Source organism: Mus caroli, unplaced genomic scaffold (assembly GCF_978045245.1).
Source record: "Mus caroli unplaced genomic scaffold, Mus_caroli_1 scaffold_12, whole genome shotgun sequence".
Lineage (NCBI taxonomy): Eukaryota > Metazoa > Chordata > Mammalia > Rodentia > Muridae > Mus > Mus caroli.
The window spans coordinates 50,595,070-50,653,851 of NW_028227267.1; the positions used below are offsets into that span (position 1 = coordinate 50,595,070).

General features: G+C 46.6%; 2 protein-coding genes and 1 non-coding gene across 4 annotated transcripts; 1 reads left to right on the forward strand and 2 right to left on the reverse strand.

Moving 5' to 3' along the window:
* Nucleotides 1-6,389: 6,389 nt before the first annotated feature.
* On the reverse strand, nucleotides 6,390-15,833 carry Prmt5 (protein arginine methyltransferase 5). 2 transcript variants are annotated; one of them, XM_085828631.1, is made up of 17 exons: nucleotides 15,715-15,833; nucleotides 14,962-15,080; nucleotides 14,566-14,651; nucleotides 13,695-13,829; nucleotides 13,162-13,274; nucleotides 12,984-13,033; nucleotides 11,675-11,838; nucleotides 10,336-10,497; nucleotides 9,845-9,922; nucleotides 9,691-9,749; nucleotides 9,485-9,607; nucleotides 9,223-9,398; nucleotides 8,341-8,450; nucleotides 8,053-8,146; nucleotides 7,798-7,914; nucleotides 7,457-7,521; nucleotides 6,390-6,551 (listed from the first exon to the last, which is right to left on the reverse strand). In XM_085828631.1, the coding sequence occupies exons 1-17, from the start codon at nucleotides 15,822-15,824 to the stop codon at nucleotides 6,399-6,401; spliced, it is 1,914 nt and encodes a 637-aa protein (XP_085684757.1). In that variant the 5' UTR covers nucleotides 15,825-15,833; the 3' UTR covers nucleotides 6,390-6,398. The 2 variants fall into 2 exon arrangements, with proteins under 2 accessions (XP_085684757.1, XP_085684758.1); XM_085828632.1 differs by lacking the exon at nucleotides 14,962-15,080 and having other exon boundaries at nucleotides 15,715-15,831.
* A 329-nt stretch (nucleotides 15,834-16,162) lies between these two features.
* Nucleotides 16,163-16,235, forward strand: Trnar-acg (transfer RNA arginine (anticodon ACG)). The gene has a single exon. It is a non-coding gene; the product is annotated as a tRNA-Arg (tRNA).
* Nucleotides 16,236-32,426: 16,191 nt separating this feature from the next.
* Nucleotides 32,427-44,592, reverse strand: Haus4 (HAUS augmin like complex subunit 4). Its single transcript, XM_021181863.3, has 10 exons — nucleotides 44,097-44,592; nucleotides 42,110-42,183; nucleotides 39,927-40,069; nucleotides 39,690-39,821; nucleotides 38,906-39,040; nucleotides 35,993-36,089; nucleotides 34,448-34,593; nucleotides 34,210-34,340; nucleotides 33,009-33,077; nucleotides 32,427-32,883 (listed from the first exon to the last, which is right to left on the reverse strand). Exons 2-10 carry the CDS (start codon nucleotides 42,162-42,164, stop codon nucleotides 32,700-32,702), a joined length of 1,092 nt encoding a protein of 363 aa, XP_021037522.1. The 5' UTR covers nucleotides 42,165-42,183; nucleotides 44,097-44,592; the 3' UTR covers nucleotides 32,427-32,699.
* Between the last annotated feature and the right edge of the window lie 14,190 nt (nucleotides 44,593-58,782).

Here is a 58,782-nt window from a genome sequence, read left to right on the forward strand (position 1 = left end):
AGAGGCAGGCGGATTTCTGAGTTTGAGGCCAGCCTGGTCTACAGAGTGAGTTCCAGGACAGCCAGGATTACACAGAGAAACCCTGTCTCGAAAAACCAACAAAAAAAAAAAAAAAAAAATTCACTACAAGTTTGCACATAAATTCAGGTCATAAATTGAAATTGAGGTTTACAACAGAGAATGCTTACATGCGTATCCACTAAGAGTAATTATCTGGCTAAACATTCATCATTTGTTACTAGCTCTACAGATTCATGGAGACCATAACTAAGCTATCCTTGAAGTTTTGTACAGATAAACTTGCACCTATAGTAAATACTTAGTTCCCTTTTCATGACCTTTGGTTGATGGCTTTGGAATGTGCTGTAGGTTTTAGATGCCTGTTTGCTGTCTCAGAAGCAGTTAACACATGACACTTGAAGACTGGCAGAGTTCTCATTGTAGTTTAGCCATCAGAAAAGATTTAATAGCAGTCCTATTATAAAAGGGGCTCGAGTGTCTTTGTCTGGGTCGTCATTTTGAAGTGATGGAGACACCTGCATGCTGGTTGTTTCTGCAGAATAAATGCTCTTTGTTCTTGCATACTATTTGAGTCTGGGTTCTTCCTTCAGCAATTCTCAAACACTAACAGTATCTGTGCACCAAGTATGTTGTACCCTCTGAGTAGGGTTGGGAATTAAACCTGGGTCCTCTGCAATAACAGCCAGTGGGGTTTTTTTTGTTGTTGTTGTTGGTTGTTGGTTGGTTGGTTGGTTTTTTGTTTTGTTTTGTTTTAAGACAGGGTCTCTCTACTTCTGGCTCCTGAGTACTGAGATTAAAGAGGCAGGCCACTAGTTCAACCACCACTGCTCCAGCCCAATTAAAAAAAAATTCAAGGACCTCCTCAATTATAGAGAGAGTTCAAGGTCATAAGATCCTGTCCAAAAAACCAAAACCAAACAAACAAAAATCAAAAAACAAAAAAACAAAAAAACAAAAAAAAAAACAACTTAGGATTGATAGTGAGGCTGCTCAGTGGGTAAGAGGGTTTGCTTTGTAAGCATGGGGACCTATGTTCAAATCTCCAGCACCTGCTATACTCTCCTGTGGCTCTCACTGGGGGAATGTAGACAGGCAGATCCTGAGAACCCAATGGCCAGCCCACAAGCCTAGCTGAAACAGTGAACTTCTATTTTAACAAGAGACCCTGTCATAAAGCAGTAAAAACCTGCTTGGAAATCTTTCTTGGTGCATATACCACACAGGTCATACAAAACAAAACAAAAAAAAATTTTTTTTTGAAAGATTTATTTATTTATTATACTTAAGTACACTGTAGCTGTCTTCAGACACTCCAGAAGAGGGCGCCAGATCTCGTTACGGATGGTTGTGAGCCACCATGTGGTTGCTGGGATTAGAACTCTGGACCTTCGGAAGAGCAGTCGGGTGCTCTTATCCACTGAGCCACCTCACCAGCCCCAAAATTTTTTTTTGTAAAGATTTATTTATTATATGTAAGTACACTGTAGCTGTCTTCAGACACTCCAGAAGAGGGCACCAGATCTTGGTTGTGAGCCACCATGTGGTTGCTGGGAATCAAACTCACGACCTTCAAAAGAGCAGTCAGTGCTCTTAACCGCTGAGCCATTTCTCCAGCCCCCACAAAACAAATTTATCTTTCTCTCTAAATAAAATACTTATGACTTCAAGAATTGCCCACCTTTAGCCAGGCATGGTGACTCCTACCTATAATCCTAGCATTCTGGAGGCTGAAGCAAGACCGTCAAAGAGCTCGGGCTACAGCCTGAATCTTAACCCATGCACACGGCTTTTGATTAAAGGAGCTAAAAGCTGGGACTAGATAAAAGTTGGGACTGGAGATGTGGCTCAGTTGGCAGAGTGTTTGCCCAGCAGGCAAACAGGAAGCCCTAGGTTCTATCCCCATCCCTAAGGAAAATCAGACACCATGTCCCATGAAGTTGAACAGTCAATAGGTAAAAGCAGGAGAATCATAAGTTCAAGTCATGGCCAGCTACCTAGCAAGTTCAAAGCTAGCTTGGGCTACATGAGACTGTCTGAAAACAAAGGAGCTAGGGGTGGATTTCAGTGTGCTTATAGTATACATACGGATCTGGAAGCAACTCTCCCAACCAAAAAAGAAATCTTTCATTCAAGTTGATAATCCTATACAGACAAGCTGTATATGTCAACCATGGATAATATACACCCAAGTGATCCCAGATTATGTTGTTTAATAGTTATAAATAAAGACACTATGATGTTCCAATGAGTAGGAACTCCTTCACTGCTAATTTGAAGATATTGGCATGCACACCAATATAGTGGTGCACACCTTTAATCCCAGCACTTGAGAGGCAGAGGCAGACAGAATTCTGAGTTCAAGGCCAGGCTGGTCCTGAACACCCAGGGCTACATAGGGAAACGCTCTTTTGAAAAACAAACTCACAGTTTTTGTTGTTGTTTTGGTTTTGGGGTGTTTCGTCTTGTTTGGGGTTTGTTTGTTTGTTTGGTTGGTTGGTTTTTGGTTTTGACTTTGTTCTGAGGAGACAGTGGCTTACTATGCTGCCTGGGCTGGGGTATAGTGGCTATTTACAGGCACGGCCTCACTACTAATCAGAAAGTAAATTTTGAACCATCTTAGTTACTCTTCTATTGCATGCCAAACACCATGACCAAAACAACTAATAAGAGTTTATCGGGGTTTACAGTTTCAGAGGGTTAGTCCATGACTGTCAAGGTGGGGAGCACAGTGGAGGAGCAGGAAGGCAGGCATGGGGCTAGAGCAGTAGCTTGAGGTTCCTTTCTGATCCACAAGTTGGACAAAGAGAGAGCTCGCTGGGAATGGCCTGGGCTTTTGAGAGCTCAAAGCTCACCCCCAGTGACATCCCTCCTCCAGTGAAGCCACACCTACTAATCCTTTTCAAGCAGTTCCATTAACTGGGGGCTAAGTATTCAAGTATGCAAGCCTGTTGAGGCCACTCTCATTCAAACCGCCACTAACTCATTCCATTTCTGACGTTGGCCAGTTTGTCTCTCCTTAGGCAATTCTAGTAGTCTTTCACTCCCAGGAAGTCACCACATTGATGCTGAACTTAGTGTGGTCCTCAGTGGCCTAATGTACTATAGCCCTGAACTCCAGGACTCAACTGATCCTTCTCCCTCAGTCTCACCCTGCCTGGCCTGACAATCTCATTGGGTTTAGTTAGGTTTTTCTAGAAGTCCTAAAAGCAGTAAGGTTAAACGTTATCCATTTTAAGGTGGTAATTGTCAAGATCTCTCAATGCTCTAACTTATGAGTCAAGATCCCTCAATTATGAAGTATGGGTGTTTGGGCTACATGTCTGTGCAGCTTGTGTATGCCCACCTACTGCCTATAGAGCTCAGAAGAGGGCAGCAGATCCCCTGAAACAGGAGTTATGGAAAGCTATGAACACCATGTAGATGGCTGGAAATTAAACCCAGGTCCTCTGAAGAACCAACAGCTACTACTCATGACTCAGCTCTCCAGCCCTCCAAGGGGCACTGAATCCCACCCACAGTGCACGGCAGGCTAGTCTTCCATCCTTGCTTCAAAAGTCACACTGGCCACCCACAATCACAGCAGTACCTGGACTTTGTCAAATGAGTCCACATTGCCAAAGGGGCACAGGAATGCTTAAAAACCAATCAGCCCACTTTGGGGAGAATTTACCCAATGTTGGAGTTTGGGGAGACAACGGCAGCACCATCTCCTGGGTGAAGTCAGTGACCTGGGCAAAACACCCCTAAGGCAACACAATTAAGAAGTGGAAATATGCGGGGCGTGGTGGCGCACGCCTTTAATCCCAGCACTCGGGAGGCAGAGGCAGGTGGATTTCTGAGTTCGAGGCCAGCCTGGTCTACAAAGTGAATGCCAGGACAGCCAGGGCTATACAGGGAAACCCTGTCTCGAAAAAACCAAAAAAAAAAAAAAAAAAAAAAGAAGTGGAAATATTGTCTTAAAGTTCTGTAATGAGCCAAGACTACTCTTAAAAAATAGTCCACAGCTGCCAAACTTAGTGTCCCAAATCTTTAATCTCAGAACTCAAGATGCAGAAACAGGTAGATCTTGAATCCCAGGCCAACCAGGGCTATGTAGACCCGAGACTCAGTAACAAAAAATAACTTTAAAAATTAACTTGCCTGGTCTACAAAGTGAGCTCCAGGACAGCCAGGGCTATACAGAGAAACCCTGTCTCGAAAAACCAAAATAAATAAATAAATAAATAAATAATAAAAATTAACTTGCTGGTTGACATCATCTCTATGAAGCCTGTCCCAGTGATTCTCTCTACATGGCCTCAGGAATGGAACATGTGGTGAAAGTCAAAAGCCCAGGGGAGCAAAAAACAAAGACAAACAACAACAAAAAAACAGAGAAGCTAACATAATAGTAATATAATAAACATAAACTTTCCAGTGACTGAGAATTGAGGAAGAAATCCCAATCCCTTTATTCCAGAGTGACAACAGGACTGGCTCCCTCTTGTTGGGCAGCCCTCTCAGGCAGCAGACCTGGGGGCCACATCAGTCCCTAGGTATACACTGTCATAAGATGCAGACAGTGGCAGTGGGTACCCAGCCCTACAAGGTTTCTCACCAACTCTGATCCCAAAAGGTTTGCTTTGTTCCTTCAGGCTTGTGGGGAGCCTAAAGCTCCACTATTTCCTATATTCTTGACAAAGGACCATGGAAGCTGGACTCCTCTTTCCAGATCATGGCGTGCACTTGTGAGATCCATCAGAACAAAGGCTCAAGATACAACTCCCATGGACTAAGTCCCTACAAAGGAGACAAACTCAAATGTCTCTTAGTGACCCAGGAGATGGGCAAGGCACCTTTGGGAGATGCTCACCACTAACTCCCTGGTTAAGTGACTTACAGAAGGAAAGCAAACGGATGGAGGAGATTCACTTGTTCTCTCCAGGTGTAGATGCCAACGGGCACCTGATTCAACACCTTGGGCAAAGCCCACGGAGGACAACCTTGACTTGAGGGTAGTCTGTTTTCTTGGACATGGTTTTGAATGGCCCCATACCTCCATCCTAGGTAGGCAGCTACCCACCCTCTAGACTGCCCCTCCTGACCTCACTCCTTGGGACTTGAGTATTGTCACAGGCTCCTCTGCTACACTGCTGTTGACCAGACTCCGCATGACCCCCTATTGCAGATGTTAACTGAGATAATTTCTTGGCCGACACGAGTTCTGCAGTATTGTTCTAAAAAGAACTGATGGTGCCAACCCTCACTTTCTTAGGTTTTCCAAAACTCCTGAACACTTCAGCTGCCCACTCCCTGCACTATCCCAAAAAGTTACTGGCTGTTAGAGATGTTTGGAAAGGTAGTAACATTTCACTGTACTGACTTCAAATTTCCCTTCTGCAAAATGGAGGAATGGACTAACCACTCTGTGGTTTTACTGGAGACGCCAGGCGATCCATCTAAGGAAGGGAGAAGCTAGCGAGCTTTAGTCATATCCCCACGGTGTCTCTTTCCTAGAGAAATCAACAAATGGACCTAATGGGCCATACAGAAAAAGCATATACCCAGAGGTCCTAGGGGCGGGGCAGGAGCGGGGCTGAAGGGCTTGACACATGGGGACAGAACGCAGCATGAGTATGACTCAGAACCTCACAGGTTACCACTGAGTACTTCCTGCTCTACTACTGACCATTCCCAGCTTCTTGGGTCTCCTTGGGTCTTAGGTAAGGCAAGAGCACAGACCTCGACATGGGGGACTTGAGTGAGGTGCAGGAAACAGACAGGCAGAAAGAAGCAGGGTAAAGCAGCAGAGGCTGTAACTTCACTTTATTTGTTTCCTTCAGACACAAACCATTCCAACAACAACAGAGCAGAGCAAGAAGAGCGCAGGTCAAGTGTTCATGCACGCAGCCCGGGCTCTTCCAGTCTTTGCTTTCTCTGCTGACCCCTGGGGAGCTCTGGCGGCTGAGCATCTGCTGAGGTTGCTTCATCCAGAGCTGCTGAGTTCTCATGCCCTAGCCAGAGGCTCTGAAGACTGCTGCCGGCTTGTGTCCTCTAGTTCCTTTTTTTTTTTCTTTTTCTTTTTGGAGACAGGGTCTCACTATGTAGCCCTAGGTGGCCTGAAACTTGCTTAGGTAGACCGGGCTAGCCTTGAACGTAAAGAGATCCATCTGCCTCTGCCTCTGGAGTGCTGGGATAAAAAGTATGCACCACCATGCCTGGCAGTCCTGGAACGCCTACCCGTTGGCCACCATGACATTAGGTAGGAAAGCAGACTGAATCTCTCTCTGGCGGCTGAGGGTCTCACTGATGAACTGAACCAGCACATGTTCTACACCTTCTGTGCTGTAGGAAGAGAATTCAGAGCTGCTTCCAAGGCTTTGACACTGTGTGCAGGGCTAGAGGCCAATGGTATAGGAGCGGCCAGTAGGGTTGTGAATAGAAGAACAGACAGGGGCCGTCACCGCCCACTCGTACCACACTTTCTTGGAATTGCTGCATCGCCAGAAACGCACACAGATGTTCTGGCCTTCGTGCACCGTGATGGGCTGCTGTAATAGGAAAGACACAGGCAGCTTGACTGAGGAATTGTACTTGGCAATGATGGTGGGACAGAGAGAGATTAGACAATAAACAGCCAAGTGTGGGGACAAACCTATAACCCAACACCCAGGAGGCTGAGGCAGGAAGCTCAGGATTTCAAAGCCAGCTTGAACTATAATTCCAAACTCTTTCTCAAAAACCAAACAAAAGATAAATACAACAAAATATTCTGACCCTTGGGGGCTGGAAAGATGGCTCAGTGGTTAAGAGCTCTGATTGCTCTTTCAGAGGTCCTGAGTTCAAATCCCAGCAACCACATGGTGGCTCACAACCATCTGTAATTAAATCAGACACCCTCTTCTGGGGCGTCTGAAGACAGCTACAGTGTACTTACGTATAATAAATAAATAAATTTAAAATATATATATTCCGACCCTCATAAAAGTTACCTATCCTGTCAAAAATATGGAACCCCCAGACAGTGACAAGGACACAGTAAACACTGTGACCATGTACAGGGAGGGAGCCATGAAAGCACTCAAGAGGAAGCCGGCCTATTCTTGGAGGTCAGGAAAATGGCCTGATGGTAGAGGAAGCTCACAGGCAAAGCAGAGAGGACTGAAAGCCAATCCACCAAGCCAGCTCTCACCTGAGGGCAGTGGGAAGGCATTGAGGGGCTTAGATAGAAAGGCAAACTCAAATAATGTAAAATTCATCCCTCTTCCAGGTAAAGACTGGACAAGAGTGGCTGGAGATGTGGGGAGTCCATGTAGCTTACTTGGGTAACCCCAAGAAGACTGCAGAGCAAGTAACAGGACAGAACATGGGTCACAGCCAACTAGCTGAGGGACAGGAGCAGAACACCACTGGCACAAGCTGTCCCTCGACCCACTGTCTTAGAGGTGACTCCTACCTTAATGGGGAAGAAGATGGGGAACCATGAGAACATCCCAGGAGAGTGAGTCTCTGGGCGGATACCTGTGGAGACAAAGTAATGAAACCTTGAGGGCTCCCTGTTGCCTCTTCCCTACATTGAGAAGAGTCTCTTCTGTGGTCATAAAAATGAAGAACCAAAGACTTCTACACCTGGACTCTGGCTGTGCTGGATTGGGGCTGGCAGTAACCTCAGCTAGTATTCAGCTAACAAGCCACGGAGGGACAGAGAAGAAGCTTTGTGAAACAGCCCCCAAGAACATGCAGACTGAACCAGAGTCACCAATGCTAATGCGCTCATACACTGTCCCAGACACTCACTCAGAGTGATGTCCCGGAAAAGCACAGTCTCAAAGTAGCCTGCAAAGCCATGAAGCACCGTGTTCACCTCCACAGGAAACTCCAAGGTACAGTAGCGGTTATTGTCAATCATAGGATCTGTCAGGAAAGACGGTGGATGGATGACAAGGGGCCAAAAACCCTGAGTGACTCGGCAAACTTGAATAAGCTCTAGCACTGGAGGGCCAGAGCCGCAGACTCGGGGAGCTCCGTCAGAAGAGCCATGCGTGAACCTACCTCGGTTGGGATGGCTGAAGGTAAAGCAGGGCTTAGGAGCAGAGAGCTGGTGGAAGTTGTGCAACCGAACCACATAAGGCATCTCAAACTGTGCCTGTCCAGGGAGACAACAACAACTTCAGGAGATAGATAGAGAACGCTGGGGCTCCACACCAAAGAAACAAACAAAAACACCGCCTTCCTTCAACCACCTTCTTCACCCCCGCTTCTCTTCTACCTTCATCGGCTCTAGAGGAAGACAGTAGAGAAGACTAAAGAACAGCCCCTCCTAGAAAAGCAGCTCTTTACCTCAGGATCACGGTCCTTTTCCCGACAGGCACGGACCTCGTTGTACAGCTTAGAGGAGGAAATGGGAGCCAGGAAGGAGGTGTATTCTCCAGGGATGCTCACGCCATCATCTGCACAGCCACAGGGTCAAATCAGTTCCCAGAAGGAAGGAAATGGCATTTTTACAGCAGCTGAAGGCTCAAAGACCGGAACAAGCCAAGGTTGCTATGGACACGGCCGGAGCACAGGCTACTGGGTCACCAGAACCCCACTCTTACTAAGTTAGAGCCATAGGTTAAAGGTAAAAACACCAACATAGAGCCACGCACTGTATAGCAACAGAACACACTCTGGGCTATTCGAGCCCAGCTCTGTGAAAACAACAGTCCTTACACAGACTAACAGGACTATGAGGTCCCTGCTGACACAATCCTGTGGGACCACATCACACACACAGCCCGCTGCTGCCGAGCGAGTATCACTAGGCAAGGTCTGACTGCACTCTAACCCAGTGGGGATCACAGCACCCCATAAAAGTTCCCAACAAACATTAAGCCCAAGGTAGCGATCACACCCAGAGCCTCATTTCAGATAAATGCTCCACTGATACGTTCCGAGCCCACAGACCCTAGGGAATCACTAGTCTACCCACTTGCAGATCTTTTTTTGTTTTGGTTTGGTTTGGTTTGGTTTTCGAGGCAGGGTTTCTCTGTGCAGCCCTGGCTGTCCTGGAACTCACTTTGTAGACCAGGCTGGCCTTGAACTCAGAAATCCGCTTGCTTCTGCCTCCCAAGTGCTGGGATTAAAGGCATGCGCCACCACTGACCAGCTCACTTGTAGATTTTTTTGACTCTAGCAAGCAGCAGTTTGCAGCCATATGGTTTCCCCCCAACCTGGACAAACCTTTCAGGAAGTGCTGTGCTCCATCCAGACACTCAGGTGATAGCTCGTTGTCGGCAAAGGAGCCCAGAAGCTCACTGACAATGATGTCCGCTTTCTCCGGAGCCACCCATTCCCGCATGTCTGATGAGACAACTGTCACCTGGCTCCCCCATTCTTCAAACTGCCAGTTCTCTAGCCTGAAATCAGAGGGGACAGAGTAAGGAAGACTTCGGCTGGAAATAGGGACCAGGACAAGCTGCCCAGCAAGCAGGCTGCTACTCACGTCACCACAGCATTGGGGTTCTTCTCCACAGCATACAGCCTGATCCGCCGCTCAGCCTGTTTGGCTGCCCGAAGAGACGCGTTCACAAGAGGACCCCGGCCTGCACCCAGCACCATAAGTACCCTAAGGAAAGGGCTCGGTCAAACAGACTGAGCAGAGGAACAGGCAGGTACACAAGCCCCTGGAAACAAAAGGACAGTACTCACTGGACATTTGTCTCCTTTTCTTCTTCTGGTACTCGGTCTAGCAAACATTTATAAATAGCCTGAGGGGAAAGACAGAAAATCTCACAGCTGTGACCCCTTCTTTACTGATCTTACCCTGGCCCTGTGCTTTGCCATGCTGAAGCCAACACCATACCTGCTGATATTGAGAGTATTTGATGGGGTCCTTTTCAAACACTTCATATGTCTGAGATTCCAGATTGTCCATCAGAGGCTGACAGAGGAGATAGAAGAACAAGTTGGCCAGTATTTGGCAAATGGCCAAGATATCAAAAATTTCCCATTGCTTCTTGAATTTCGGTAGGACCCACCTGGACCATCTACTCTTAAGAGATATTTCTTGGCCCTATGTCTGGGTATTATTACAATTACCATTGACTTTTCAATTAAAAACATGTATGTGCGTGGATATTCTGCCTGCGTGTAAGTCTGTGCACCACATGCACAGGCAGTGCCTGGGGAGAAGGCACTGAGAGCCCCTGGTCCTCTGGAGCTGGAGTTACAGCTGGGAGCCACCATGTGAGTGCTAGGAACCAAATACAGGTCCCCAGGACAAGAAGCCCAGGCTCTGAGCTCTTGGTCATCTCTGCGGTCCCCTCTGTCACCAGTAGTGCTCTCCACACCTACCTGGAGTGGGGACTGCAGATAGTCTTCATAGCCTTTGGCAAAGAGCTCATACGCATTGGGTGGAGGGCGATTTTGGCTTAAGTATTCCAAGTATTGGAGGTAGGAACAGAACTCCTTCTCTGAGTGGTGGTTGGTTCCCGTGATGATAAACTGCACTTCCAACTGTGTGAAAAGTCAGAGCATGAGAGCAAGCCCCCAAACCACGATTCTCAGACATTATGCTTTATAACCAAAAGCCCCAACATGAAATAAAACCCATACCAACAGCTGTCTAGCATCTGTCCCAGTACCAAAAGGCAGGGCTTTCATAAATTTATAAAGTCCTCATATGCTAACACAAAGGGCCACAAGTTGGGGTGAGGGTGGGAGTGGGGGAGGGGATGGGGATGGGGTCCCTGTAGGCATCAGAGGAGCAGGAAATAATCCATGGCAATGTGAGAATGAGAACTCAGTGCCTCCTGACATAGGCTGGACCAAACTTGAGAGTGTGATGCCAGGCAGTTTATTGCCAGCATGTTTAAACACAGTACAGTTTGGTGGGAAGTTCCCTGGAGTAATACAATCCCCGGTGCACGAGAAAGCTTAATTGTATCGAAACTCGGCTCAAGGTACAAGGTATTTCTTCCAAGAAGATGGGTTTAGAGATAGGCTACAAGGACTAGCTTAAGGATCAGTGTGATCTTGGCCATACAAAGAGCTGAGAGGTCATTTGGGCTAACAGCCACCTCCAGTCCTGGTTGTGGGAGCTTATGGCCTGGCCCTTCAGATAACACAGATCACCAATTCTCAGCTTTCTGGATGAAAAAACAGGTTATACTTCCTTCCCTTAAAAAAAAAAAAACACTCCTGCGTGCTTAACATTCCTGGCAATCCTTGGGCACAAGGACCCTCAACTTCTTGTTTGTTTGTTTTGAGATAAAAATCCCTGGCTGACCTGAACAACCAGGCTGACTTGTCTACTTGCCTCTTCCTCCTGGTGCTGGGATGAAAGCTGTGTGTCCTCACACCCAGTCTCTTACTTTAACTATGTAAGAATTCCTTGCTGGGCAGTGGTGATGCACACCTTTGATCCCAGCACTTGGGAGGCAGAGGCAGGCGGATTTCTGAGTTCAAGGCCAGCCTGGTCTACAGAGTGAGTTCCAGGACAGCCAGGGCTACACAGAGAAACCCTGTCTCGGGAAAAAAAAATTCTTGTGAAGTTTGGTTCTTTCTCCAGAAACCAGAGGAAGTTCTGGAAAAGGAACCAGGAAGAAAACATTCATCTGTCCCTGTCCTACAGGGGGACATCCTCTCAGTGATTGAGTCCGGCGGGCCACCCTGAAACCCCACGGCCACCCACCTTGAGGAGCCGGAAGATCAGCCTCTGCTGCACCTTAGAAAGAACAGGAAATCCTTTCTTGTTGGTTAGGAAAATGCTGGTGGGGAGAATGGCTGCTTTGATGGGCTCTCCAAGCCAACGGTCAATGACGTGATTAGACGGGAGGTCAGCTCCAATTTCAAGAGCTACACAGAGAAAGAAAAAGGACACCTATTGCTGAGCAGGGAGCCCACCTTACCTGGTGCAAATTTTTTCCCTTCTGTTGAGCAAGGGGAAAGCAGCCAAAATACTCAGCTCACACATGGAACTCACTTCGTTCTCCTTTTCTCAGACAGGTTCTCACTGTATAGCCTTGGGTGGCCTAGGAGCCACAGAGACCCACCTTCCTCTGTGTCCCATGTTCAGGGAATAAAGGAATATGAAAACAGAATGGCCATGGCTGGTTCTGTTTTTCGAGTGGGTCTCAGGTAACCCAATGTAGCACTGAGCTTTCTGTAAACTCCTGATCCTCCTGCCTCCACCTCCTAAGAGGTGGAACTGCAGGCATATGCCACTACATCTATGTGTTCTATGGATCTACTTAGGGGCTTCACGCATCTAGACAAGCAAGTGCTCTACCAACTGAGTTACACCCCCAGCCTCATGAAATTGTTCGTTTTTTTAAGATTCACATTCATTTTTATTCCTTATGTGTGAGTTGTGTATATGTGCCATGTGTGTGCAGTTCCCCATGGAGGCCAGAAGAGGGCACCAGATCTCCTGGAGCTAGAGTTAATATGCAGTTTTGAGCAACCCAGTGTGGATCCTGGTATCTCAACTTTGGTCCTCAAAAATAGAGCAACAAGAACTCTTAAACACTGAGCAGTCTCTCTAGGCCTGAAACTGCTAATTTTTCTTTTTAAAGCCATGGTCTTTCTGTGCAACCCTGACTGTCCTGGAATATTCTAAACTGCCAATTCTTACTTTTGTTTGAGATAAGGTCTCTCTGTATTGGCTTAACTGCCCTGGAACTTAATCTGTAGACCAGGCTGGCCTCAGACTTGTAGAGACTTGCCTGCCTCTACCTCCTAAGTGCAGGGACTAAAGGCGTGCGCCACCACTGCTTGGCTTTTTTTTTTTTTTTTTTTAATTTAAAAACAAGGTCTGTCGACATAGTCCTGGCTACCCTAGAACTCACTATATAAACAAGGCTAGCTTTAATTACATTCACAGAGATCTATCTGCCTCCACTTCCCATGTTCTGGAATGAAAGGTGGTGGGCCACCACGCCCAGCCTGTTGATTCTCATTTCTAGGAGGCCGCTCATATCTCAGAACCCTTGTGGACTTACCTACTGCAATTCTCTTGCTATAGTCACACAGAGTCCGAAAGTTATGCCACCTGCCCAGAATCAGAAACAAAGAATGAGCCTGTCAGGGGCATATGGCCTATAACTCAGGAAGGCGCCCCACCAGTTCCCCATAGCCCTCACCCCACCCCATGCAGTACAGCAGCAAAAGGAGACATACCACATCCATGTCTTCTCTTCTCCACTGTACTCCTCTGTGTGTGTAGTCGGGGCATTCTCAATTACATCATCTCTCAGGTCCTCTGGGGCCACCAAGGGCACCCGCATCCAGAACTGCATACGAAGGGTACCCTGTTAAAACCCTGTTTCACACTCATCAGGTCCAGAAAGCTTCCCTCAAAGATCTCCATCCAGCTCACAAGTTAATCTCTTTCTATGCTTTTCTAAATGTGATTATACGTGTTTAATATCTCATACGTATCCTTATGTAAATACCTAGCTTGTCTTTTATTTTAAATAGAAATAATTTATTTCTCTATCTTTTGTTCCCAGAGGCTTGTTAGGCAAGCGATCTACCACTGAGCGACATCTCTGGCCCCATATATACTGCTCTGAAACATTCTGCACACCACATTTAGGCGGAGTCAGGAATGAACAACACTGACATTTCAATTCTGCCAAATGCACTGGGAGTGTAACTAGGCAAAAGGGAAGCTATCATGATACAGAGCAGGAAAGAACCCTCAGTCATACCATGGAAGAGTGGTGGCCAGTGTGGATGTGGTTGGTCAGAACTCTGGCCAGATTCGTGTTATCTTCCTGATTAAGGGGCAATAGGAAAGCTGGAAGACCCAGATACGCTCCAAAATTCAGCTCCTGTAACATAGCCTGAAACACAGGACAAGAGAAAACAATTAAGAGCTAGGAACCCAATACTTAGGGTAGGGAGCAGCAGAAACTGGCTCTGACATTGTAGCCTAGGCTGTTCTGGAATTCTCTATATAACTCAGCTTGACTTTGAATCTGAGGCAGTCCTCACTCACTCTCCCCTTTTTTTTTTTTTTTGGTTTTTTGAGACAGGGTTTCTCTGTCTCTGTGTAGCCCTGGCTGTCCTGGAACTCACTCTATAGACCAGGCTGGCCTTGAACTCAGAAATCCACCTGCCTCTGCCTCCCAAGTGCTGGGATTAAAGGCGTGTGCCACCGCTGCCCGGCTCGCTCCCTCTCCTGAGTGCCAGTATTACAGCTATAAGCTGCCATACTGAGCTAGAACCAAACCCTTTGGAAACAGGATCTTGGATTACAGCCCTAACTGGCCTGGAACTCAGTGATCTGCTGAGCTGGAGATGTACCCCCTGCTGAGATTATAGATGTGAACCATCACCTATATATAGTTCCAGACACTTTTAACTGTACTCTGATTTACCAGGTTACTCTCCTAACCTAGTTTAGTGACAGAACTAATTTTTTCCTTTTCTTCTCCTGGCATGGAATCTCAATCCTCCCTCATTATCTTCCTGATGTGGGAATAACCTCCCAACGCTTGAGATTGCAGATAGGTGCCCCAACACCCAGGTCAGGCCTAACCTTTAAAGGGATCCCACGAAGAAATTAAACTGCCTTACCGCTTCAGAGTTCCTTCGGATCTTCTCCACTTTTGAGTCTGGATGAATCCATGGAGAAAGCTTTCCCACAATTAGCGTATTCCAGTCTGCATCCCCCACCCAAGAGAAGACAAAGACTCAATGGGGGTTGGCATGTTCTTGATCAATTTCTAGTTCTCAGCAGAGAATAAAGAGTAGAGATGAAAGACAAGACTTTTTGTCTCTGATATAGGGATAGCCTGATGAAGAATAGGGGACTGCAACTTTTAGAAAGGAAAGAAAAAAAAAAAAAGAGTTCTCTATGTCATAGGGGCTAACCAATATATAACCAAGTCAGAGGAGAAGGAGAATTAAGTCCTATAAAGCAGAAGATATTCCTGCCTCTAATAATTAAGGGGCACAGAGGATGGTCCCTACCCCTTCCTGACAGCAGTAGGTCTGATCGTGTCTGGGGGCCAGGCCGACTCTTAGCAGGTTCCTGAATGAACTCCCTCTTGAAACGCGGGTGGAAGACAGGCATGCAGAGGAAATCAAACCTACAACCGCGACAGACCCAGAATCATCATGTAAAGTGAGGGCCCAGAGATCCAACCGACTAGATTTAATATCTTGATTTTGCACAGTTCCATAAAGCCACCAGTCACCCCCACGGGCTACGGAGTTCAGCCCATTTTGGGGCACATCACTTTCACTACACTGTGCATCAATTTCTTCCCAAAACACAATCATGGAAAGATGAACGAGAAATGGACATCCAAGCCAAGTAGCTTTCTTTCTTCCCTGACTTCACTGGCTTCCCAGGACTGTCAAAGTTAGACTTGACCCAACACTGCCCATGCCTCCCCAAGCCAGATTAAACTCTTCTCTCGATTGCCTCCTTATACTTCTCTCTACTCTCAGATAAACCCAGTCTTCAAGGCCCTAGAAGGAATGACTGTGCGTCCCTTTTATATTTTACCCTAGAACTCCCCTGATTTTTTAACTCGGTGACCACACGCCCCTCCCGCCCCCCCCCCCCCCGAGTTTCATCCTCTCGTTCTTAGGGCTGAAGTCTTCACCACTCAAGGAGTAAAGGTGTCTCAAGCCCTCATCCCCTGCAGGGGACTAGTCTGCCCTCCTTGTTCCCCAAATTTGGATCCCGCATTCCTCTGGCGGAAGTCCGGCCCTCACCCCTGCTTGGCCACAGCACCCAGTGTATCAGCTATTTCGGGGACGCAATTCAGGTCCCTCCCGCTGGACACGCGGCTGCCACCAGCACCTCCGACTGCCATCGCCGCCATCTTTTCCCTCGCGCGGCCCACGCTGGGATTCCTTGATACTAGAGGCCAATCACAAAGCGGTGAACAGTCCCCGAGAGGCGGGACAAGTCGCCTTAACAACCAGAGCGTCTTTACAGCTCCAGAGCGGAGGCGGAGGGACCAAGCCGCTGCTCCCACCAATCCGCAATCCGAACAGTGACGTGGGCGTGGCTCCCCACCAATGACAGACTCTCATTGGTGACGCTCAGCAATCTCCCAGAATGCCCAGTCCATTTGTAGCACTCTAGTGAGACTACAGGTCCCAGGAGCCCTGCAGAAAAACCTGAAGTATCTTTATTGGGCGGCACTGAAATGTCTGCGGGCCAGTGGCGCAATGGATAACGCGTCTGACTACGGATCAGAAGATTCCAGGTTCGACTCCTGGCTGGCTCGTTGGGACTGGTACTCCTTTATTTGCATCCCTCGCTAATCTAATCATCTCTCAATGTTGCGAGTTTGAAAATGTTTTTCTTTCCTTGTCCCTCAACCTGTTTATATCCTCCGCTATCTCTTCACGCTGCAGTTTTCAGGTCTTAGTTTGGTTCTATTTTACACCCGTCTAATGCTGGTCTTTCTCATTCCTCTCTTCAAAGCTGTTTCTTGTATAATCAAGTTATTCTGAGCATGAAAATTTTGGTGAATGGACTGTTAAAATGAGCTTTGTCTCATTGCTATGCTACACTTAAAAATAAACTGGAGTAAGTCATCCACTAATCCCTAGTGATTCTGTCTCAGACACAGATGTCAATAAACATCTTCGAGCACTCACACCCATCAGAGGAAGGAAATTCACAAGAAATTACAGTCTCCAGGAACCTTGAAACTGCTTGGCAGGGGGTGGGGGTGGGAGCTGGGGGTGGGGGTATGAGACTCTACGTTTCCCCTTCTTAACAGCTGCTCGATGCGAAGAAAAGGAAATGAAGAGCAAGGAAAGACCTAGGAAGGAAAATGGGAAACATCTCTGAAGGCAACAAGCCCACAGATGTTGACGACCCTCCAGCCAATCTGATGGAGGTGAGGTATTTTCCCAGCTAAGTTCCCTCTTCCCAAATGACTCGCCTTGTATCAGATTGATTTAAAAAAACAAAACAAAACAACCACCTAAAAAAACAAAAACAAAACAATCAGGATAACCACAACAGGAGTCATTGACAGAATTCAGGGACTAGCTAGCAAGGAGCCAGGAGGAAAAAAAAATAGTAATAGGGGTGACATCCATCATTTTGTCCTTGCAGTGGGAACTGTCAGGGAGAGTCAGATCTGGGGACTGGATATGCTGAACTGGTCGTCTAGAGAGTGCTGTGTAATAGAGGGTTGTATGAACCAAATGACGTGAACCAGACAATATTTGGACGTTTCTAGAAGAGAAGTCTTAACTAGTGAGATCAGGGGTTCTGGAGGACCGTGTCTTAGCAATACAGGAAGGATGTGGGTAGGATGCACTCTTAGGTGTCATGTGAAAGTCAGGAAACCAGAGAGCTAAGAAAACATACTATGAGGGTGTTGAGGATGCTTTTGTACCACCACCACCACCACCTCCTCCTCCTCCACCTCCTTCTCCACTACCACCTCCTCCTCTTCCTCCTCCTCCTTCTCTCCCTCCTCCTCCTCTTCCTCCTCCTCCTCCACCTCCTCAACCACTTCCCTCCTCCTGCTGCCCCAGGACCTTATGCAGTATACATATTACATTTAGTCGCATGTATCCTTAGGCTCCTTTGGATTAATACTATTTCTCAGATGTCCTCCGTTTTTTATTATTGATAATTTTGGTGAGTTGTTGTTGGGCATATTGTAAGATGCCCTTCTGTTAGAACTTGTCTCATGATTAGACTAGGAAGGACAATAAGAGATGCCCTGTCAATTTCTCTCTCCCTCCCTCCCTCCCTCCTTTCCTCATTCCCTCTGTCCTTTCCTCTTTTATCCTTCTCTTCCTCTCTCCCCCTCCCTCTGTTTTCCTCTCTCACTCCCTCTCTCCCTTCCTCCCCCTCCCTTTTTCCTCTGTTCTCTCTCTCTTTTTTTTTTTTTTTTTTTTTCCTGAAACAGGGTTTCCCTCTGTAGCTGAGGCTGGCTTGGAATTTACTGTATAACCCAGGTTGGCCTCAAAGTTTAGACAGGCATTCTGTCTCCTGCCATTGTCATCACGTAGTGTGAAGGGTATATTCTATCAGCATGCCTTACAGCTATAAATGATGACTTCCATCCATCATATGGTGGGAGGGATTTCTCAGAATTCTCCATGATACACTAATTCTCCCACTGTGTGTAGCTGTGTGCCTAAAGTCCCTGCTACTTGGGAAGCTCAGTCTTGATGATCTCTTGAAACCAGCGCAGACACACATGAACATTCTCTCTCTCTCTCTCTCTCTCTCTCTCTCTCTCTCTCTCTCTCTCTCTCTCCCCGTCCCCCCCCCCCCCATCTCACACACACACACAATGTCTGATCTCTTTCTTTCTTTGTCCACCAATGACAATTTTCCATAGTATACGGCCCCTGTCCATACCTCAGGAATGGAGGGCTACAGTTCCTCTCCCACAGGGGAGCCGATCTGAATAGTTTATTTGCAATTACTCCCTGCAGATCTTTTCAGTGGGTGGTGGTCTGTAAGTTCCCTGCCCATAATCTAAGTGATAAAAAATTTGTTAAGGAGGCTTGCTTTTTCTCTGCCCAGCAAGCCACACCCACAGAAAGCTTGTTAGGTGTATTCTCTTGAGAAGCTAATTGTCTGGGTCGTGGTCTGTTTCTGGGGTCCCACTCCTGATAACAATGGTTGTTCCATTGTTAAAAGTCCATAGGTGAGAAGGAAAGAAGAAAAAAAATCTGTGAAGTACTGTATTTCCACTAGTTAAAATAATTTTCTAAACCGGGTATGGTGGCACGCGCCTTTAATCCCAGCACTCCGGAGGCAGAGGCAGGCAGATTTCTGAGTTTGAGGCCAGCCTGGTCTACAAAGTGAGTTCCAGGAGAGCCGGGGCTATACAGAGAAATCCTGTCTTGAAAAACCAAAATAAATAAATAAATAAATAAATAAATAAATTTCTAGAGTATGTGTCTTAAAAAAGAACTTGTGGGGCTTGAGAGGTGGCTCAGCACTTGACTGCACTTCTTCTTGACTGTTCTGAGTTCAACTCCCAGCAACCACATGGTGGCTCACAACCATCTGTAAATGGTGTGTCTGAAGGAAGCGACAGTGTACCCACATAAAATAAATAAATACATCAAAGAAGAAGAAGAAGAAGAAGAAGAAGAAGAAGAAGAAGAAGAAGAAGAAGAAGAAGAAGAAGAAGAAGAAGAAGCAGCTTTGATTTCTGGACATTTGAGGGAAGAGGAGGGAAGGGGAGGGGAGGGAACAGAAGAGGAAAGGAAAGGAGGGGAGGGCAGGGAACAGAAGAGGAAAGGAAAGGAGGGGAGGGCAGGAAAGGGAAGAGGTGCATTTGTGGGGCAGAATTTGTTCCATCTGGGTTGTCTTTGCTCTTCATTAAAAATGGCGTTGTCCACCTCGTGAGCACAGCACAGTGTTGAGCAGGCCCTAGGAGTTCAGTCTTGCTCCACTCCTGCTCTCTCCTACAAACAAACACACATCATGGACCGAGTTGTCTGTGCAGAGCAAGAAGGGAAAGGCTGAAAGAAAAAGAACTAGAGGGCCTAGGCCAATGAGGAGGCTCATGGGTAAAGCACTCACCACCAAGAACCTGCTAACCCAGAACCCTTATCAAAGAGGAGAAAAGAGTTGACCCCCAAAGCTGCCCCCTGACTTCAGAAGCTGGAGGTGTTAGCTGGAGGGAGGATGAGAGTCTGCTGGGATGGAGACAGACACAGGAGATGGCCAAATAATCTAGGGAGGAAGTTTGGTTACTGTTCCAGTAGATGCTAATAACAACAGAGCAGAGCATTAGAGAGGAAGAGGGGGGAGGGGGAGGGGAGGGGGAGGGAAGAGGGGGAAGGGAGGGGAGGGGAGGGGAAGGGAGGAGGGGAAAGGGGGGAGGGGAAAGAAGGGGAGGGAAGGGAAGGGAATATTTGTCCACTCCCAGATAACCCTCCCTCTCTGTTGCCCCCATTCCGTCTCCAGGCTCAGTTTTACTTGACTGAGTTTACCGTCTTTGTTTAAACACCTCCTGTCAGTCTTAACTGCTCTTTTCTGTTGTGCTGGCCTTGGGGAGAGACCCACCTTCACTCACCTCTGTGGAGCCTGGCCAGCAGCGCTCTCTCGACACCCGACACCTCCATAATGGCTCACTTGACCCTCCCACTGCTCCAAATTGCTTCTTTACAATCAGCGCTTTCCTCTGGCTATGAAAGTGGCAGAGTTACTGAGGCAAAATAATCGGTGCCGATTTGCATTTTCCTCCCTGTCATCTCTATTATATGGTATTAATCTGCCAAGACAAATAGAAAGCAGGGACTGCGCTAAACATAGAAAAGATAGAAGGAGCCTCAATTTATGTACGAGCCAGGAACACAGTCAATGCCAAAATCTGTCAAAAGCAGCACCCAAAAAAGCTTGAGAGCAGTTCTATCTTATGGATATAAAACTCCTGGAATATTTAGAATAAATAAAAATCTGTATATTGCTATAGTGATTATATAACACAACCAAATAGTACTTATTCCAAAAATTAAAATTAGATTCAGTATTAGAATATATATTCATATATATTAGTCATATATAAGGAGAGATATATAATAAGATATGTATCCTAACCCATATAATGAATATATGTATATATGTTTATCTTGTTTTTGAGACAGAACACTGGGAAGGCACTCAGGAGTGTAAGGCAGTCTCTCTCTCTCTCTCTCTCTCTCTCACACACACACACACACACACACACACACACACACACACACACACACGTATATATGATGGCAAGGGTCCAGGATGTTTGTACAGAGCTTCCCTAGCATGCACAGAGCCTCAGGTTCGGTTTGTAGGGCGTGAACAGGGCATGCCAGTCTGCACACGTAATCTCAGCACTCGGGAGGCAGAGGCAGGAGGATCACAAGTTCTAGGTCATTCTCTACTACAAAGAAAATTTGAGAGCAACTTGAAATATACGAGATACTGTCTCAAAAAATAAAACCACTGTGTGTGGGCACATGAGTGTAGGCACACGAGTATGGGCACATGTATGTAGGCACGCGTGCATGTGTGTGTGGAGACCAGAGGTTGGTGCTGCCTGTCTTCCTCAGTCACTTCTGACTTTATGTATGGAGGCGCAGACGTTTGCTGAGTGGGATTGTTGCAGGGGTTTCCTGTCTCTGGCCGCAGAGCCGGGGTCACACCGACAGACTGCTGTGCCCCCAGCTTCTGTGTGGGTGCAGAGGATCTGAACTCTGTTCCTTACAGGGCAAGCGCCCTGTCTGCCCAGCCGGCTCCTCAGCCCACGGTCACAGTTCTAACGGAAAGGTTTTGTCATACAGGCCTGAGGTGATGAGTCTGATCCCAAGTAGGAGAGAATCTACAAGTTGTTCTCTGACCTCCACATGCATGACTGCACACACACAGATGTCTTAAAATCTGATGAGATCAACAGATTGTATTTATTAAATGTTGGGTTTTGGTTTGTTTTGGTTTTTGAGACAGAGTGGCTCCGACTCCTGGAGATGTCCCTGCCTCATCCTCCAGCCTGCTGGAGTCTCAGGTGTGAGGTTCTATGGCAGCTCCAGGCTATGCTCTTGTGTGTCAAGTTCTATGGAAATCACTACGGATTCACAAGAGCTGTGACACAGGAAGTATGTGTCCTTCCCACAGGTGAAGGGAATGAGCTGCGTCAGACCAAGGTCAGCTGACTCCAGAGCCTTCTACCTTAACCTGAAGACACATCATCTGGCCAAGTGTGGTGGACCACGCCTTCAAGCCCAGCACCCAGGAGGTAGAAGCACATGGATCTCTCCAAGTTCCTGGACAGGCTGGCCTACGTAGTGAATTCCAGGGCAGTCAGGGCCCAATAATGAACACACACACACATATAACATACACACACACACAGGGACACACAGAGATACACAGATACACACACATACACAGACACAGAGATACACAGATACACAGAGATACACAGATACACACACATACACAGACACACAGAGATACACAGATACACACACATATACAGACACACAGAGATACACACACACACACAGAGATACATAGATACACACAGATACACAGACACACAGAGATACACAGATACACACAGATACAGACACACAGAGATACACACACAGAGATACACAGATACACACACACACACACACACAGAGCAATCTTTTTCCTAGTCCTGACCCAATACTAATCTTTCTCTTCCTCCCAGAAGCTGTCCTCTCAGGTGACTGTTCAAATCTATGAGACTATGGGGGCCGCCCTTATCCAAACACCACACATATCCCTTATAAATTTATAAATTACTTCTAGAAAGCTGGCCTCAGTGGTCTTCACACACTAGGATAGAAGATAAACCAAGGAAAATACTTAGTGATAGCTTTAAAAAAAAAAAAAAAAAAAAAAAAGGCCTACTTATTTATAGGATGTTTTGTCTGCACGTTTTTCTACTTACCAGAAGAGGGCGCTGGATCTCATGGGCCCACAGGAGCCATCTCTCCAGGCTCTCATTAAAGGCTTTTTTAAAACCACGAAGCAAGCGAGTTAGATAATGGAGAGTGCCATGGTTAAGTAAATCATGCATGCAGTGAGGTCTATGCAGCCATTAAAGTCAATGTTGCCAAAGAAAATTGACTAATGTAGGGAAGAGCTCATCATAGCGCCATTAAGTGACACAGATTACAAACAGAACGTGCAGAACGACCTCAACTGTGTGAATAAAACAATGTTTTCCGATTTCTCATTAATGAGCATGTTTATAGTACATTGACAACATTTCTTTAAACAAATATGTACAAACACAGGCTTGGGTCCTGGTCGGTCTCCCTCCCTCACCCCATTTCTCTGTAAGCTTCTGCAGCTGGCTAACCTCAGCCCTTAGTCCTACCTCATAGGAATTACACAATCTCTCTCTCTCTCTCTCTCTCTCTCTCTCTCTCTCTCTCTCTCTCTCTCTCTCTCTCTCTCACACACACACACATACACACACACACACACACACACACACACACCAGCCAGATATTTATTAAGCATTGCCATGTGTCAGGCTTTTTACAAAGTATCAGTCCCCTAGATATAACCGTATGAGGTCATTAATGTCCATTTTACAGACAAGAACACAGAGGTAAATGTATCTTGAGTAAAATGATGCCTAACTGTGGAAAAGCCAGATGGGAAAGGGTCGAGTTTTCAGATTCCAAGGTTCTTCCTTCCTTATATTTACAATAGCATTTGTCAAAAGGTGATCCAGGAGAGGGGCGGTATTAGTGCACACCTTTAATCCCAGAACTTGGGAGGCAGAGGCAGGCAGATTTCTAAGTTTGAGGCCAGCGTGGTCTACAGAGTGAGTTCCAGGACAGCCAGGGCTACAAAAAAGAAAGAGAGAGAGAGAGAAAGAGAGAGAGAGAGAGAGAGAGAAGAAAGGAAGGAAGGAAGGAAGGAAGGAAGAAAAAGAAAGAAAGAAAGAAAGAAAGAAAGAAAGAAAGAAAGAAAGAAAGAAAGAAACAAAGAAACAAAGAAAGAAAGGAAAGAAACAAAGAAAGATAGATCAGAAAGAAAGAAGAAAGAAAGAAAGAAAGAAAGAAAGAAAGAAAGAAAGAAAGAAAGAAAGAAAGAAAGAAAGAAAGAAAGAAAGACAGACCAGTAGGGGCTGGAGAGATGGCTCGGTGGTCAAGAGCAGTTGCTGCTTTACAGAGGACCCAGGGTCTGTGCCCACATGGCAGCTCACTCCCTGTCCCTCAACTTCTGAGAGTGGCTGAGGTGTGTCTGATGCCCTCACCTGACCTCCTCCAGCACCTGGTACACACATGTATGGGCAGACAAAATATCCATACACATAAATATAAATGTATGTAAAAGAGAAATGAATGAATAAATTTTAGTTATTTTGTTTTTAAGCCAGGATCTTGCTTGGTACCCTTGGCTGGTCTAAAACTGACTGTAATTCAGGTTGGCCTTTAACCAACCTCCTGAGAGAGAGTCCTCCTGCCTCTGCCTGCCAAATGCTGGGATTATAGGTATGAGTCTTACTTGTTTGATTTGGGATCACAACTGTGTAATCCAGGTTTCCTCACTCTACGGAGTGCTAGAAGTGTGCTGGGATCAGTTTCCTGGTTTCTGGTTGTTGCTGTTGTTGTTTTTTTTTGAGACAGGGTTTCTCTGTATAGCCCTGGCTGTCCTGGAACTCACTTTGTAGACCAGGCTGGCCTCGAACTCAAAAATCTGCCTGCCTCTGCCTCCCGAGTGCTGGGATTAAAGGTGTGTGCCACCACGCCCGGCTGTTGTTGTTGTTTTAAAATGTATTTATTTAATGTATATGAGTATACTGTCGGTCTTCAGGCACACCAGAAGAGGGCATTGGATCCCATTACTGATGGTTGTAAGCCACCACGTAGTTGCTGGGAATTGAACTCAGTACCTCTGGTACCTCTGGAAGAGCAGTCAGTGCCCTTAACCGCTGAGCCATCTCTCCAGCTCCCAGGCTCACTTTTAACATGGGAAATGTCTAGCACTAAAATGTACAAGATAGGCATAGGGGCTCAAGCAAGAGGATCACTACAAGTTCATGACCAACTTGGACTACACCATGAAAGACTCTCTCTCTCTCTCTCTCTCTCTCTCTCTCTCTCTCTCTCTCCCTCCCTCCCTCCCTCACCCTCCCCTCTCTCTCAAGGAATTATTTACTTATTTTATATGATTACACCACAGCTGTCTTCAGACATACCAGAAGAAGGGATCTGATTCTATTACCCTCAAAAGCCAGGAAAGGGCATCAGATCCTGGGGAACTGGAGTTGCAGACAGTTGGGAGCTGCCATGTGGGTACTGGGAATTGAACCTGGATCTTCTGCAAAAGGAACCAGTGCCCTTCCTTAACTGCTAAGCCATGTCCCCAGCCCCTTAAAGCCTTGTTCTATAGAAAGGGGTTGCAACCAAGGCTTGATCCTGCCCCCAGTATAGCCATGGCTCCTTTTCCAGTGACCCTAGCTTCTTATTCCTTTCAAACTTAGGGCTGAATGAATACCAGAGCCCGTGAGACAATATGTTGAATATGTTGATTTGGTTAACCTATAATTAAAAAGTGTACAGATTTAGCAATGCACAAGTGCAGCCTGCTTCCTTTTCTCCCCTTCTTTACTTTTTTTTGATATTTTAAATGTATTCTGTGACATTTTGATATGTTTATACAGTATGTCTTGATCATATCTGACTCTCATCCTCCCCTCCCAATCTCCCTGGACCCTGAAAGCATCTCCCTCCTACCTTCCTGTCTTATTTTAAAATTACCCATCCAGCCAAGTAGTGGTGGTGCACGCCTTTAGTCCCAGCACCCAGGAGACAGAGGCAATCAGATCTCTCTGAATTTCGAGGCCAGCCTGGTCTATAGAGCAAGTTCCAGGGCAGCCAGAGCTATGCAGAGAAACTCTGTCTTGAAAAACAAAAACAAACCAACAACAACAAATAAATAAATAAATAAAACCATTGAGTCCAATTAGTGCCTCCTGCATGCACATAGGTGTGGGACCATCCATTACAGTATGGGTAATGTACCGGCCCACATCCCCAAAGAAAAGTGACTCCCTTCTCTGAGCAGCCATAGGTTGCCAGCAGCCCCTCAGCTCTTCTCCATGAAGCCCCCGCCCCCTTTGTGCTGGAACGTCTGCTGCCACCTTGTACGGGTCCTAAAGAGGAGCCACCACTGCCGTGCATTCGTTAATGCAACAGCCGTGTCCTTTCCAGAAGACAGCGATTCACAGAGTTCTTCTGACTCTCTTCTTCCTTGTACCCTGACCCTCTGGGGGATCGGGGAGCGATAAACTGAGCTCCAGGCAGTCTCAGCACTTTGATCCTCAGGAGTCTGCACTGACCACTGCAGCAGAAAGAGGCTTCTCTGGCCAAGGCTATAACGGCAGCACTGATGGGGAATTACTGTGCTATAATGAAATTCTCAGGTCCCTCTGGCTCTAGCGGGCTCCTTGGAGCCCGGTCTCTGTAGCCTTTGTTCCCCGGGGTTGTGAAGTACTAGAAGGAGGAGTTGTAAGGCCTTTCCTGGGAGTTCCCTCAGACCCTGCAGGTCATTGTCCTTTTCTGGTCCTTCTGACACAGTACATGGGGAACAGATCTTCCCTGACCAGTTCTACTGCCCCTCCCCCAGCTGAATGTTGCCATTTGGTGCTGATGCTAGAAGGCGTTCTCTTCTGCTCCCCGTCTCCCTCTTTCATTCCCTCCTTCCTTCCCTCAACCCCACCCTTCTTCCTCACCCCTTGCTTCCTGGTTCTCCTCTCCTTCCCTTCATTTCTTCCTTCTTTTTTTTTTTTTTTTTTTTTTTTTTTTTGTGAGTGCCTCTATATATAGCCTGTCTTAGCCTCAAACTCATGATCCTCCTGTCTCAGCCTCCCAAACGCGAGGCTTACAGCATGAGCCACCAAGGCCTGGCATTCGTGGCTGTTTGTGTCCTAGTTACCATACTAACTTCAGAGGTACTCTCAGTGGTTTCCAAGCGGACTTTAAACAGCAAAGCCTTTAGGGTGGTGTGTGGAACTGTGCAGCCATACCCGGCCCCGAAATGCTCCTGATTCTTTGATAGTTGCTTAAGATAACCAGATACATTCTAGCTAGAATGAAACCCATGTTGTCCTAACCTACTAAAAATGCCTCTCCTTGCACTCAAACTGAAAATCCAGCTGTTCTCTTGGTGCCCGAGCCCTACTTTCATCGCTAAATACCCAAATAAATTGCATGTCGTGCAATTCTGGATCTCTCCCACCTTGTTTTTGTTCCTGGTGAGGAACCTCAGAATAGGTCAAACAATGTTAGTGAGGGGCGAGCTCAGATGACAGGACCCCAGAGATTCCGCTCTCCGTCGACGATGACCAGGCTGGCCTCTAGGGGGCGATGTTTTTCTACCTTTGGAATCCGGGACTAGTGCAGGGCTGAGCTTCAAATTCAACCTTCCTTGAGAACAGAGTTGTCCAAGAGGCCCAGATTTTTTTGGTTTTGTTTTTTTTGTTTTTTTGGTTTCGAGACAGGGTTTCTCTGTGTAGCCCTGGCTGTCCTGGCACTCACTTTGTAGACCAGGCTGGCCTCGAACTCAGAAATCCGCCTGCCCCTGCCTCCCGAGTGCTGGGATTAAAGGCGTGTGCCACCATGCCCGGCTCAGAATTTTCTTGCCAGTGTGATTCTACTCCACTTTCTGGAAGTGATTTTCTTCTCTTGTCACAATCACTTAGACTTATCAGACAGGCAGAGGTCAAGTAAAGGAGGAGCTAGAACCACTGAAGAGTAGAGGCAAAATAGAACATGGTTTCTGAAAGGTGTGAGCAGAGGGTAGCCAGGAGCCACGACACCAAACCTCAGCCGTCCGGTCCACGTGCCTGCCAAGCCCCTTCCCACCTATTCCACCGCGGCACCACAGGCCAACTTCTGTCTCCAGTAGGGGAAAGCATGGAAGGACCAAGGGAGACATAGCAGTGCTTGCTTCCGGGGTAGGCACTCCTTTTGTCCCTTTCCCTCTTTTTTCCTGAAAGGTGATTTTTGTTGTTGTTTTGTTTTTGTTTTTGTTTTTTCTTGCAAAACTGAGTTCATGTCTGACATGGTGGCACACGTTCTTAATCCCAGGACTTGGGCGGCAGGCAGATCTCTGTGAATCTATATAGCAAGTTCTATGCCAGATAGAGCTACATAGTGAGACCCTCTTGAAAGCCCCCCACCCTCTCTCTGTCTTTCTGTCTGTCTGTCTGTCTGTCTCAGTCTCTCTCTCTTTCACACACACACTAAAAAAATCAACAATATTCATATACCCAGTAATTATTTTTTTCCATAAAATAGATGAGCACATTAATTTGTAATACCAACAAAAAGCAAAAGGCATCTCTAAAAACAAACAAACAAAAAAAAGCAGCTGGGCGTGGTGGCGCACGCCTTTAATCCCAGCACTTGGGAGGCAGAGGCAGGCGGATTTCTGAGTTCGAGGCCAGCCTGGTCTACAAAGTGAGTGCCAGAACAGCCAGGGCTACACAAAGAAACCCTGTCTCAAAAAACCAATAAAAAAAAAAAAAAAAAAAAGCAAAGGGCAGAGGGGCTCAGGAGAGAATAGCTAGCACCCAAATCAAAAAGCTGCACTTGGGGCTGGAGAGAAGACTACTGGCTAAAAGGATGGACACCTCTCCTAGAGGGTCAGAGTTCGAGTCTTAGCACCATGTCAGGCAGTTCCTGATTACCTATAACTCCACTTTCATCGCATGGATACCCTCTTCTGACCCCTATCAGGCACACCTGTGTTACTAGGCATATATACAAATAAAGCACTCATACATATAAGATAAAATAAATAAATCCTTAAAAATCTTTTAAAAAGAATAAATAAAGCAAGACAATAAATTGGGCAAGATACACATGAAAAGATTCAACAAAACATTCCTTAATAGGGTGAACAGGAAGCAGCCTGCACATCTGTCGTGTATCTGTTAGTGTTTGCCTTCCAAGCATGATATAGTTTTTGAGGGTAATCTCACTACGTAGCTCAGACTGACCGTAAACGATTCTGGTTGGCGTCAAGTCAAGATCATCCTGCCTGTGCCTCCCTAGTGCTGGGATTACAAGTGTGTTCCGCTACACCCCAGCTTCTATTTTATTTTTACTTATTTGTGTGTGTGTGTGTGTGAGAGTACATGTGTGCCCATGGAAGCAAGCAGAGAGCACCAGATCCCCCGCATCTGGAGTCACAGGCGGTTCTAAGTTTCCCAGTGCGACTGCTGGCAGCCTGCATGAGCAGCAAGCGCTCTCACCCACTGAAGCACCTCTCTAGCACACCCGTTTCTTTTTAAAGTTATCATCCTATTACTTCAAATACCAAAATCTAGTTTGATTCAGGATAACATCTAATTAAATAAGGAAGCTGCGTGCTGTCAGAAATAGGAGGACGAACTATCCTGTGACTACCAGATCTACTAATTACCCAGAGAAAGTATGTCTCTTTTGAAGATGTACTTTTATTTTTTATTTATGTGTATGTGTGCTTGTGTCTGCATATGCCCTAAGGGATCTAAAATGGGGCCAGAGCTGGAGCTGGAGTTAAGGAATTCCAATCCTCTAGAAGAGGGTGCCCAGTTTTCCAGTCCCCTCCTCCCCCCAAAAAAGCATGCAGGCAAAACAATACACATATAATTAAAAAAGGGGGGGCTGGCGAGATGGCTCAGTGCTTAAGAGCGCCGACTGCTCTTCCGAAGGTCCCAAGTTCAAATCCCAGCAACCACATGGTGGCTCACAACCATCAGTAATGAAGTATGATGCCCTCTTCTGGAGTATCTGAGGACAGCTACAGTGTACTTACATATAATAAATAAATAAATCTTTTTTTTTTAAAGTAGGAGTCTTTCTTTGAGTTCAAGGCCAGCCTGACCATATAATAACATATGATGAGACTTATCTCAGCAACAACAAAAGGGGCTACAGTGATGACTCAGCAGTTAAGAGCACTTGCTGCTCTTCCAGAAGACCCAGGTTCTGTTCCCAGCAACCACATGGCTGCTCAAACCCATCTGTAATTCAAGTTCCGGGGAATCTGATGCCCTCTTCTGGCCTCCACAGGTAAATGTGCCAACAAAATAAAAATAAGCCTCTGAGCCAGGCGTGGTGGCGCACGCCTTTAATCCCAGCACTCGGGAGGCAGAAGCAGGCGGATTTCTGAGTTCGAGGCCAGCCTGGTCTACAAAGTGAGTTCCAGGACAGCCAGGGCTACACAGAGAAACCCTGTCTCAGAAAAACCAAAAAAAAAAAAAAAAGCCTCTGCCGACCACCAAAGAATACACACACATACACACACACACACACACACGTTAAAAAGCTGGTTGTATAAACGAGGAAAATACCTAATAAAAAAATAAATTAAAAAAAAAAAAAAAGCTGGTTGTAGCTCAGTGGTAGCATGCACAAGACTCTTGAGTTCATTCCCCAGTGGGGAGGACTGGGAGAAAAAGGTAAGAAAAAGACAAGGGAAAAAAGCCAACCAGGAAGTCCACACTTGTGATTCCAGCACATACAAGCAGAGGCAGGAGGACTGACTTGAAGGTTGGCTTGGGTTAAGACCTTCTTACATTAAAGAAATATATGAAATATATATATATATATATATATATATGCACATGCACACAACGCAGCGCAAGGAGTCTGAGGCAGGAAGACCATGAGTTTGAAACCAGCCTTGGCCGCTTATCAATGCTACTAAAAAAAGAAAAAGAAATTAGTGAAACCTAACCTTTAAGGGTAAAACATTAGATTTTATTCGGCCTGAGATCAAGAGAAGAAGTTTGAGAAATTTGATGACCTGGATAATAGTCATTACAGAATTATTAACTTTTATGAATAATAATCGTATTAGTTATAAAGAAGAATGCCCTAAGTTTTCATACTTGCCTCCTGGACTCTGTAACTTACTTACTGTGAAGCGATCTGGGGGAAATGTGTGCTGTAGAGTAACTCTGGATTTTCTACGAATGCCCCAGCTCCTAGATAAAGACACAAAGACTTATTTATATATTATGCTTACGTTGTCCTTAGCTTAGGCCTGCTCTCCAACTAGCTCTTAACTTATACTAACCTGTTTATACTAGTCTATGTCTGCCACGTGGTTGGTTACCTCTCCTCACTTTCATCTGACTGACTTCCTCAGTCTCGATGGCCAATCTTCCTGCACCTGACTCTGTCCCAGAGTTCCTCCCTCTCCCCCAAATGTCCCACCTTCTAATCCTCCCTCAGATATTGACAGGTGATACTTCCACTCAGATTATCCCTACAGTATATATTTATATCTGATTCTTTAAGAAAGAGGGCCAGAGAGATGACTAAGTGGTCAAGAACACTGGCTGCTCTCCCAGAGGACCTTGGTTCAATTCCCAGCACCTACATGGTTGCTCACAGCTGTCTCTGAGTCTAGTTCCAGGGGTTCCAACAGTCTCTTCTGGCCTCTGCTGGCACCAGGTATGCACATGATATACATACAAACATGCAGGCAAAACACTCATACATATAAGATAATAGGAATAGTTTTAAAGGGAAAGAAGAAGGAAAGAAGAGACAGAAAAAAAGAACAAGGGCTGGTAAGATGGCTCAGTGGGTAAGAGCACTGACTATTCTTCCAAAGGTCCTGAGTTCAAATTCCAGCTATCACATGGTGGCTCACAACCACCCATAATGAGATCTGACGTCCTCTTCTGGTGCCTCTGAAGACAGCTACAGTGTACTTAGATATAATAATAAATAAGTCTTAAAAAAAGAAAGAACAAAGCATTGTCATATCGAATGTAGATTAAAAATGCATTGCTATTCATAATTTTTTTACAGATAAACTTTTCTCTAAATAATTTGGGAAATTGCTTCATGTGGCCCAGCGTTTGCATACAGATAATGGTTGGTGCCATTTACAGAAAGGCTTTAATGTAAAGTGAGAGAGAGACCTTAGTTCTTCCCATGTGGTCCTGACCTCCATTTGACCTCAGAGGGCTCCTGCTGGCTGGTTTCTCAGGACCATGGCTGAATAGCTTCTGAGACGCCTGCTCTGCTCCCGAGCTGACACCAGCCAGCCCCTGCCCTGCTTCGGCTAAGCAGACTGTAGAATTTTACTGTCAGATGCATGCCACTCTGCTTTTGGAGAGGCATTAGGTCCTTATGTCACAGGGACGTTAAGTGGCTGTGCGCTAAGCTGAACTGTGTGCCTGGCAGACTTATTAGAGCATCCCCACTGCTAGCCACAGTGACAAAATGGTTTCCAATCAGCCAGAGCCCCTAACACTGTCTACTGCTGTGAAGAGACAGTGTCCACAGCAACTCAGAGAAAGCGTTTAACTGGGGGCTTGCTTTGTCCCAGAGGGCTAGCTAATCCATTACCATCATGCCAGGCAGGTACTGGAGCAGTAGCTGAGAGCTATACCCTGCTCCATAAGCAGAACCCAGGTCTGAGAAGGGTTTTTCAAACTTCAAAGCCCCAGTGACTCAGTGCTTCCACGGCCACGCCTCCTAACCCTTCTAATCCTATCAAAGGGTTCCACTCCCTGATGACAAAAGATTCAAATATATTGGCTGATGGGGGTCATTCTTTTTTTTTTTTTTTTTTTTTCGAGACAGGGTTTCTCTGTGTAGTCCTGGCTGTCCTGGAACTCGCTCTGTAGACCAGGCTGGCCTTGAACTCAGAAATCCTACTGCCTCTGCCTCCCAAAGGCGTGCGCCACCAAGCCCGGCAATGGGGGTCATTCTTATTCAAACCACTACACCTACACACTTATTTATTGTTATATGTGAGTACACTGCAGCTGTCTTCACACACAGCAGAAGAGGGCATCAGATCTCATTACAGATGGTTGTGAGCCACCATGTGGTTGCTGGGATTTGAACTCAGGACCTTCAGTAGAGCAGTCAGTGCTCTTAACCGCTGAGCCATTTCTCCAGCCCTTCTTTTTACATCTTTACCCAAGGAAAAATGACTAAAACTCTAAGGTACAATACTACAACTTTATTCAGGAAATTATTACAAAACAGATATGTACGGAATTTTATACATCTGATAGCTACATTTCCAGAAGAGACCCAGAAGGTCTCTTCTTGTTGTCATTGTAAACAAGAAAGAGAAACCAGAAGGCTGTTGTGAAGATTGCAGTGTTTTAAGCAAGTGTCCCCATATTCCCTTGTGGTGGAGGTGGTCCACTGAGCAAGAAGAGAAGGTGGTCATGGAGAATTCACGCTTCCTGGTTCTGCCTCCATTCAGCTCAGCGGTGGGCCTTGCTTAGCTCCTGGAGGGCCCAGCGCTTGTTGTCGGCTGCCAGTCTGAGCTGTGTGTACTCCTTTACCAGGCTCTCAAAGTCTTCTCCCAGGGCCTCATAGGTGTGCAGGACCAGTCTTGACTTCTCCAGGTCCTGCTCTTGGAGGCGAATGGCTCCCTCCAAACGGTCCCTAAGAGCCCCGGCAGAGAAAGTTCAACAGAAGGATGTAAGTCCTCAGGAAACAGACAGGTCTAGAGACCTGCCAGCAAGAACAAGTCTGAAGAGCAGCTGCGTGCAGCTCCTGGGGGTTCCTACCTGATGAGGCGATGCACTTCCACTTTCTCAGCGCTGTAAGTGTCAGACAAGACCTTCAGCTCTTCCATCCTGACAGCAGGAGAAAGAGTTTAGGGGCCAGCAAGATGGCTCAGTGGGAAAAGGGCTTGCTGATCTAGCCTAACGACCTGAGTTCCCTCCCTGGAACCCACGTAAAGGTGGAAGATGAGACCCGGATCCACAAAGTTGTCCTCTGACCTCAACATGCGCATGCATGCACGCACGCACGCACGCACGCACGCACACACACACACACACACCCCTCAGTATTCTTTCAAAGTAGAGTTAATAATGCCTAGGAAGTTAGGTGCTAGAAAAACAGCTAAGTGGTTAGGAGCATTTACCACTCTTGCAGAAGATACAGGGTCAACTTCCAGCATCCACAAGGCAGCTCACAATTGCCTGCGACAGCAGTTCCAAGGAATCCAACACCCTTTGCTTTTTATAATTTATTTACTTTTATACTCATTATAGACAGTTGTGAGCTGCCATGTGGGTGCTGGGAATTGAACCAGGGTCCTTTGGAAGAGCAGCCAGTGCTCTTAATCACAGAGCCACCTCTATGGCCACCAGAGGTCACAGATAAAATCCAAGAAGAAGGAGAAGAAGGAGAAGGAGGACAAGGAGAAGAAAAGGAGAGGAGAAGGAGGAGGAGGAGAAAGAAGAGGAGGAGGAGGAGAAAGAAGAGGAGGAGGAGGAAGAAGAAGAGGAAGAAATCAAAACAGATTAAAAAAAAAAAAAAGAACAGCTAACTCTGTTACAGAGACACAAGGCTTTAACTCCAGCACTCAACTGGCAGAGGCAGGTGTATCTCTCAGTTCAAAGGCAGCCTGGCCTACAAAAAATGAGTTCCAGGTCAACCAGTTAGCCAGGTGTACATAGTAAGACCCTATCGCTGGAAAACACACACACACACACAGTAAAGGTACAGGAATAAGAGAGAGTCGCTGTGAGTCCCCAAGCGACTGACCTTACAGTAAACACCTATTTCACAGGGCTATAAAATACATTCTTAACAGTATGGCAAGTTTTTGAGTAACACCAAGAAAGGCTAATTATACTGCTGTGTGACACTTCCTGGGACCCACCGGTACTAGGCATGGGGAAGAGAGCAATGAGGACTAGGGCTGGAGAAGCGGCATGAGGGACAGAGTCCCTTTGATCCCCCAGGCTCACAGCTCACCTCAACCTAAGAATCATAGCACTGCACTTCATCTCCAGGTACTGGGCATTGATGCGGTCTAGCTCGGACTTCGTCTTCAGCCGGTGCTCCTGAAGAAGCCTCTGCAGCAAAGCGAGGCAGCGAAGCAGCACCTGAACCCGCAGGACAAAGAACAAGCACGCTCTAAGAGAAGCAAGCCCTGGCTTAGCTGAAGGGGAGCCCTGGGGTCAAATAGAGGAGCAGGCCGCTGGCCACACACCTGGGAGTAGGTGGTCCTCTTCTTCTCCAGGAGCACCAGCTGCTCCTTCTGCTGGCCCTTGGCCTCCAGGCAGTGCTGCTTCTCCCTGACCAGGACCTCTGTCAGCGTCCACACCTTCGCTGCTTTCAGCGTGTCTCCATCGGTATCTGGGCACAGAGAAGAGGACAGGGAAACCCCCAATGGACCACGCTCTGCTGGGGCCTTTGCCATCCTACATCCAAGTCATGCCCTTCCCCTGCTTCTCTAATGGTATCTGCATCTTAAGAGTTAGGCTCTCACTGTGTGGTCCAGGCTGTCCAAGAAATGCAAAGGAATATGTCTGCTGCAGCCCTGGAGTAGGAGGTAGCCCTTCAGTTTTTGTTTTGTTGTTAGGAAAGGGTCTCTCTGTATATCCCTGGCTGGCCTGGAACTTGCTATGCAGACCAGGTTGGCCTCAAACTCAGAGGTCCATCTGCTTCTGTGTCCCAGAGTGCTAGGATTAAAGGCATGCACCATCATACCCAGCTTATTTGAATTTATTTTGAGTTACGTAATTGTAGGGGAGGGGTCTGTGCATGGGAGCACACAGGCCACTCACAGGCACATGAGGACATGCAGAGGTTACAGGGTTCCAGTCCTCCTGGAACTGGAGCTACAGGCGGTGAAAAGCCCAGTGTGGGTGCTGGAAATGTCTTCTGCAAGAGCCTCTTAAGTGATCAGTCAAAGCTTCAGCCCAAGCCTTGATTCTTTCTTTACGTGCTTTTTATTTTTAAATTACGTGTGCACATGTGTCTATTGCAATGTGTCCATGTGAAGAGGGCTCGAGATCTCATGGAGCCTGAGTCACAGGCACTTGTGAGCATCCTGACAAGGAAGCCAAAACCAAACTCGGGTCCTCTGGAAGAGCAGGGGCCTCTTAGCCACTGAGTACCTCTGCAGCCAGCAGTCCTACATTCTTTTTTTTTTTGTTTTTTTTTTTTTTTTTTTTTTTGGTTTTTTGAGATAGGGTTTCTCTGTATAGCCCTGGCTGTCCTGGAACTCACTCTGTAGACCAGGCTGGCCTTGAACTCAGAAATCCTCCTGCCTCTGCCTCCCAAGTGCTGGGATTAAAGGCGTGCACCACCAACGCCTGGCTTGCAGTCCTACATTCTTAAACCACAAAATAAAGATAAAAGGAGACACGGATATACTGGACTTCTCTCTGCCATTCTGACCCTCCTGAGGAAGCAATTCAACTTTTCCTAAGTGGGAAATCATCGATTTCATGGCTAAAGGAGACCTGACGAGAGCTGTTCTAAACCCACTCCTGAGGAAAGAAACAATCATTTCTGATTCTAAAGTCTCCGAGGAGTCTAAACTTGGCATGGTGGGCCATGCCAATAATCCCAACACTTGGGAGCCTGAGGTAGGCTTGCCACAGGTTTGAGACCAACTTGGGTAACATAGTGAGTTCCTGGCTAGACACCCTGGAATACAGAGTAAGCCCTGTCTCACACCCACATCAAACTGAAAAAGCTGGCTAGCCCGGGAACTGAGGGCACACGAGCAGGCCGGGGAGGCTCACACCTGAACTGGGGTCATGGTAGCACAGCAGCGTGAAGCATTTCCTCTTGAGCTGCTCCTCCACCTCCAGCTGGAGCCGGGCTTTCATCCACACGAAATCCTAGAGGCACACAAACTGTTAGCATGAGGAAGACCTGCCAGTGGGTATGAGAACACAGAGAGCCTCATGACCAAACAAATGGCATCACGAGAGCCAGGAATGGTGGTACACTAATTCTAACATTTGGGAGACTGAGGCGGGATGGGGAATTCAAGGCCAGAGACTACATGAGACTCTGTCTCAAAAACACAAACTAAGAACAAACACTAAGCAAGCCAATTATGCTCTAGCCATACAGAGGAATCCTACCAGTTGTTTATTCTTATCATACTGGAGATTGAAATCAGGACCCTGAGCTTGCTAGGTACATGGGCTCCACCCCTGAACTAGCTCCCCATCCCTGGGAGTGATTTATGCTCATACAATAAAGCTATCAATCACCCACTGCATGCACACTGTTCAGAGTGCTCATGGAGGTTATATTTATTTTCATTTCTTTTGGGGGAGTTGTTTGTGGTGGTTTTTTGTTTGTTTGCTTGCATGAGACAGGGTTTCTCTACAGAGTCCTGGCTGTCCTGGAACTCACTATGTAAACCGGATTGGTCTCAAACTTACAGAGATCCACCTGCCTCTACCTCTAAGTGTTAGGATATCTTGCTAAAGATTCACTTATATGTTTATGTCTGTCTGGGTGAATGTTCACACCTGAGTTGTAGGTGCCCATAGAGTCCAGAAGTAGGTAGACCCTGGAGCTGGAATTATAAGCAGTTATGTTCTACCCCAGGTTGGTGCTGAGAACTTAACTCAGGTTCTGTGCAAGAGCTGTATGTCCTCACAGTGACCTATGATACCCTAAGAAAAACCAAAGGGATGGGCCCGGGGTGGCAGAGCATGCCGTTGTTCACGGTGCTCACTCAGGAGGCAGAGGCAGAGGCAGGTGGATCTCTCTGAGTTCAAGGCCAGTCTGATCTACACAAAGGGCTCATCCAACCTCAAGTACAGTTAGGCCTGTCTCCCCAAGAGTTTTTAAAAGGGGGAAGACTGCAGAGATGGTCCTGCAGGTATGTGGTGCAGACATACATACAGGCAAAACATTCACATATATTTAAAAAATGAGACTGAATACAGAGTAGAATACCACTACCATGCGTTTTGGTTTTTTGTGTTTTTTTTGTTTTTCGAGACAGGGTTTCTCTGTGTAGCCCTGGCTGTCCTGGAACTCACTCTGTAGACCAGGCTGGCCTTGAACTCAGAAATCCACCTGCCTCTGCCTCCCAAGTGCTGAGATTAAAGGCGTGCGCCACCACTGCCCCGCTGCATGCGTTGTTTTTAACACTGCATTTCACTCTCAGTCTCCAGTGAGAGGCAGGTCGAGAGGATACTGGAGACTTTGTCTGCGTTTGAAGTATCTCAGTAAGGCACACACATTGTGTGGCCAGGTGAGACCTTTAGAAGTCAGCCAGGTGCAGACAGGGCTACCCCAAGTTAAGTGGAGCACCTCAGCTGACAGAAACACTACCATGGCTGGGCAAATCGCCTAAAATTGTCTGTCACAGATTCAGACATGGACTCCGTGAAGGAACACCAGCTAAACCAAGGAGGGCAGTGATGCAGAACCGGGCTAATCCAGTCTGTGGTGGTTTGTAAGTGTCTGGCCCAGGGAGTGGCACTATTTGGAGATGTGTCCTTGTTGGAGGAAGTGTGTCACTGTGGGGGTGGGTTTTAAGACTCTCCTAGCTGCCTGAGGATGTCAGTTTTCTGGCTGTCTTCAGAACAAAATGCAGAACTCTCAGCTCCTCCTGCACCAGGCCTGTCTAGATGCTGCCATGTCCCTGCCTTGATAAGGAACGGAACCTCTGAATCTGTAAGCCAGCCCCAATTAAATGTTGTCCTTATAAGAGTTGCCTTGGTCACGGTGTCTGCTCACAGCAATGGAAACCCTACCTCAGACACAGTCATCATGTAAGGCGATTCAAGATGTAGAACTACAGACCTCTGTCTTCTGTGTAATGTTTTCCTTGGGTCTGACCACACGATATGTAGCATTTTTAGGAAGACAGTAAAGCTTAATAAGAACATCTCAGGGGCAGGAGAGATGGCTCAGCACTTACGAGCACTAGAAGCTCTTCCAGAGGTCTCTGGTTCAAGTCCTAGTACAGTACCTACATGGAACTCCAGTTCCAGGAAACCTGATGCCCTCTTCTGGCCTCCATGTGCACTCCATACATGTAGTGCACAGACATACAATTAGGCAAAACACATAAACTGATGATGATGATGATGATTTTGGGGGGGTTTTTTGGGGGGGTGGTTTTTTTCGAGACAGGGTTTCTCTGTATAGCCCTGGCTGTCCTGGAACTCACTTTGTAGACCAGGCTGGCTTCAAACTCAGAAATCCGCCTGCCTCTGCCTCCCGAGTGATGGATAATTTTTTTAAAAAGGAAAAAACAGAGAAAATGTTGGCTTACAGGAGGCCTTGGGTCTGGGGCTGGAGAGATGGTTCAACAGTTAAGAGCACCGACTGCTCTTCCAGAGGTCTTGAGTTCAAATCCCAGCAACCACATGGTGGCTCGAGACCATCTGTAATGAGATCTGATGCCCTCTTCTGGTGTGTCTGAAGATAGCTACAGTGTACTTACATATAATAAATAAATCTATTTAAAAACAAAACAAAACAAAAAAGAGGTCTTGGGTTTGATCGCCTAGCACCTCATAAATCAAGCACGGTGGTGCACACTTGTAATCCCAGCACTCGGGAGGCGTAGGCAGGAGGATCCAAAATCCAAGGCCAACCTGAAATACATGAGGTCCTATTGAAAAAGAAAAGAGGAAGACAGACAGACAGACAGACACTTGATCCAGTGTCTGTTTCCAACCTGGGAGGGCGGCATGAGCTCCAGAAGGTCGGCCCTCTCCAGACCTAGCAGCGGGGGCAACTCTGTCTCTTGCCCGGGACCGGATAATTGTGTCAGCTCAGTTACGAGCAGCCGCTGCTCAAGGGTCTCATGAAACTGAAAAAAAAAAAAAGACCATAAGACTTCTGACTTAACTGGGAAGTGGTGTCGCATGCCTTTAATCTTGGCACTTGGGATTCAGAGGCAGGAGGATCTCTGTGAGTTCCAGGCTAGCCTGGTCTACAGAGTGAGTTCCAGGGCAGCCACGAACAGAAACCCTGTCTTGAAATAAAAACAAACAAACACAAAAATTTTGACTTGGCCTTTAATCTCAGTGATCAGGAGGCAGAGGCAGGCAGATCTCTAAGGTTGAGGACAGCCTGGTCTATAAAACCAGTTCCAGGCCAGTCAGGGCTACACCCTCTCAAAAGAACAAAAAAAGAACTTCATCCCCATGTCTTCCACCCCAATCATTTCTTCTCACACATTCCATGGTCCTCAAGCGAGTGGCCACCTCAGAAAACTGAATTACTAGGCTCCCACCACCTCCCTCCCTCTCCCCCTGTCCAGTCTTCCTTTCTTTCCTCCTTCCCTCTCTCCCTTTCCCTCTTCCTACAGGGGCTTACTGTGTTGCCCAGGTTAGCCCCAAATTTCTACATTCTAGTTCTTTCCATAGCCTCACAATCCCTGGGTAACGGTCATATGCTGCCACAACTGGCTGTTCTCATCCCTGGACTTAGCACCTACCTTGCTTCCCCGGCCTCACCTTTTTGTCTTCGGAGGTTAGGTTTGTGTCTTGGGCCTTCACGTAGTAGTCCACGAGCAGCTCTTGGATAACTCTCTGCAAGATCTCATACCTCAGCCATGCTGTCTTACGATGCCGAACTTCACTCCACGCCTCAAAACAAAACGGAACCCCTGTCTGAGACGGCTTCTCTCTCAAGGACTCTCCCCTCCTCCTGCAGTCCCTCCTCTCAGCCCTCGTCCCAGTGAGGGGCCTTACCTGAGCCTGCTCCTTGGCCAGTGTGAGGCTCAAGCCACTTTCATCCACGTGCTGGGAGAGACTGAGCAATAGCTTGCTGAAATGCGGATTCTGTATGAGATCCTCTTCCGTCAGAGCACACGGAGGAAACTGCTTACCGCACACTTAAAAAAAAAACGACAAAGCAAATGCACAGACCTAGAAGCCAGGAGCGATGATGACATTCATCCCAAGTCCCTGCTCCTCAGGAGACCAAGGTGGGAGGGTCCTTCAAGCACAAGAATCTGACATCAGCCTGACAGCATAATGAGATGTTGCCGAAAATAAATAGTTGCTGGCTGTTTAACAGCGGCTCAGCTGGTAAGGATGCCTGCAGCCAAGCCTAATGACCGGAGTCTGTTTCCCAGAAACCACAGGACAGGATGAGAGCACCAACTCCTGAAGGATGTCTTCTGGTCTCTATGCCCCAGTGCTCCCATAAACAAACAAACAAATAAATAAAACAAGTATTTGGATGTGGTACTACACACTTGGAATCGCAGTGTTAGGGAGAAGGAAGCAGAAGAGTTGGGAGTTCGAGGCCAGCTTGGGCTACATGACCTGCAGGGGGGCCTGTGTCACACTGTGAGACCCTGCCTCAAAACATAAATCACAAATAAAGCAGAACTGGCCCTCAGATTAGCAAGCATTCACTCTGTATGTGAGGAGTAACTATGGGTTGTGTGCTGCCAGGGACTTGAGCGCATCAAGCAAAGGCTTTACCGTGAGCTACAGCCCGAGCTCCAAAGTAAGGTCTTGGTAAATGGGAATGTCAGGATTGGGGGTATAGGGCAGTGATAGATCAGGCTTGCTGTGGACCTGGTTGGCTCCCCAGCTCCAAGAGAAAAAAAAAAGAGAGAACCTTTTAGTATGGTTCACCACAGTAACCAAAATCCCTCATTCAGACGCTTATTAGAAACTTTGCTTTTTTACGTTTTTTTCTATGTAGCCCCAGGCTGGCTTTGAATCTGTAATCCTCCTGCTTCAGTCACCTAAACCCTGGGATTACAGGCATGCAACACCAAGCCTGGCCAATATCATTAGAGTTCTTAAGGAAGTGGGGAACAGATATGCAAGTTCCAACTGTGGAGAAGGCCTCACTCATTCACTCAAGCAAGGCTGAGAGAGGTAAGAGAGATTAACTAACTGTTTAGAAGCAGAGCAGGGTAAACCTTGCAGGCAGCACAGATATGAGAGAAAGATCATGGAGAGGTCGGCATGTCCTTTGGTTACCCCATCTCTCTCCCAGGGGGCTCTGCTGACATCTTTTACTATTATCTACCACACACACACACACTCATACACATTTATGCTTTGGATTATTATGTCCAAAGTCATTTTACAGAATAAGATATAAATCTTTTTGGCCGGGTGTGGTGGTGAACACCTTTAATCCCAGCACTCAGGAGGCAGAGGCAGGCGGATTTCTGAGTCCGAGGCCAGCCTGGTCTACAAAGTGAGTTCCAGGACAGCCAGGGCTATACAGAGAAACCCTGTCTCGGAAAAACAAAAACAAACAAACAAACAAACAGAAAAGGGACAAGCTAGCCACCCTTCCCTTGGCAACAGATCGCCATGACACATCTATTGCAGTCACAGGTACTGAATCTGTATGAAGAGTTGGTCCAACCTGCTTCTTACTAGAGTGCCCCAGAACCTCCTAGATTCTACTTTCCTCAGAACCGGGTGCTGTGAGTGTAACCGTTCTAGTGGGCCTTGTGAACCTTTGTCATCTCAGGAGGCAAGGATCTGGACGAGACCTCTGGAAAAGTCCCCAGGCCTTTTTTTTTTTTTGCAGGTGGTAGACTGAATAGGTATGGCCCCCATAGACTCATGTGTTTGAATGCTTGGCCACAGGAAGTGGCACCATTAGGAGGTGTGGCCTTACGGAAGTGTGTCACTGTGGAGGCGGACTTTGAGGTCTTCTATATACTCAAGCTATGTCCAGTGTGAGACACAGTCTCCTGCTGCTGCCTGCAGATCAAGAGGTAGAACTCTGAGCAACTCCAGCCCTATGTCTGCCTGCACACTGCCATGCTTCCCGCCATGATGATAATGGACTGAAATGGTAAGCCACTCCAGTTAAGTGTTTCCCTTTTTAAGAGTTGCCTTGGTCATGGTGTCTCTTCACAGCAATGAGACCCTAACCAGGACACCCCCCTTACCTTGCTGCAGCATTTCCACACCTTCTCCAGGTGCGCAGAAATCTCCAGACGCCATCTCGTTTTCTTGGTATTATCTGTATGGAAGCAAATGGGAGAAAAAGCAAGTTGAACAAACCCCTGGCTGCTCCAGCTCAAGCTTCCTTAGTCTCACAAGCCCACTCTGGGCTCAAATTCTGTGCTAGAGGCAAGCCTTGAACCTTGCCCCTCTTCCTCCTGGGTGCCAGGATTAAAAGTTCATGCCACCACATCTGGCTCAGAGATGTCTCTTATAGAGCAGGGCTATATCAGACATCAGGGTCCCCAAATTCTTTAGCATTTTATGGAAAAACACAAATAAATACTAGAATACCTTCCATTCCAAGAACAAAATCTCTCCCAAGCTGTCCAAAGGATGACTCTAAACAGAACCACTTCTACTTCACCTCTACCCGCGGGTCTTAGTCAGGGTGTCTATTCCTTACGCAAACATCATGACCAAGAAGCAAGTTGGGGAGGAAAGGGTTTATTCAGCTTACACTTCCAAACTGCTGTTCATCACTAAAGGAAGTCAGGACTAGAACTCAAGCAGGTCAGAACGCTGATGCAGAGGCCATGGAGGGATGTTCTTTACTGGCTTGCTTCCCCTGGCTTGCTCAGCCTGCTCTCTTATAGAACCAAGACTACCAGCCCAGAGATGGTCCCACCCACAAGGGGCCTTTCCCCCTTGATCACTAATTGAGAAATGCCTTACAGTTGGATCTCATGGAGGCATTTCCTCAACTGAAGCTCCTTTCTCTGTGATAACTCCAGCTGTCAGGTTGACACAAAACCTGCCAGTACACCCCGCCCCCCCGCCCCCCCCCCCAGTCCACTAAGTTCTAATATAAGGCGTCTTCCTACCACTACCATTTTGCTGGAGCTACAAACTGTTGCTGTCATGTTCCCAGTAAACTAAGGGGTGTGGGTCCCAGTATGCCTTTTGCCCCCTTTATAGCTCAACTGTGGAAATATCACAGTTTCTTTCTAGTGCTTCTCTGTCAGTGTCATCTCATGAAAGAGCTATCTGTCCGGGAGCAAGAGCGACAGACACTTGAACTACAACAGCTTTTCCAGTAACATGAGAAGAGGCCATTCAACAATGCACTGCAGTGGTTAGTGTGGGGACATAGCTATATAGATAGGTGTTTTGCCAGAACCCGGAGCACCTTGAAAAAGAATGTCATCAACAGAGAGCAATGAGAAACTCAACAGCAACACAAACATTGCCTGCCCATTCTTTCCTTTATTGCTTTACCCTCTCCTCCAAATGGCAGCTGAGCCCTAGGCAGCCCCAGTCTGAAGCTTATTAGTACTTAACGCTTCACGTCCACAGAACATTGGTTTATTCGCTCCTTTTATGAGTCACATGAAAGCAACTAGCCGTTTGTTTTGTAACGTGGTCTAGAGGAATCAGCTGAGGAGGCGCAATTCGAGGCATTAATTTGTGGCTCCGTCCCCCCCCCAAATGTTTTCTGTGTGAGTTTAAGTGAAACGCTCCCTTTTCAGGTGCCAACACTGTTCCACCTGCAAAGCCGCGATAACGGTTCTTGCCTTGCATGAAGCATCAAGAATTAATAACAATCGACTTGTCAACAAAAGCTATTTAGTTATGTTTTACCAATAAGTTCCGTTTTACCAATTCAGAATGTGGTTGAACTACACCTACAAATAAAGTTTTGCAGGCCAAGTTAGGCACCCAGCCACGAGGGTTTCAACCGCCCAGGGGTCCTCAGCGGAGCCGCCCACAGGACGTGACCTTAGGCTGCACCCCCACCCTGCGCAGGGAGCCGAGGTCCCACGCGCAGGAGCGCAGAGCGCCGAACTCTGACGCAGGCGTGCTTCGAGCCCTCCAGCCGTTCCCCTGCACGCTGTACTGGACGCAGACTGATCGTCCTGTTTTCACAAGAGGTGACCCTTACAAGGCCGGAGATAATCAAGATGCAGAACGCGCTCTCCGGCGCCGACCTACCGTCTGGGTCGCCAAGGAGTCCTAAAGGGCGAGCGCGGCCTCCTCGCAAGCTCGCGGTCGTCCAGCGCTAACCTGCACGGCTCGCCGCCGAAGCGCTGGGGCCGGGGCCTGCCCGGGATGGGCGCTCCCGCCAGCGTAGACACAACCCGGTCTTAAATCAGCCGGGCACAGGACGGGGCGGGGCCTCCGTTCCCGCCTGGCGCAGCCCCGCCCCGGGAGCGCGCTCTCGGCGCAACTGTCGCGGTAGCGGCTCGGAGCCTGGAAGTCGGAACTTCACCCATTTAACGTAGGGGAAGACTAGGCACGGAAGGTTATATAGAGGTGGCAGCCCAGCTCGGAAGCTTAGGCCTGCCACTGTGGTGCTCGGAGGTCGAGCCAATGTGTTGTTGGTATCAGAGATCGTCCTGTCTCAGCCTCCCGATGGATGAGAGGAAAGGTGAACGCCACTACTCCCCCACTGGTTTGTTTTTAATTTGTCGATGTGGGCGAGCGCATGCCACATGTGGGCGGTGTCCACGGAGGCCAGAAGAGGGAGCCAGAGCCCTTTGAGCCGATGTTACAAGTGCTTGTGAGCTGCCAGATTCTGGGTTCTGGGACTTGAACTCAGATCCTTTTCCTACGTTGCTCCAGCCTCACCTCTTGAATTTCTTAACCTACCTAGCCTCTTCCGCGCTCCCTCTGTTATTTTTTTTTTAAAGATTTATTTATTGATTATATGTAAGTACACTGTAGCTGTCTTCAGACATTCCAGAAGAGGGAGTCAGATCTCCTTACGGATGGTTGTGAGCCACCATGTGGTTGCTGGGATTTGAACTCCGGACCTTTGGAAGAGCAGTCGGGTGCTCTTACCCACTGAGCCATCTCACCAGCCCCTGTTATTTTTTTAAAGTCACGTTTTATTTACTGTGTGTCCTACGTGTGCTGTGGAGGTCAGAAGACGTTCTGGGAGTGAGACATCAAAGGCTTGGCAGCAAGCTCCTTTACCCATTGAGCTGCGTTAACTGCTCTGCCCCATTCCCACATCCCTTATTTCCCATCATCCTTCCTTCACTCCTACTTATGCCTACACTGGTTTTGTAAAACTAAGGGTACCCCATCAGGAGGTGACTTCTTTTGGTAAATAAGATGTTTAGCTGTACTGTTAATCCTTCATCCCCACCTCCACCCCCCTACTCAGGAGGTTGAGTTAGGAAGATCGAGAATTCAAAGCTAGGCCCGGGCACTATGCTGAAGTTGCCCATCTGAAAAAAAATGAAAGTCTTAAATAAACGACTTCAAGGTTATTAGAGCTCTTTTTACGTTTTTATTTTACTGTTGTTTACGTGTGTGGGTGTTTGACTGGCACATATGTCTGTGAACCACTTTTTATGCTTGCTGCTGTGGGATCCTCTGGAACCGGTTACAGTTACCACCATATAAGTGTGGAGAATCCAACCCAGGTTTACTTGAAGAGGGATGGTTGAGCCATCTCCCTAGCCCAGTGATTAGATCACTTGCATCAGAGAACAAACTGATAGGATGGAGCAAAAGTGCTAGGAAATGGAGCTGTTTGGCTTTTCCTTAGAACAGCAGTTCTCAACCTGTGGTGGAGACACCTTTGGTTGGTTGAACGACCCTACAGGGGTCACCTAAGACCACTGGAGAACACAGGTGTTTACAATTCATAACAGCAAAATTACAGTTATGAAGTAAGCAATGGAAATCATGTATGTTTGGGGGTCACCACAACATGAGAATCTATTAAAGGGCCACAGCATTAGGAAGGTTGAAAAACACTGCTTTAGAACATTCTAGGGCCAAGGGTAGTGGCTCGTGCCTTTAACCCCAGAGATTGGGAGGAAGGGTAAGCAGATGAGGACAGCCTGATCTATACAGAGTGTTCCAGGAAGGCCAGGGTTGTATAGAAAGATCAGTGAGAGAGAGAGAGAGAGAGAGAGAGAGAGAGAGAGAGAAGAAGAAGAAGAAGAAGAAGAAGAAGAAGAAGAAGAAGAAAGAAAGAAAGAAAGAAAGAAAGAAAGAAAGAAAGAAAGGAAGGAAGGAAGGAAGGAAGGAAGGAAGAAAGAAAGAAAGAAAGAAAGAAAGAAAGAAAGAAAGAAAGAAAGAAAGAAAGAAAGAAAGAAAGAAAGAAAGAAAGAAAGGAAGGAAGAAAGGGGAGGAGGAGGAGACTTGTACTGAATACACAGAGAAATGATTCTAGGGCAGAAAGCTTTTATGCCCTTGGTCAGGGCATCAGCTGCCATGTTCCGTGTTTAATGCTAGAGTGCAGTCACTTTCCAAGGCTTTTAAAAATCACTTATGCTTCCTCAATTCTTCAATGCAGCCTCATTAAATGCCAGGCTTACGCACGAACCGTGCTCAGAACAAAATAGCAAGCATGCTTTGGTGATTTTCAGCTGATCAGAGATTGACTGAAATTTCATCTCCCAAGTCTTCAGGTTCTTAAATACTGAACTACAAAGCTCTGGCTAAGAGGCTCGAAAGCACACGAGGCCCTGAGCGGGGAAGGCTCAGAAGGCTGCCTTCCAGAGGAAGATGGGGAAGATAGCAGTGGACAGACACCTTGCGGACAGAGCTCCTTGTGCAATTATCTCTTCCCTCTTTGTCCCTTCCAAGCCATGAGACCTTGGGCTACAGCTCTCCTTCCTGTGGGAGGTGTGGGGGGAGACAACATATTTCTTGTTACTCCAATCTCTTAGCATTGGCACAACGATCAAATGAGATAACGGCTGAGAAAGCGCCTTGGAAAGACTCTGAAAGTGAGGTGTTTTATTAAGTGCCTGGGGAGACACAGAGATGAATGTGACCTAATTCCTACCCCGAGGAAATTCACATGAAAAGAAAATAACCCAAGGCAGTAAATAGGTGCCGAAAAGGCAGTCTAGATTATAAATACCAGAGAAACTTAAAAGAGGGGACAGGCATTTCTCTGCAGAAATAAATAGGAAAGGCTGAAATAAGTCTTATGCTCACTATGCCTGATAAAGACATTTTAAAAAAATGTCTTTTTTTAAAAGACATTAAAAAAAAAAACACTTTGAATGAGAGTCCAGAAAAATGAAACAGAAACAGGAGGTCCGGCTGTATTGGAGGTACCAGGGCGCGGAGCCAGCTGAAAGTGGAGGGAAGGGGAGAATTCATTAGGTGAGCTCTCTTTGAGACAAGAGAGTCAATGCTCTCTAGTACAGAGAGTGTAGGTCGTTCTAGCAACCAGAAATGCAGCAGAGGTACACGACTTTAATCCCAGCACTCTGGAGACAGACAAGCAAACCTCCGTGAGTTCAAGACTAGAGTAGTCTACATAGTGAGTTCCGGGACAGCCAAAGCTATGTAGAGAGACCCTGTCTCAACAAAAACATAAGAAAATACGGCAAAAGATTGCAAAAAGAATGTTCAAATCAGAGCACCCACCGTCCTGAGCCAGAGCCGCGCCCACCAAAGTCCTTTTCCTCAGGTCACTTTGTAGAGAAAAAAACCAGCCTCACTGGGGTGTTTTAGCATAAAATGTTCAAAGGGTTTTGCTGTAACTGTGCATTACCACAAGTCAGCTAGTGAGCACCCTTCAAAATTACTCACCGTCTGTCTTAGGGTTTCTATTCCTGCACAAACATCATGACCAAGAAGCAAGTTGGGGAGGAAAGGGTTTATTCGGCTTACACTTCCATGCTGCTGTTCATCACCAAAGGAAGTCAGAACTGGAACTCAGGTCAGAGAGCAGGAGCTGATACAGAGGCCATGGAGGGATGTTCTTTACTGGCTTGCCTCCCTGGCTTGCTCAGCCTACTCTTAAAGAATAGAACCCAAGACTACCAGCCCAGGAATGGTCCCACCCACAAGGGGCCTTTCCCCCTTGATCACTAATTGAGAAAATGCCTTACAGTTGGATCTCATGGAGGCATTTCCTCAACTGAAGCTCCTTTCTCTGTGATAACTCCAGCTGTGTCAAGTTGACATAAAAATAGCCAATACAATTGACCCCTTGTCAACTTAACACACAAACACATCACTAGTAAGCCTCAACCCTTACATTCTTATTCATCCCCAAGATCTAAATAAATTTAAAAGTCCCACAGTCTTTACATATTCTTAAAATTTCAATCTCTTTAAAATATCCATCTCTTTTAAAATCCAAAGTCTTTTTACAATTAAAAGTCTCTTAACTGTGGGCTCCACTAAAACAGTTTCTTCCTTCAAGAGGGAAAATATTAGGGCACAGTCACAATCAAAGCAAAAATCAATCTCCAACCGTCCAACGTCTGGGATCCAACTCACGATCTTCTGGACTCCTCCAAGGGCTTGGGTCACTTCTCCAGCCATGCCCTTTGTAGCACACACGTCGTCCTCTGGGCTCCAGATGCCTGTACTCCACTGCTGCTGCTGCTCTTGGTGGTCATCTCGTGGTACTGGCATCTCCAAAACACTGCGTGACCCCTTCAGTCCTGGGCCTTCAATTACAACTGGGGCTGCACCTTCACCAATGGCCTTCCATGGCCTCTCACAGTGCCAAGCCTGAGCTGCTGTGTGACCCCTTCATGCCTTCAAAACCAGTACCACCTGGGTGACCCTTACACATTACCAAGTCCCACTGCAGAAGGAGTACAACCTTGCCTATCTCTGGAACACAGCCTCTTTGTGCTTTCAGAAAACACTTCCCAGAAGATGTCACCTCAACGATGCTGGTCTCTTCTTAATCACCGCTAATTTCTTAGCTCCAGCTAACCAGCATCAATAGTCCCAGTAATGCAAAGTTTTTGCTTTAGTAGTTCTGGTATCTTGTTAATCACAGCTGATTCTTCAGCCCCAGCTAACCAGAACTACAAAATCTTCACAATAAAAACAGCAATGGCCCTGAAGAGAGTCTTTAATTTTCCCCCTGAAATTTCACAAACCAGGCCTCCATCTTCTGCACTGTTCTCAGCATTATCTTTCAAGCTCCTACACAACATCTGACAGAGCTCTTAACAACGAATGGATCTTCAAGCCCAAAGTTCCAAAGTCCTTCCACAGTCCTCCCCAAAACATGGTCAGGTTGTCACAGGAATACCCCACTCTGCTGGTACCAATTTGTCTTAGTCAGGGTTTCTATTCCTGCACAAACATCATGACCAAGAAGCAAGTTAGGGAGGAAAGGGTTTATTCGGCTTACACTTCCATGCTGCTGTTCATCACCAAAGGAAGTCAGGACTGGAACTCAGACAGGTCAGGGAGCAGGAGCTGATACAGAGGCCATGGAGGGATGTTCTTTACTGGCTTGCCTCCCCTGGCTTGCTCAGCCTACTCTTATAGAACCCAAGACTACCAGCCCAGGGATGGTCCCACCCACAAGGGGCCTTTCCCCCTTGATCACTAATTGAGAAAATGCCTTACAGTTGGATCTCATGGAGGCATTTCCTCAACTGAAGCTCCTTTCTCTGTGATAACTCCAGCTGTGTCAAGTTGACATAAAAATAGCCAGTACACCGTCCAAAGTTGCAGCCACCCCCACCACCCCCAGAATTCAGGAGGCTGAAATACAAAAGATCCCAAACTGGAAGACAGCCTGGGCAGCTCCATGTAACTCTGTCTCAAAAGCAAACAGAAAAGAGACTGGGGCATTGCCAAGTGAGAGCGAGCTTACGACGGAAGTCTAGCATCCTGAATTCAGTCTCAAGTATCATAAATACATACATACACACAAACACACATTTTTGATTGTTTTAATTTTTTACTTACAAATGTAGCCCACGGCTAGCTTTGAACTCCTGATCCCCCTGCATTCACTACCCAAGTAAATAATCACATTTAAAAATAAAAATATAAAACTAGTGAACACAGGGGTGCATGCCTTTAATCCTATCACAGAAGCAGGGGGATCTCTGTGAGTTCAAGTTTACTGTAATGAGTTCCAGGACAGCCAGGGATACATAGAGAGACCCTGTTGATAAATAGTTAGGGCTGGAAAGGTGGCTCAACAGTTAAGAACACTTGCTACCCTTCAGAGGACCTAAGTTTGCTTCTTCCTCCTTCCTTCCTTCCTTCCTTCCTTCCTTCCTTCCTTTCTTTCTCTCTTTCTTTCAATTTCTTTTATGTATATTGGTGTTTTGCCTGCATGTGTGTCTGTGTGAGGGTGTCAGATCCCCTGGAAAAGGAGTTACAGACCGTTGTGAGCTGCTGTGTGGGTGCTGAGAATTGAAGCCAGGTCCTCTGGAAGAGCAATCAGTGCTCTTATCCACTGAGCCGTCTCTCCAGGCCCCTAAGTTTGATTCTAAGCGTCCACTTTGAGCAGCTCACAACTATTTGTAACTCCAGTTCCAGGAGATTCAACACCACCCTCTGCCCTCTGTGAGTATCCACATATGTGTGCACGTGCACACAGGTACACGTAATTTATGTGTATATGCACATAAATTGAAAAGGCTAGATGCTGGACGTGGTGGTGCACACTTTCAATCCCAACACTTGAGAGGCAGAGGCAGGCAGATCTCTCTGAGTTGAGGCTAGAGTGGTCTACAGAATAAAAATTTCTAGAATCATACGAAAGTGGAATAAAATTAAGAGGTGCTCTTCTGGGCTGGAGAGATGGCTCATCGGTTAAGAGCACTGGCTGCTCTTCCAGAGGTCCTGAGTTCAATTCCCAGCAACCACACGGTAGCTTACAACCATCTGTAATGGGATCTGATGTTCTCTTCTGGCATGTCTGAAGTCAGAGACAGTGTACTCACATACAAAAAATGAATAAATCTTTTTTTTTTTAAAGAGGCCCTCTTCTTGGGGATCAGACCTTTTGCTCACCATAATTGTTTTGTATCTCATATGTATCATTACTAATATCAGTAATGTAATCCACTTTTTTTGAGTTCATGCCTCCCTCTCTACTTCCCCCATCCCCACCCCAGCCCCCCACTCCTACTCGCAATCTTCCATCCACCCCCACCCACTGCCCCAGGTCTAGCTGTCTGCCTTGGCTACTGAGATCAAAGGTATGCACCAATAGGACCAACCTGCTCACAGCTTTTTGTTGCTGAGGGGTAACATGAAATCTCTGAAAGCCTTAGTTTCTTTGGGTTTATATTCAAGAAAGCGCTTCCTCCTTTCTCCCATGATCCCCACCTCCTTAGGCAGGACATGGTGGCAATAACTGGTTGACTGATTGGATTGTGAACACTCCCTCAGCAATGATTCTCCTACCCGCTTTACTGGTCCGTGCAACGTTGGGTCTTTATAGGGCCTCTCTTCCCTTTGCTGTTTGTCTCACGTTCTGCTCTGCCACACTCCCTCCACACGCAAAGCAGAACCGTTCAGTTCTTAACTGCTCTTTCATGTTGAAGCCAGTACGCCCCAGTACACCTGAGCTAGAGTCCTGTCAGGCCGTGGGGGAGTGCTGTACAGACAGTTAGGCAGAGCATCTACTCTCGGTTAGTCTTTTCAGGACATTGCTCTGAGCCCGGGCTTCTGAGAAGCTCCGTGCATTTTAGCTGGGTGATACGTGTAAATGGGAATCCGAGAAAAGACTACTTAACCTTTCAGACTTGGCTACTCCTTTGCTGCACTGTTTAACATTGTGGAGAAGAGTGGAAATTTACAGGACTCCTGCAGGCAATCTGCCTCCCACACTCTAGTCAGGAAACAAAATAGTACACTAAAAAGAGAGGTCCAGCCAGGATTTAGTAGTCGTTTGTTTGTTTGTTTTTGTTTTTATTTTGTTTTTCAAGACAGATTTTCTGGGTAGCCATAGCTGTCGTGGGACTCATCTTGTAAACCAGGCTAGCCTCAAACTCAGAGATCCACCTGCCTCTGCTGAGATTAAAGGCCACCACTGCCCAACCAGTATTCAGTATTCCATTAATGATACTAAAGGGTGCTGCCTTAGTCAGAGTTTCTAGTCCTGCACAAACATCATGACCAAGAAGCAAGTTGTGGAGGAAAGAGGGTTCATTCAGCTTACACATTCACACTGCTGTTCATCACCAAAGGAAGTCAGGACTGAAACTCACACAGAGCAGGAAGCAGGAGCTGATGCAGAGGCCATGGAGGGATGTTCTTTACTGGCTTGCCTCCCCTGGCTTGCTCAGCCTGCTCTCTTATAGAACCCAGGACTACCAGCCCAGGGATGGCCCCACCCACCATGGGCCCTCCTCCTTCATCACTAATTGAGAAAATGCCTTACATCAGGATATCGTGGAGGCCTTTCCTCAAGGGAGGCTCCTTTCTCTGTGATAACTCCAGCTGTGTCATGTTAACACACAGAACCAGCCAGTACACTTGCTTTTACATTCAGTGTGCTCTGACACTAAAAGTATGGGCATTAAATGACTGGTTGCAAAGCTGAGAAATGGAGATAGCCATTGGGCTAGCATGGCTGCTCTTACCCGCCATCCCGGAACCCAGGAGGAGAAAGCCAAAGATGGCTGAGAATTCCAGACCAACGTGGACTGGCGAAACTCTGTCTCAAGAAAACAAAACAAAACAAAAAAAAACAAAGAACAAAACAAAACAAGACAACAACAACAACAACAAAAACCCAGATGTTCTACAGCACCCACGAAGACCGGCCAGACTTAGTGACTCCCCATAAACTAAATCGTCAACAAAGCAGATTACAATAACAACTGATAACAAGAACAAGCTGCCTTCAGGATCCGCTGGCTTATTAAATCAATTGTTCAGAGACTGTTCAAAGCATGAGTCGTTCCACTCTCAGAGTACCTGCATTCGTGATGGACAGAGGAACAAGTTTCCAGGATGACAACATTACAGCGCGGTTGGCTTTGGGATTGGTTTCAAGGCATTCACTGGAAATGAGGATATTCAGAGTGACAAAGAGTCATGATTAAGCTGGGAAATGTCATGGCCGTTTGTAAGTACATGATTTGAGAAGAAAACAAGAAGATAAAAGAAAATATGTAATCAACCTATGACACCGAATGGAAATTTCAAGACAAATGTTTATAATGCACCATTTTTGTAAGAACTTAGCACTTCTTTTTTTTTTTTTTTAAAGATTTATTTATTTATTATATGTAAGTACACTGTAGCTGTCTTCAGACATTCCAGAAGAGGGCGCCAGATCTCGTTGCGGATGGTTGTGAGCCACCATGTGGTTGCTGGGATTTGAACTCTGGACCTTCGGAAGAGCAGTCGGGTGCTCTTACCCACTAAGCCATCTCACCAGCCCGAACTTAGCACTTCTAAGGGGATTGTAAGCCATGGCCCGTAGAGCCTCTCAGGCAGGCTGGCTGTTCATGGAAACTTGTTACACAGATTGCAATGAGCCAGGGTTTTACTCTGAGACACGATTGAGAGCTGGAATATAAACTAGCCCTGATAGAAATTTTAGATCTCAAAGAAAAGCAAAAAAATTTGGCTCCAAAATAGGACAAATTGGAACATTTTTTGCCAAAGGACTATGAGGCCGTGAAGGGAAATGATTCGGGAGAGGAGAACTGGGAGCCTTTTGAAAAGCCAGGCATGAAGCAGAGGGCACCCCATTCCTGTTGTAACTGTGTGTTGTAACTGCGTGCGCTGAGCCATCTTTCTAATCTTTCTAGCCCTTGTTTTAAACCTCTCTCTCTCTCTCTCTCTCTCTCTCTCTCTCTCTCTCTCTCTCTCTCTCGTGGCTGGATTGAAAGCATGTGCCGTGCCCATGAAAGTATTTCTCTGAGGCCTAGAGAGATGGTGCAGCGGTTAAGAGCACTTGTAGCTCTTCTAGAGGTCCCCAGATCAATTCCCAACTTGGTGACTCAGACATCTATCACTCAAGGGTCAAGGGATCCAACACCCTCTTCTGGACTTGATGGCAGTCAGTGCATATATGTAGTATACAGGAACATATGCAGGCAAAACACCCATATACATTAGATAGATAAGTAGATGATGGAGAGATAGGTGATTGATAGACAGACAGATAGATGGTATCTAGATAGAAAACAAGCTAAGTTGCTGATGAAAGAGGGTTTCTACCTTAAAATCCATACACTAACTACTGGGAGAAGTGGGTCACCCCAGGGGCAGTAGCAGTTTCACATTTGGGAAGAATCCACACCTCCTGACTTTAAAGCCTCTGGTAGGAAAAGCAAAAGCAAGGGGGAGCTAGCAACTGAAGTGGACTGTCCATAGTCTAGTTACCAGCAAGAGCCTTCCGCCATCTAACTTACAGTACTCACCCACGATAGCTAAGGAGGGGACCACATTTAAGTTCCCCAGGGAGTGACTCTCCCTTCTTAAAAGCACTCAGAGACAGAGGGTTCTGGAGTGAGTTTTTGGATGAATTTATTGGTTCCTTTGAGTGGTTAATAAGCTGAGTACTCTGCCTTTTGTTTGTTTGAGTTTTTTTGGTTTTTGTTTTTTGAGCCAGGGTTTCTCTGTGTATCCCTGGCTGTCCTGGAACTCACTCTGTAGACCAAGCTGACCTAGAACTCAGAAATCCACCTGCCTCTGCCTCCCAAGTGCTGGGATTATAAGTGTGTGCCAACCTGGCCCTTTCCTGTACTTTTATTTCATAAATACACAGATGTTGTTGTTTTGTGTTTTGTTTTTTGAGACAGTGTTTCTCTGTCTCTGCCCTGGATGTCCTGGAACTCACTCTGTAGACCAGGCTAGCTTCAAACTCAGAGATCCACCTGCCTCTGCCTCCTGAGGGCTGGGACTAAAAGCATGCACCCTCTCACCCTCTCCCAGGTAATACACAGACTTTTAAAAAACAAATGTTATATTCTGTACCTACAATTTCAGTATATGTTTATTATTAATGATTTTTGCTTTTTTGTTTGCCTTGGGGGATTTTTTTTTTTTTTAAAGATTTATTTATTTATTATATGTAAGTACACTGTAGCTGTCTTCAGACACTCCAGAAGAGGGCACCAGATCTCGTTACGGATGGTTGTGAGCCACCATGCTGGGATTTGAACTCTGGACCTTTGGAAGAGCAGTCGGGTGCTCTTACCCACTGAGCCATCTCACCAGCCCGGGATTTTTTTTTTTTTTTTAAGATGTGGGTTCCATGTAGCTCAGGCTGGCCATGAACTCACTGTGTAGCCAAAGACAACCTTGAATTCCTGATCCTGCTGCCAACTTCTCTAGTGTCAGGATGGAGTACACACCACCACACCCAGTCATCTCTGAAACTTGCCCACTGCATTCCTCAAGAGCACTGTTTAGAATACTTTGTGGCCTGGATTAATCCCGTTACTTCTTCCAGGGTCACTGTGACCTGTAGCTCTTGCTCCAGTGGAGCAGATGCACACACACACACACACACACAACACACACACACAACACACACACACACACACAGCATATACCCATCCAGACACATACACATAAATTATAAATAAATAACCAGCCATAGTAACATACACCTTTGATCCCAGCCTGTGGTGGGGGAGGGGGCAGACGCACACAAATCTCTGTGAGTTCGAGGATAGCCAGATCTATATAGTGAGTTCCAGGCCAGCCAGGACTTCATAGTGAGATACTGTCTTAAAATAAACAGAAACGGGGGGCTGGTGAGATGGCTCAGTGCATAAGAGCACCCAACTGCTCTTCCGAAGGTCCAGAGTTCAAATCCCAGCAACCACATGGTGGCTCACAACCATCTGATGCCCTCTTCTGGTGTGTCTGAAGACAGTGTACTTACATATAATAATAATAAATAAATCTTAAAAAAAAAACAGAAACAACAACAAAAACTGAAAATATTTAAGAAAGGAGAGGGCTGACAAGATGACCTGGTGATTAAGCATGAATTCTGTTCTTGCAGAGGACTTGAGTTCTGCTCTCAGCTCTCACGTTGGGTGGCTCACAATTGCCTGTAACTTCAGCTCCAGGGGCTCAAACACCTCTGGCCTCTGTGCATGTACACACTTAAATAATAACTTAAAATAATAAAAATTAGGAGAAAAGATTGAGAGAGAGAGAATGAGAACACACTGGTCTGGTGGTGCCATCCTGAGGTCTCAGCTACTCAGAGGCAGAGGCAGGCAGATGTCTGTGTTCGAGGCCAACCTGGTCTACAAAATGAGTTCTAGGACATCCTGGGCTATATAGAGAATCCCTGTCTTAAGAAGATAGATAGATAGATAGATAGATAGATAGATAGATAGATAAAAGTTGAAGGCCTACTTGGCAATTTACTGAGGCCCTGTCTCAAAATAAAAAAAGTTAAAAAGAAGCCGGGCATGGTGGCGCACGCCTTTAATCCCAGCACTTGGGAGGCAGAGGCAGGCGGATTTCTGAGTTCAAGGACAGCCTGGTCTACAGAGTGAGTTCCAGGACAGCCAGGGATATACAGAGAAATCCTGTCTCGAAATAAATAAATAAATAAAAAGTTAAAAGAAATGTCTGATGATATAGCTAATGGTAGAGTACATGCCTAGCATGTGTGATGTCTGAGGTTAGATTCCTACTAACACACACACATACACACACACAGAGACAGAGAGAGACAGAGAGAGAGAGAGAGAGAAGAGGTGAGCTTGATTGGTAGATTGTATATTTTCCTGAACCCCTGTCCCCCAAACATGCAGATAGTCTGGCTGTGTAACGCAGCAGTAGAGTTTGTACTATCATGCGCAAAGCCTTGAGTTCAATTCCCAGCATATCAGTAATAACGGTAAAACTCCCTCCATGCAAACTCCTCACTTGGTAACAGAATTTATACTGTGGGCTGCACCCTCTGATCTGCAGTCAAGCTGCGTAGCCTTGCTCATCAGCACTCTGTACCCTGGGATATTAGGTCTTTTATTCATAACAATCGATTACTTTACACTCTCCTTGACAAGTTGCTTATACTCTCAAGTCATTTATGTGTGTATCTGCCCCTGGTACCATGCCTAGACCGTGCCTCTTCAAGGTCGAAGTGTTTTGCAGTGCCCTTCTGTTCTAAGGGGCTTCCAAGGGTCCTAACAACACAGCAACCGAAAGCCAACGCCGAATTTTACTTTGTTGTCCAAGTCCCTAACCATCCTAGCAAAGTGCTTTTCTCGCAATGAGAATTTCACCTGTGTCATTCACCTATGGTGGTAAGGGTGATAGGAAGAGGTGAAAGGCACTTCACCTCTAGGAGTCTGCAGCATCTTTCTTTTTTTTTTTTAAACTTTTTTTTTTTAATTATATGCAAGTACACTGTAGCTGTCTTCAGACACTCCAGAAGAGGGCGCCAGATCTCTTTACGGATGGTTGTGAGCCACCATGTTGTTGCTGGGATTTGAACTCTGGACCTTTGGAAGAACAGTCGGGTGCTCTTACCCACTGAGCCATCTCACCAGCCCAGCATCTTTCGCTGTGTGGCCCTGGAAGGGTTGCATCGCCAAGAGATGCTATTTTTGTTTCTGGTGTGTATGATGTGTGTGTTTGTGTGTTTTTGTGTTTGTGTGCCTATGTGTGTTGTATATTATACGTGTGTGATATGTGTATATATGTATGCATGGTGTTTGTTTGTGATGTGTGTGTGTGGCCCGTGTGTGGTACATATGCATGAGTATGTTTCACAGGTGCTAGGACACAGGACATCTTCTTCTATTACTCCCTGTCTTACTGCCTGCAAGCAGGGTCTCTCACTGAAGCAGAAACTTGCTGTTTGGCATACGCTGACTGGTCAGCTATCTAAAAAGATGCAATAGTCTGTCTCCACCATGCTTGGGTCACAGTGCACACAGCCATGCCTGGCATTTACTTGGAGGCTGGGATTGGAGCACAGATGTGCATTGGTAGGGCAGGTGCTCCTTCCCACTGCACTGTCTCCCCAGGCCACTCTGTCTTTATTCGAGAAGGAAGGAGACAGGATTATCTAAAACCATGCCCTATTTGGCTTTCCCCCACCAAAGCTAACCACCGCTCTTCTTCCTGATCTGTTCATGTCACACAGCCAACCCCATCCTTTCCAAGTCAAACGGGAAGCAAAATAATATTCAACACACAGTAAAAAGAATTCGCTGGGCCAGCAAAATGGCTCCATGGGTAAAGACCAGAATTCAAGAGGGTGTACCTCTGACCTCTACATGCAGGTGGCGGTAGGTAACTTCCCCTGCCTCATAAATAAATAATTGTAAAAAGAAAATTTAAAATAGAACCAGGCAAGCCGGGTGTGGTGGCACACGCCTTTAATCCCAGCACTTGGGAGGCAAAGGCAGGTGGATCTTTGAGTTCAAGGCCAGCCTGGTCAAACAGAGTGAGTTCCAGGACAGCCAGGGTGATACAGAGAAACCCTGTCTCGAAAAACAAAACAAAAACAAGCAAACAAACAAACAAAAAAATAGAACCAGGCAATGGGTGGTGGTGGCACACTCCTTTAGTCCCAGCACTCAGGAGTCAGAGGCAAGCAGATCTCTGTGAGTTTGAGGCCAGCCTGGTCTACAAAACAAGTTCTAGGACAGCCAGGCTACACAAAGAAAATGTCTTGAAAAACAAAAAGTAAAAATAAACAAAAATAAGGGGCTCGAGGTTAAGAACACTGACTGGTCTTCCAGAGGTCCTGAGTTCAATTCCCAGTACCCACATGGTGGCTCACAACCATCTGATTCTCTGTTTTGGTATGTGTGAAGACACAGCACTCATATAAAATAAATAACTAATAAATCAAATGCTTGATGGTACTGGAGAGATGGCTCAGTAGGTAAGAATTCCCACTACTCCTGCAGAGGATGAGTTCAGCTCCCAGCACTCACACAAAGTTACCTCCCACTGCACATAACTCCAGGTCCTGGACGGAGGG

Excerpts from the sequence above, each read along its gene's own strand:
- Prmt5 (XM_085828631.1), bottom strand. The coding sequence starts at position 15,824 with ATGGCGGCGATGGCAGTCGGAGGTGCTGGTGGCAGCCGCGTGTCCAGC. Across the intron at positions 13,275-13,694 it reads CTGGCCACCACTCTTCCATG|TTCTGGATGCGGGTGCCCTT; the intron begins GTATGACTGAGG and ends CTTCGTATGCAG. Across the intron at positions 9,608-9,690 it reads GAAAAGGAGACAAATGTCCA|GGTACTTATGGTGCTGGGTG; the intron begins GTGAGTACTGTC and ends CCCTTTCCTTAG.
- Haus4 (XM_021181863.3), bottom strand. The coding sequence starts at position 42,164 with ATGGCGTCTGGAGATTTCTGCGCACCTGGAGAAGGTGTGGAAATGCTG. Across the intron at positions 36,090-38,905 it reads AGCTCATGCCGCCCTCCCAG|GATTTCGTGTGGATGAAAGC; the intron begins GTTGGAAACAGA and ends GTGTGCCTCTAG. Across the intron at positions 34,594-35,992 it reads CTACCATGACCCCAGTTCAG|ATACCGATGGAGACACGCTG; the intron begins GTGTGAGCCTCC and ends CTCTGTGCCCAG.